Source organism: Schistocerca americana, chromosome 5 (assembly GCF_021461395.2).
Source record: "Schistocerca americana isolate TAMUIC-IGC-003095 chromosome 5, iqSchAmer2.1, whole genome shotgun sequence".
NCBI classification, from domain to species: domain Eukaryota; kingdom Metazoa; phylum Arthropoda; class Insecta; order Orthoptera; family Acrididae; genus Schistocerca; species Schistocerca americana.
The window spans coordinates 317,688,627-317,760,715 of record NC_060123.1 but is presented as its reverse complement, the minus strand read 5'-3'; positions in this window follow the sequence as shown (position 1 = coordinate 317,760,715).

The following is a 72,089-nucleotide window of genomic DNA, read 5'->3' as shown; positions in this document are numbered from 1 at the left end:
GTAAATAGATCTCGCCGCGACGAAAAACGTCTTTGCTTTAATGACTTCCATCCCAACTCGCGTGTCATATCTGCCACACTCTCTCCCCTATTACGTGATAATACAAAACGAGCTGCCCTTTTTTGCACCCTTTCGATGTCCTCCGTCAATCCCACCTGGTGAGGATCCCACACCGCGCAGCAATATTCTAACAGAGGACGAACGAGTGTAGTGTAAGCCGTCTCTTTAGTGTCCTGCCAATGAAACGCAACGTTTGGCTCGCCTTCCCCACAATATTATCTATGTGGTCTTTCCAACTGAATTTTTTCGTAATTTTTACACCCAGTTACTTAGTTGAATTGACAGCCTTGAGAATTGTACTATTTATCGAGTAATCGAATTCCAACGGATTTCTTTTGGAACTCATGTGGATCACCTCACACTTATCGTTATTTAGCGTCAACTGCCACCTGTCACACCATACAGCAATCTTTTCTAAATCGCTTTGCAACTGATACTGGTCTTCGGATGACCTTACTAGACGGTAAATTACAGCATCATCTGCGAACAACCTAAGAGAACTGCTCAGATTGTCACTCAGGTCATTTATGTAGATCAGGAACAGCAGAGGTCCCAGGACGCTTCCCTGGGGAACACCTGATATCACTTCAGTTTTACTCGATGATTTGCCGTCTGTTACTACGAACTGCGACCTTCCTGACAGTAAATCGCGAATCCAGTCGCACAACTGAGACGATGCCCCATAGGCCCGCAGCTTGATTAGAAGTCGCTTGTGAGGAACGGTGTCAAAAGCTTTCCGGAAATCTAGAAATACGGAGTCAACTTGAGATCCCCTGTCGATAGCGGCCATTACTTCGTGCGAATAAAGAGCTAGCTGCGTTGCACAAGAATGATGTTTTCTGAAACCATGCTGATTACGTATCAATAGATCGTTCCCCTCGAGGTGATTCATTATGTTTGAATACAGTATATGGTCCAAAACCCTACTGCAAACCGACGTCAATGATATAGGTCTGTAGTTCGATGGATTACTCCTGCTACCCTTCTTAAACACTGGTGCGACCTGCGCAATTTTCCAGTCTGTAGGTACAGATCTGTCGGTGAGCGAGCGGTTGTATATGACTGCTAAGTAGGGAGCTATTGTATCAGCGTAATCTGAAAGAAACCTAATCGGTATACAATCTGGACCTGAAGACTTGCCCGTACCAAGCGATTTGAGTTGCTTCGCAACCCCTAAGGTATCTACTTCTAACAAATTCATGCTAGCAGCTGTTCGTGTTTCAAATTCTGGAATATTCCATACGTCTTCCCTGGTGAAGGAATTTCGGAAAACTGCGTTCAATAACTCCGCTTTAGCGGCACAATCGTCGGTAACAGTACCATCGGCACTGCGCAGCGAAGGTATTGACTGCGTCTTGCCGCTTGTGTACTTTACATACGACCAGAATTTCTTTGGATTTTCTACCAAATTTCGAGACAATGTTTCGTTGTGGAACCTATTAAAGGCATCTCGCATTGAAGTCCGTGCCAAATTTCGCGCGTCTGTAAATTTTAGCCAATCTTCGGGATTTCGCGTTCTTGTGAACTTCGCATGCTTTATCCGGTGCCTGTGCAACAGCTTTCGGACATGTTTTGTGTACCATGGGGGATCAGTTTCATCTCTTACCAATTTATGAGATATGAATCTCTCAATTGGTGTTGCTACTATATCTTTGAATTTGAGCTACATCTCGTCTACATTTGCATAGTCAGTTCGGAAGGAATGGAGATTCTCTCTTAGGAAAGCTTGTAGTGACACTTTATCCGCTTTTTTAAATAAAATTATTTTGCGTTTGTTTCTGGTGGATTTGGAAGAAACGGTATTGAGCCTAGCTACAACGACCTTGTGATCACTAATCCCTGTATCAGTCATGATGCTCTCTATTAGCTCTGGATTCTTTGTGGCTAAGAGGTCAAGTGTGTTTTCGCAACCATTTACAATTCGCGTGGGTTAGTGGACTAACCGCTCGAAATAATTTTCGGAAAAAGCATTTAGGACAATCTCGGAAGATGTTTTCTGCCTACCACCGGTTTTGAACAAGTATTTTTGCCAACATATCGAGGGAAGGTTGAAGTCCCCACCAACTATAACCGTATGAGTGGGGTATTTATTTGTTACGAGACTCAAATTTTCTCTGAACTGTTCAGCAACTATATCATCAGAGTCTGGGGTCGGTAGAAGGAGCCAATTATTAACTTAGTTCGGCTGTTAAGTATAACCTCCACCCATACCAATTCGCACGGAGTATCTACTTCGACTTCACTACAAGATAAACCACTACTAACAGACACAAACACTCCACCACCAATTCTGCCTAATCTATCTTTCCTGAACACCGTCTGAGACTTCGCAAAAATTTCTGCAGAACTTATTCCAGGCTTTAGCCAGCTTTCTGTACCTATAACGATTTCAGCTTCTGTGCTTCCCATTAGCGCTTGAAGCTCAGGGACTTTCCCAACACAACTACAACAATTTACAACTACAATTCCGACTGTTCCTTGATCCAAGCACGTCCTTTGAGATTGCAGCCCACCCCGTACTTTCCCGAGGCCTTCTAACCTAAAAAACCGCCCAGTCCACGCCACACAGCCTCCGCTACCCGTGTAGCCGCCAGCTGAGTGTAGTGAACTCCTGGCCTATTCAATGGAACCCAAAACCCCACCACCCTATGGCGCAAGTCAAGGAATCTGCAGCCAACACGGTCGCAAAACCGTCTGAGCCTCTGATTCAGACCCTCCACCCGGCTCTGCACCAAAGGTCCGCAGTCGGTTCTGTCAACGATGCTGCAGATGGTGAGCTCTGCCTTCATCTCGTAAGCAAGACCGGCAGCCTTCACCAAATCAGATTAATCTGTCAAAACCAGTAAAGCAAAATAAAAATAACTGATCAACTGACGCCTGAATTTTATTCTAAAATACATACCATACAATAATTTCTAAAAAAACGATAGCTATAAATAAAATTATAAAACGATCAGCATATTTCTAAATTTTCTGTCAGATTTCGATACAGAGTTTCGTTGTGTAAACTCTTAAAAGTATCTCACATCGAATTCCGCACTTAATTTCCAGCTTCAGTAAAACATTACCAGTCTTGAAGATTTTGTGTTCTGCATGTTTTATTACCTATTTTGTGTACCTTGGGGGATCAGTATCATCTTCTATTAATTTATTCGGTATAAATCTCTCAGTTGCCGCAAATACTCGACCGTTGCTGTTCACAATATATATAAATGTTCTAGTAGAAAGCGTCGAATGCTCTTTAAGGCTATTCGCAGATGATGCCGTTGTCACCTTCCCACAAAAATTCTTAAATAAATAATAATATGAGTATGATTCTAATTTAGTGTAACCTCCCCACAAAATTCTTTCTCATTTGACCTCCCACACAAAATTCTTTCTGATTTAATCTAAGCTCAAAATTCATTCACACTTAGCGTAACCTCACAACAGAAAAATTCCTAAACCTCTCAACAGTAAAAATTATAATTATGTCGTTCACATTCAGTGAAACGTCCCAATAAAAACAAATAAACTCAGTAACCTAGTAATAAAACAATGTAACTAACCCCTCAATTAAATTGTCGCTCACTTATGAGTTTTCAATAATTCACTGTGAATTTAACCTAGTAAATTTTGGACGACAGCAGTGCTGCGTCATGGCCCTGAAAGATCATTCTGAATAAAAAAAGGAAAAATTCTTACCTCAATAAAGTCGCCGGATATATCTGCTCTTACAATAAATTTTTCCGGCACAGCTCTGTGCAATGCTGGCCGATATATCTCTCATTTATGAAAGGAAGCAACTGATTTTTCTATTGCAATAATCGGGATGATCATGGATGGGAGAAATTAGTAAATCCTTTAAATTGAAATGAATGGTCGTTAAAAGTTACTTTTTATAAGGAAAATTATTATTACGAGAGTTTTAAAACATTTACATGCGACTTGAGATAACATTACTACATATGCGCGAGGCTGCTTTTTTACCTTATACAATAATACTCAGGCTCCGACATCGCTGCACCGCGACCGGGCCAGCCAACACGATACACCATACCAGACCAGAGCAGACTCCAGACTAGCAACAACATACTGCTACAGCTACACAGTTCCTACTGCAGTCAACACTGCTCTCTGGTCAGAGATTCTCTTATACCTTGCCTATTGCAGGCAGCGCATGAACAATAGATCGAAATTACATCTGCTCGGACATCTTACACCGTTGTTTATACCAAAGTAGCAACGCCAGAAGATAGTAAGAATTTGCAGAGGGATCTGCAGAGAATTGATGAACAGTGCAGACTCTGGCAGTTGGCCCTGAAAGTAAGTAAATGTAACGTATTGCGCATGCATAGGAAAAGAAATCCACTACTGTACAGCTACACTATTGATGACAAACAGCTGGAGACAGCGTCTGCCGTAAAATATCTAGGCGTAACTACCCATAGCGACCGTAAGTGGAATGACCATATAAAACAAATGGTGGGAAAAGCAGACACCAGACTCAGATTCATCGGAAGAATCTTAAGGAAATGTTACTCATCCATGAAAGAAGTGGCTTATAAGGCGCTTGTTCGCCAGATTCTTGAGTATTGTTCATCTATCTGTGATCCATATCAGGTAGGACTGATAGATGAGATAGAAGATCCAACGAAGAGCGGGGCGTTTCATCACGGGATCGTGTAGCTGGCGAGAGAGCGTTACGGAGATGCTAAACAAACTCCACTGGCAGACGTTACAAGAGAGGCATTGTGCATCACAGAGATATTTAGTATTGAAATTTCGGGACAGCACTTTCAGGAGGAGTCGGACAACATATTACTTTCTCCCAACATAATTCTCGCTTATTGACCCAGAGGAGAAAATTCGAGAAATTAGAGCCAATACAGAGGCTTACCGACAAGCATTCTTCCCATGCACTGCTCGCGAGTGGAACTGGGTTGGAGGGATCAGATAGTGGTACCGAAAGTACCCTCGACCACACACCATTTGGTGGCTTGCTGAGTATAATGTAGATGTAGATGAAATACTGTTTCTTTGAATTCAAACCATATCTGATGTACACTTGCTTCATTAACTGGAAAGCAGTGGATACTATTGCTCTGGAAGGAGTCAAGTGAATTTTTATTTGTCTTTTTAACTAGATATATTTTGCATTTGCTTTTGTTGTATTTGGATTTTGCGGTTGTTAGTCTCGCTGCAACGACCTTGCAGACACTAACCCATTTGTCTGTCATGATCTTCTCTATATTCTCGGGATTATTTGCGGCTAAGAGGGCAAGTATATTTTCACAACCGTTGATAATCTGAGTGGTTTCTTGGACTAACTGCTCAAAATAATTTTTGGAGAAAGCACCTAGTACCAGTTTTGACTATGTTTTATACCTACCACAAACTTTGGAAAGGTGATTTTCGCCATTATATTTAGCATAGATTGAAGTCACCATCAACTAAAAACTTTATGAGTGGGGTACCTACTCCAAATGAGCTGTTTAGAAACTTAAAATCTCAGTGGAAAGGTAAGTAAAAGAAACCAATTATTAATTAGGCTGGTTGTCTCTATAATTTCTACACACACTGACTCACAAGGGCTGTCTACTGCAATTTCACCGCAACATAAGCTGTTTCTAACAGCAAGAAACACGCTAACTCCAGCAGTATCTAATCCGTCCTTTCAAAACATCGTTAAGTACGGATGAACTCCTCTCCCGATTTAGCCAGCATTCGGTACCTATAACGATTTGCGCTTGGAAATAACTACATTACGGAACGCATTTGACAGGGAATAATAATCATGTATGCACAATGATTGTCATTTGTTGTTAAATCAAAATTAGGGAACAAATTCAGTTTCTTTATAGGATTGTACCGTGTTCGATACAAGCAGTAAAGGTCCTGAACAATAGAACAGTCAATAGAATCGTTAACTCCTGCATCAATTTTTTATCAAATATTTGTTGCCTATTACTACTTCTGTAGTTTTCCATAGCACTTCGAACGTAGTGTTCATTTGTCCTACGAATCATAGTGAACCGCCTTTTTATTTTTTGCTTTGATATTGACAGGTATTTGGAAAGTCTTAGTTGTGGTCTGTCTGAAGGAACAATCCTAATGGCCACCTCAAAAGATTTATGCAACCAAGGAATTCCTAAAACTGATGGGAGGACGAACATTTGCACGCTATGTTTGTCAAGCACTCAATGTTACCAGTGCGATGCTTTGTTGGATGTACAGCATTTCGTGTATTTTCTTTAAGTACAGAAACTTTAGGTCCTACTAATTCTCACCTAATTATTACACACCATTAATTATCTGTTGATGCTGACCCTTTTCTATTAGTTTTTGCGATAAATAAGCTTAGATTTCTTTTCTGCATAACATGTTTGACAGTATATTAAGAAACTATTTTTTACATGAAATTAAATATACGATTTTTATTTTTTTATGAACGAAACCATGTAACAATGTGTATCATATTTATATCTAACTTTTATGGTAGATTTCGTAAGAATTATGTCGTCTTCATATTTAAAACAAAATATTGGAAGATTGTTCCCTCCACCGATGCTAGCTGGATTGTACAGTTATAACGAAGGCCTTTATTACTCCAATAAATCAAGTATCTTCCATTGATTCTACAAGTAATCTATGCAGAAGCCATAATAAAATTCCGTCTACCAAACCGCATCACTGTCTTGCAGAAAGCTTACTCCCAGTATACTGAAATTATTCGTAAATTTAAAATCTCTCTAAGCATAGAAAATTTTCATGCAACTAATACTGATTCACTGCTGCTTCCATAGGAGCAGAGCCCCAGCCATAACTGTTCTAACAGTACTCTGCGTCCGGAAAAAACAACCAACGCGTATATCGTAATGGTACCATTAACTCAAATTTTTGTGGTCATAGCGTGTAATTATACTAATGGAACATTATAGAAGGTATTGTAATGCACTGTGTAATGTTGATATGTAGATTGAAACCTTTATGCACCAGCACTGAACGCAAATAAATGACTCGTTAAAATCGCAACCACAGAGGAATGCACACGGTGCAAGTACATTTGCTGTAGGAAAATCTACCTATGTTACATCATCAATGAATAATTGCAGAATGCCACAGTAAATAATATTGCAAAGAAATAATTTATATATTTATTGAAATGGCTCTTGTTCATTTTTACGGGAAATGTCGCTACAATTGTTTAACACGTCGACCAAACACCTAGTCATCTCCCTCAGACGATTATGATTACTGTTTCTAAAAGTCTCGTATAATCTGCGGAAACGGAGATTACAGGCTATTTCCATTAGATACTAATACTAGATTTCGGTACTCGTACTTCTAAAGGAACAATGTTTGTTGACATGGAGGTAACAGTTTATTACAATATTCGTGGTATTAATGGCTAATTCCACCAAAAAACTCACTCCCCGCTCCTGTACACCAATGACCGTCCGTCTCATAGACTAAGCAAAGCAAATCACTTTCTATCCACTCTCACCGATGCCTCTGCAATTCGAGATGACCCATCATTTTCGTCACGCCGTATTCCCATTAGTCCAATAACGCACCTTCATCTCCGTTCCACTTCGTCGTCCTAGCTACTAGTATCTAGGCCATCTTCCACAGACAGAATTTAACTCATCACTCACAGCAGAAGACATTAAACAGATCCTAAAAAATGCAACAGAGCTCCCAGTCATGGCTGCATCACTCGCTCCTCTCCCACATTTACTTCCTGAAAATCATTGACGCCTCTGCAGCAAAATTCCTCAGACAGACTGGTATCTTGAGCTTTGCAACACCTTGAAACATTGTTAAAGTATAAGAAGTGGCAGTTTTTTTTACTATATTGACCACAGATAACAATTTTCCTGAGTACATGTATGAAGGAAGCTCTCTGGATTCCAAAGTTTATGCTGTTGTCAAGTTTTCCGTCCGTGGGAGAGAGAGAGAGACCTGGTTGCCGAACATGGTCGGAAGTAGACGTGTGAACTCATGCGGAGGCCTAATTTCGGAATGTTGTTGCTGTAATCTGGAAGATGTTAAAAAGGTAATTTGTCGCTTGCGCTAGCTTTACAGTTATTTAAAGGGCGCATTTAGGAAACATTTTCAGTTTTGATTTGTAAATTTTCGTAACTCGCATTGTTTGACCATTATGGTACTGTTGATCCGTTATCGCACAAATGCATGAACTCAGGAGAAGAACAGATCATTGTTTGCATCTTTTAATTTTTAAATTTTGAATGTAAATTTTGTTTCAAGAATTAGTTTCCATGACTGTTTTTTGTAAACTTACAACTTATTTCCAAACTATATCCGTTTTTTAACAACTATGTCCAATGATATAGGTATGTTTGTTCACATTTTCTAATCTGGGAAACGATTACGATTTTTCTATTTATTCGACGTTAGGTTTCCACATTCCACTTGCTAACCAGTAATTTTAAAAGAAAATTATTTCAGGCTCGCATTGCAGTTCGCTAAATCCAGCTGTTAACTTTAGCTGGAGCGATATCTCGCATAGCACATGGATTGAGAAATTAAATAAGAGGAGGCAACGTGATATATTACAGGTAGGTAGTTGCAAGACAAAGTAATTTGTCCATCTGCGCACAGGTGAGCCAAGGTAACTGTTAGGGCCAGAGTTGAACATTGTTTTGTGCACTTAGGACAGAGTGTTTGTCCATTCAGATTACATTCACATTCTGATGCTGTGTAAGTTTTTTTCGTTAGAGATCAAAATATTGTTATTTTTCCCATATGATAGGCCAGACGCGTTCTGTTCATGAGGGTTGCATACGGATTATGTAATAATGCACGTACGTACTTAAAACATATAAGTTTCATAATGCAATACAAGAAATAGTTACATATTTCCGCATAATGCTACATTACGCATACAGTCAGATTAAAGTCTTAAAGTTCCAATGAGACGCTAAAGTTAAGACTCTCTTATGAAAAGTCGTACAGACAGGAAATTAGAAAGTATAAAAATTACAATAAACATCAGTCTCTTTAGAAAACTTACACTTATAAATCTAAAGAGCTACACCTGAGCAGAGCACGGAAAACTTTCACTAGTCGATCCTTTTCTACTAGATTACAATATCATTGGTAGCTTTGGATTTAGCGGTCAGATGGAAGTTTGACCTGGAACTGCATGTACAATGAAAAACTATTTATGCGCTCTGACATTTTTTGCCTGTATATTTGATGTATTATTAATAGCATATGTGTTTGCATGCTGCTTAGCATTGTAGATACAAAGCATAGTTTTATTCGACAGCATAGTGTAAAAGTTCTACTATTTATTGCCAGTGGGCTGTACACATCAGTTCTTTTGATTTTTTTATTTCTGTTGGGCAATATATTTTGTGGGAAACATGAAATATTCTGAACAGCTACTTTATGTGTGATGAAAAGTACACGGATTTTCTGTTGTTAACTGGGATATGTAATAATATTTATGGAGAGTAACACTGCAATATAGAGACAACAGGATTACTGTGCAATTCTCTAAAGTGGCATATAGGATAGATACCTGCTTGCTAGAAGCTTTTCTGCATTTGATGTGTTATTTTATTTTTTGCTTTTTCAGGGTAAGTCACTGATCTTATTAGTTAATATTTTCATTTCTATTGGTGTTCCTTTATTTTTAGAACAATATTTTGTTCCCACGAATACTATTCTTGATTTGTGACATTGTATAGTTAGATAGTGATTTACAGTGGATGCTTATAGTGAATATTTGTTATTTATTACAGTGAAATGTCTCTCTTTTGATAGTCTTTCATCAGAAAACGTTTGCATTTTTCTTGAAGTGGAATTTTTTGAGATAAAGTTATTACTTTTATTGATTCTCAGATCTGTTATTGAGTTAGTTGCGGCTTCAGTGATTATTTGTGTATACTCATTATTCTTTGACAGTGTAGTGTATTTGTGATTTTCATTCGTTGTTTCTTTACAAACCGTGGCTGCGTATCAAGAACTAATAGATGCGAATCGGTTCTAGAACGCTGGTAGATGTTGCTTCCAATGAGTTATTAGATACAGAGAAGTCTTCTGACACTAGTGATTCAACTGAAGTAGCGCAACAATGATTGAGAGACATGATCAGAGTTGCCACCTCCTGGTACTTCGACATTAACATGAAAATACAGCAGTAGAAGATTCCATATTTGAAAATAATTCTGTAGTACGAGTATGTGATTTGTCACAACTCTACAGTTCATTAGTTTAGAATTCAAGTGTGGTATCCGTTACGTCAGTGCAAACCGACATAGCCTCTCTATCTTTCTAAATTAACGTTGAATTTGGCAGGAAGGGTCCTTCGCAGTTTACAGAGACTAATGTAACCCTTTCCTCTTTAAACAGTAATCCTGTAACTGATAACATGAGTGCTTTACAAATTTTACTGGAGAGATTAAGTGGATTGATAAAAGTCAGGAAGAGAATAATAAAAAAAATTAGAGATGAACTTGTGGTTAACTTTAAACAGTTGTCTGTGAAGGTTAGTAGCACAGTGCGTGAGGGTTTCAAGTCTGTGTTAAATAACATGAATATATGGAAACCACTGAAAGGTCAGTCCGCCCCGATGGCTGAGTGGTCAGCGTGACGGATTGCCGTCCTACGGGCCCGGGTTCGATTCCCGGCTGGATCGAGGATTTTCTCCCCTCAGGGACTGGGTGTTGTGCTGTCTTCATCATCATTTCATCCCCATCCGGCGCGCAGGTCGCCCAATGTGGCGTCGAATGCAATAAGACCTGCACCAAGGCGGCCGGACCTGCTCCAAAAGGGGCCTCCCGGCCAATGACGCCAAACGCTCATTTCCATTTTCCACTGAAATGTCAGAGCTGAAAGAACAGGAGAAATCAACATAAAAGCATATGCAAGAATTAGAAGCATTTAAATTGCAACCCGAAACCGAATTACTAAAAACCAATCAGCATATCAGCACAGTTACAAAAGAAATAGCTGAACTGACTGCAGATCTGGCACAATTGCCTACCAGTTCTGATAAAAATTCCGATGACACTCAGCCATCCCCGTGTACCGATTCTGACGAATTCCAGTCGTTACAATGTTTCAGACAAGGTCAAGCGACTGTTAATTAACAGTATAAGTAAGAGTTTAAAAAATTCATGAACAGATTTCTCATACTGAAAAGTAAATCAATCAGGGATGTAATAATTGTGAGTGTAACAGTGTTCATCTTGGAAATTATGATGAGCAAGTGCACTTGGGGCATGTTGGAGACCGTACTCACTAACATAATATTTTTCAGAGGGAAGATAGTAGGTATACGTCTTGCGGTGCAAGAGAATGTTCATGTACACGTAAGAATGATGGGCTTCATTAAAAACTTTTTCTCATTGTTAGGAAATTAAAAGTTTTTCGAAATTTTGGTAAAGAAATACATCAAAAAGAGTGGTTTCAGCAACTTTAATATTGTCTTCCATCTACATGACCATTTGGTCATAAATTAAAATTAATGTACAGTTATCTCGAGGTGAACCAGCCACAAGAATATGTTCATTAGCACAAGAATGCCAATCTTAGTGGTTGAGGAGCAATTACACAACAGAGTGTTGTTCCAAAGACTCAAACACTTGTAGATTTTGTATGTCATGGACTTGAGCTTTCATCAATTTTTTTCAAAAGTCCCCATAATTTATACGGAAATAACTTTGGGTGCTGATTTCTTGAGTGAGCATGAAGCTCTTTTAAACTTTAACGATGTAGAGACATAACTGGAAGTTAATGGTATGTTAGTGCACTTGAAAATGGAAGACTGTGTAACAAAGAAAGAGGAGAACACGAACTGTTTAACGTTTCTTTCTCCACTCAAATTGTGAACCTCATCTGAATCCTTTGATGGTAACGTTGGTAAATGAAACGCAATTTATTATGAAAGTGAATAATCTATTTAAATACTAGATATGAAACCAGACAACGTAGACAAAGTTGAGGGTTCCTATAAGCAGACAAACAAGACTAATTTGATAGTCTACAATCTAATTTCAAAATTTTCAGAAGTAGACCAGAAGCTAAAAAAATGTTCTGTAGAAATTAAAGTAAAAGAACACAAAAAAAATGTTCGTTCCAGTTTATCCTATTCCTGTCACATTCACGAAAAAGATAAAACAAAGAATTCATTGATAGTAGCTCATGGAATTATTGACCTAGCTGTAAGCTCGTGAATTTCATTTCACTGCGTTTATATTCCTGGAACACAAAGCATCGTTGCTGATGATATGTCACGTGCACCTGTTGGATTAATTAGAGGAAGTGATGAGGACTGTTATGAAAACAATTTTAGTTTGTTGTATATTCAGAATGTAGTATTTGAAAGTTACATTTCCTTACCGCTTAGTGACTTTCCCAAGACATCAAAAATATACCGTATTTGGAAAGAGATAAAGGAAAAGTGGCATGTCATAAGGACTACCTCACTGAGACATTGTTTAGTACGAAACAACTTTCTTTTCAGATTAAAATCGTGTCAGTTCATCTTGGGTTGTGTGCATACCTAATGATTTTGTTAACAGACTTATTTGCTACACACATCTTTGCTATGCGCAATTTGGAAGTGTTTGAAGAAGGCAGTTGTTCTGGAATTGTTGAGTAAAAATACGCACCTGTGGTTCACGAACAGCGTCTTTGACTAGTCGTCAAAACGTACTCGGTTCTGGGTTAGAACCTCGCCACTGCTTAAATTCTGAATAAAAATCGTCAGCAATGGCGACCGAAGACTTCCGGCTTAAGACGCCTCGTTCTGCCAACAGTCTTGTCAAAGAGGGTGGAGGAGCAGACAGAGGTTCAGGGTACTTTCTTGCCCTTAGGGTGGGAAGCTACCCCAAAAAGCCGGGATGATCAGCGAAGATCAACGACGTGAGACTGAGAAGGCAATGGAAACTACTGTATGAAAGACACATAATGTGTATCCACGAGGCATGTGGGTTGTAATTGAAAAGTGTGATAATTATCTCTCCGTTTTCAGAAGATTCCGTACATTCGGATCTCCGAGGGGAGGGGGCGGGGCAGACTGCCAAGGGCAGATAACTATGAGAAAAAGATTGAAAAATCAAGGAATGGTTAACGCTCTACAATTAGGGGCGTGAACATCATAAGTTTGAACGTAGCAGGGAGGTTAGAACATCTGGAAACGGAAATGCAGAGGCTCAATCCAGATACAGTGGGGATCACTGAAGTGAAATGGAAAGAAGATAAGTATTACCGATTAGACGAGTACAGAGTACAGAGTATTAACAACAGCAGCAGAAATAGTTTAACGGGAGCAGGATTCGTTATGAAAGGCAGAGAGTAAATTACCGTAAACAGTTTAGTGACAGGGTTATTCTCATCAGAATCGAAAGCAGACCAACACAGACAATAATAGTTTAGGTTGAAGAATGAAATTTACACTCTGCAGCTGAGTGTGCAATAATATGAAAATTTCTGGGAGATCGAAGTTGTGTGCCGCACCGAGACCTATTCTGGGCAAGTGCTCTACCACTTGAGCTATTCAAGCACGACGCACAACCCCTCCTCACACCATTACTTACGCCAGCTGACAGTTCGGGTATACATATCGATGTAGCCAGCAGAGGATAGAGACACAAAATATATGAGGATACTGAACGGTAATTCAGTATGCAAAGGGAGACTGGAGTGTGGCAACAGGGGAATGAGCAGAACAAAGAGAGGTAAAAGACTAATTGAGTTTTGCAGTAAATATCAGACAGTAATAGCGAATACTTTGTTCGAGATGCACAAGAGTATGAAAAGACCCGGAGATACGGGAAGATTTCAGTTAGATTACTTCATGGTCAGGCAGAGATTCCGAAATCAGGTATTGGATGGTAAGGCTTATCCAGGAGCTGATATGCACTCAGATCACTATTTAGTAATGATGAAGAGTAGGCTTAAGCTTAGGAGACAGCCAGAAAGAGTCATTCCGCAAAGAAATGAGATACGGATGTATTAAGGAATGAAGATACTTGCTTGAAGTTCTCTGAGACTTAGATACCGCGATAATAAATAGCTCAATAGGCATTTCTTTTCCCTACCGCCGGAGGTTCGAGTCCTCCCTCGGGCATGGGTGTGTGTGTTGTTCTTAGTATAAGTTAGTTCAAGTAGTGTGTAAGTCTAGGGACCGATGACCTCAGCCGTTTGGTCCCTTAAGAATCCACACACATTTGAACATTTTTTCATTTCTTTTGAAGAGAGACGGATATCTCTAAAACGGGCAATCACAAAGGTTGGAAAGAGAAACTTAGGTGCATGGAAGGTAACTGCAAAGAAAGCGTCGGTAACAGAAGAAATGCTTCAGTTAATCCACGAAAGAAAGAAGTACATATGTGTTCAGAGAAATTCAGGAATACAGAAATACATGTCACTCAGAATGAAATAAATAGGAAGTACAGAGAAGCTAAGGCGAAATGGCTGTATGAAAAAGTGTCGAAATCGGAAGACAAATGATTGGTGGAAGGACTGACTCAGCATATAGGAAAGTCAAAATAATTTACGTTGAAATTAAAAACAACGGTGGTAACATTAAGAGTTCAACGAGAATTCCACTGTAAAGGCAGAGGAGAGAGCGGATAGGTGGGGAGAGTACATTGTAGGTCTCTATAAGGGGGAAGACTTGTCTGACGACGTGATAGAAGAAGAAACCGTAGTCAACAGGGATGAGTCCGCCCCGGTAGCTGAGTGGTCAGCGTGACAGACTATCAATCTTAAGGGCACGGGTTCGATTCCCGGCTGGGTCGGAAATTTTCTCCGCTCAGGGACTGGGTGTTGTGTTGTCATATTCATCATCATTTCATCCTCATCGACGCGCAGGTCGCCGAAGTGGCGTCAAATCGAAAGACCTGCAACAGGCGAACGGTCTACCCGACGGGAGGCCCTAGCCACACGACATTTCCATTTTCCAACAGGGATGAGGTAGAATTAGAATTTAAAAGTTTTTGACGACTTAGGATGAAGTAAGACAGAAGGGATAGAAAAATTCAATCAGAACTTCTAAAATCATTGGGGGAAGTGGCAACAACACACAAAGCACAATCAGCTTAACAGCTCATGCATCAAAGTTTCTGACAAGAACAATACACAGACGAATGGAAAAGAAAACTGAGGATCAGTTAGATGACTATCAGTTTGGCTTTAGGAAACGTAAAGGCACCAGAGAAGCAATTCTGACGTTACGGTTGATAGTGGAAGCAAGACTAAAGAAAAATCAAGACACGTTTTACGATCTGTCGACGTGGGAAAAGCGTTGGACAGTGTAAAATGGCGCAAGATCTTCGAAAATCAGAGAAATAGGGATAAGCTAAAGGGAAAACTGAGTAATAGACGTTATGTGTAAAAACTAAGAGAGAATAATAAGACTGCAAGACCAAGGAGGAGGTTCCCGGATTAAAAAGGGGTTTAAAACATGAATGTCGTCTTTCGCCGCTACTGTTGAGTATATACATCGAAAAAGCAAGGGCGGAAATGAAAGTTCGAGAGTGAGATTAAAATTCAGGGTGAACGGGTATCAGTCATTACATTCAGTGATACCTTTGCTATACTCACTGAAAATGAAGAAGAATTACAGGATCTGGTAAATGGAATAGACAGCCTAATGAGCGCAGAATATGGCTTGACGGTAAATCAAAGGAAGACGAAAGGAATGAGACGTAGCAGAAATGAAAAAAGCGAGAAACCTAACCTCAGGATTGGCGATCACGGAGTAGACAAAGTTGAGTTATTCTTCTACCTCGGCAGCAAAATAATCCACGATGGACGGAGCAAGGACGACATAAAAATCAGACTAGTTTTCTCAAAAAAGGCGTTCCTGGCCAAGAGAAGGTTAATTGCTTCAACACATAGCCCTTAATTTGAGTAAGAAATTTCTGATATATATTTGGATCACAGGATTGCATGATAGTGAAATATGGACCACGGGAAAACCGGAATTTAAGACAATCGAAGCATTTTAAACGTGGTGCTATAGTAGAATGTTGAATATTAGGCGGATTGATAAGGTTTGGAATGAGGAGGTTCGGCGGGGAAAGGAATACAGGGAAAAGACTGATAACAAGAAGGGGCATGATGATATGACATGTTTTAAGGCATCAAGGAATAGCTTCAATGGCACTAGATGGTAAAAACAGTAGAAGAACACAGAGATTGGAATATATCCAGCAAATAATTGAAGACGTAGGTTGCAATTGCTGCTCTGAGAATGAACGGGAGAGGAGCTCTTAGTGGGTGGCATCCAGTCAGCCAGAAGAAAAATCAAAATATGAGTGTCATTAAGTATGTACTATGAGCTGCAGTAGAGAAAGGGGAGTATATGTTATAACTTGCAAGGTATGATTGTTATTATTTTGTGTGCAAGGATAGTGATAAAAATGAAGAGCACAGAGTAATAACTGATGAAGGTCAGAGAGAGGTAGTTAAAGAAAACACTGTGGTAATCTAGATGAATGTTTATTTCAGATACTGTGAGGGTAATGAACGAAAAATTTGCTCTAGCATGTGCAATGTAGTCAGTGTTAGAATGGAGACACATATTTATACGATTGTGGCTTTGATGACAGCTATTCTTTATCTGTTATTTTGGTTGAAGAATATTTGAAAGACTATTTTAAAAAATTCTGAATGTTTCTTTGCATATTATTTTGGTCAGTATTTAACAATAAGCGCCAAAGAAGGTAAAATCTAGATTGTCATTGAGTTGATGGTCACACTACTCTCATACAGTTAAGTTATGTATGATCTAAAGTTTCTCTTACGCTATTGTAACATGATATTATATTTGAGCATTAAGATAGTACTAATTAGGATTAATAACATGCACATGATTGATGACTGGCTGAGTTTTCTCTGCATATACGTAGTTACCAAAGCCATGGTGATTGCCTGTTCATTTTTCATATCCTTGAGTCTGTATGTGTTGTAGTTTAATACATCTGTGTAGTTAGATGCAATGAATAAGTAGCTACCCTGTATCTAAGCCTCTTTTTCTCTTTTCTTCTTATTAATTGTAACTGCGATCTCAGTATGATACAGATAGCATATCAGGAAGTATCTTGTTATGCTGATGAAATAGTTCACCTCATTCCATACTTATTGTATCATTAGACACAAACCCAAGATGTTACTGAATAATATACTTTCTATCACACATAATTACTTTGTTCATGTTATTGCATACCATCGTTATATAATATGTACAAAACTTGGGATTTCGTGGTATAAAATACTTGAAGTTATTATAAACATATGTTTTGCTTCATGAGGCGTCATACTCTCTGTACATCTAACTATATATATATATATATATATATATATATATATATATATATCCAATTAATGTTTTATTCCGGCTTGAAATACAGATGTATTTAACATAATATCTATGAGTAATTTCTGTTCATTCATTTCTGATGTTTTCTGGACTAGCAATTCCTGTATCTTCTATCACATTTCTGATACGCTCCTGGAACCCGTTCTCTCTCCTGTCATGTACATCCCATACACCTTTAGTATGCCTTCTACCCTACACCCAAGAAGTTATGACAGTTCTTCAGCCTCCATCGCAACCAATCTTCAGGAGCAGGCAATGGTTTCTCATGTTAAACCCTTCCTAAACGTAGGTAGTAATTAAATATACCACGATACACTCGCAGCTCGGCCCTCGTGACTATTTCCTACTCATGTACGATCATCGTATCCAATTGACTAACACACTAAAATATCTCAAAGCAAATTTTTATAGTAAAATGTTACGGGAACACCAAATACTTAACATTCGATACGATGCCTACAATGAACAAAACTTCTTCCACCATTCTCCTCACTTATAAACCCTCGGTATCATCTTTTTAGCCGCAAAAGTCTTAAAGATTATCTTGGATAGAAACTCCAGGACTTTTCGAAGCTTCTACAAAATGTTCGGTTGTGTATACTGCGTGTTAATTTAAAGATTATCGACGAGACAGGATATTTACGCAATGAGCATAAAATGTAGAACTCATCATATCGTTGGTGCATTTCGTCGACTGCAGCAATTTAGTCGGCTGTAGACATCCCACATTCATGTTATTCGGAAATAAGCAGCATGAGACTACAGTACGTGTACAATTAAAGCCCCAGTCTGAGTTTTAGAACTTGGAATCCGAAATTTATGTATTGTTAAGATTGATTTGGGCAACGGCCTTGCCGCAGTGGATACACCGGTTCCTGTCAGATCACCGAAGTTAAGCGCTGTCGGGTGTGGCCGGCACTTGGATGGGTGGCCATCTGAGCCGCCATGCGCTGTTTGCGTTTTTCGTGGTGCACTCAGCCTCGTGATGCCAATTGAGGAGCTACTCGACCGAATAGTAGCAGCTCCGGTCACAGAAAACCATCGTAACGACTGGGAGAGCAGTGTGCTGACCACACTCCCCCTCGTATCCGCATCCTCAGCTGAGAATGACACGGCGGTCGGATTGTCCCTATGGGCCACTTGTGACCTGAAGATGGAGTGCTTTAAGACTGATTTAATGGAACGTCCCGGTTTCTTTCTGTCATATTCTTACCGTTGTGTGCCATACCTTTTTGTGTTTTGAAAAAACCGAGACAGCTGATAGGTTTGAACTCACCATCTCATATAAAATGGGGTAACAGACTATCCAGTCACCCATTGATTCCTTGACTTACTGGTACGCAACTGGCTGGAGTCCTAAAAAAATGAAAATATCCAGAAACATTTATCGTCCCTGTATAAAATATCGTGTATTCCAAAATGAATATCAAGTTTTTAAGACTTTTTAGGAGTTATTACATTCAGCTTATAATTATAAGAATTGCATCAAGTGAAAGAGCAACTGAAATAGTTTTTCTTACAAGTGTTCAACGTGAGCACCATTCGTCACACGACACACATCGAGTAGATATGGGAGCTCTTCCCAGGCCTTGATCAGTGTTCCTGGCGTAATCGCTGCAAAAACTACTTCTATCCTGGTTCTTAAGTCGCTGTATCAGCTGGTAGCGGGGCGCATATACATGACCCTTTATGAACCCCTAAGGGTAAAAATCGCATGGATTCATATGGGGTGAACTTGAAGGACGTGCGTAACGAAGTAACTGATCTGGCGGCCAAACCCCCCAGGATGTGGTATAACGTAGTTCAACCTGTCGCATACTGAGTTAGGCCAGTGAGACGGCGCACCATCTCGCTGCCAAATATAGTTCTGTGGTTTAGCTTCTTCCAGCTGAAGGAAGAAACCATAATTCTAGCACATTAAGGTAAGGAACACCACTTACAGTTGCTTCACCCGAAAAGAAAGGCCCATAAACTTTACGCCGGGATATGTCAACAAAAAAAAAAAAAAAAAAAAAAAAAAAAAAAAAAAAAAAAAAAAGCATTTAATTTAGGAGAGTTTCGTCGCAGCTATACCACGTTGTGGAGATTTTCTGCTCCCACCCCCCCCCCCCTCCCCCAATACGCACATTATGTGCGTTTACATTTCCATTTGGACTAAATGTCGATTCATCACTGAAGACGACACGATACAGAATATCTTCAGAAACATTTCGAGTGCAAAGATTGCTCGTTAACCGTAGTGTGTAGATTTTGGGGTTTGTAATACAGGTATAGCCACAAAACTGTTTTACTCTTTCGTTTAATGTATTATTTGTAATTTGAAATTGAATGTAACAAATACTACAAAGCCTTAAAGCTCCACTATTCATTTTTAAACACATGCTATAATATTTAGTCTTGAACTGACGAAACTGAACAGTTTTCTATATCTTCAATTAAATCTGTGTTAGCGGAATTAAAGCTCATGGAAATGGAATGCATCGTATGTGAGTAAAAGATTCTATTGCCACGTTAGCCCAGTTATTTGTGTAGTTTTCCACTGCACTGCATTACACTTTATGCAGAAAAATTAACAGTCCCACAAAACAAGCTTCGAGTTTTGCCGACACTACTTCGCCAGCGGGCTAATTCATACTCCCACAGACCACGTGGAAATGCCTTTATCTGCTGGCGTTACGTACCCTGAAACCAGCGGGCTAATTCATACTCCCACAGACAACGTGGAAACGCGTTTATCTGCTGGCGTTACGTACCCTGACATTTCCGTATAGCAAATAGCTGAGAGCTCTCTTTCATGCTTCGTTTCATAAATGAAGTACATTTCTGTAACCTGCAAGTTTAAATACGAATAGTCTTATACATGGCTTGTTAGCATCACAAAAACACAATCCTACATTATCTCTGGCTCACATTGCTCCTATCAGTCAATCACAGCCCACGCACCTCACAGTTTTTAACAGTCCTTAAAAATAACTCGTATTAAAAAATAGTTTTAGCTTCGATAAGTGATTCGCAACAAAAATCGTACGCTTGTCCATCTCTGTAAATTAAAAGATGACAACCGTGTCAAGATAGATAAGCATTAACAAAATTATCCGCCTTCCTACGTTTCGGAAGATATCTTTCATTTTCGCGTGTCGTTTGGGTGAAATATTTAGATTATCACGCCGAGTGTATTTCCGAGACATGTGACCACCGTCACTGGTAACGTATCTTGGTAATGTACTCAAGGGAATAACCAAGATACACTATAAGACAAAAAAGACGCACCATGAAGGAGTTATATAAATGGGACATCAGTAGGTAGATGTGATGTACATGTACAGAGAAACAAATGATTAAAATTTGGGAAAATCTGGATGACGTATTCACGAGGAGACGTTTCGCAAATTGAGCAAGTCAGTAACGCCCTGTTCTACTTCTGGCCCTTAAGCAAGCAGTTATTCGGCTTGGCACTGATTGATAGAATTGTTGGGTGCTCTCCTGAGGGATAGCGAGCCAAATTCTGTCCAACTGCCGCATTAGATTGTCAAAATCCCGAGCTGATTGGAGAACACTATCATTATTCTCCAGACGTTCTTAATTGGAGAGAGATGCGTCGACACTGCCGACCAAGGTAGGGTTTAGCAAGTACGAGGACAAGCAGCAGAAATTCTCGCCGTATGCGAGCAGTCGTTATCTTGCTGAAATATAAGCCTAGGATGGCTTGACATGAAGGGCGACAAAACGGGGCGTAGAATATCTTTGACGTATCGCTGTGCCGTGAGGATGGCGTGGATGACAACCAAAGGGGTCCTCGTATGAAATTAAATGTCACCCGAGAACATCGCTCCTGGTTGTCGCGCCACATGGCTGGCGACTATCAGCGTCGTGTCTCACCGCTGTCCAGGGCTTCTCAAGACACGTGTTCGGCACGGAATCTCATTGACTGGAACAGAATTGTCTTTAGTGATGAGCCCCGCTTTGAACTGTGCCTTGACGGCCAGCGAAGACGTGTGTAGCATAGACGCCCGGGACAGCAGGGATCTACCCAACTGTCACCAGCCATACGACCCAACAACCAGAAATGGTCGCTTGGGGTCCCATTCCATTTCATAGCAGGACCTCTTTGTTTGTTATCCGCGGCATCCTTACAACACAGCGGTAGCTCGACTGTTATCCACGTCCCGTTTTGTCGCTCTTCAAGGCCAGTCATCTTGGGTTTATATTTCAGCGAGATAACACCCGTCTGACCACGGCGAAAGTTTCTACTGCTTCTGTTCATGCTTGCCAAACCCTGCCTCGGCCAACAAGGTCGGATCTCTCTCCAGCTGAAAACGTCTGGAGCATTACGGGCAGGGTTCTCCAGCCAGCACCTCAAGATAGAGGATACTTTCAGAAACATGAAGTATGATGAATCAATCGATTCAATTCCAAAGTTTTGCAACATTTGAAACGTCCTCTTCGGAAAATTTTAAATTACTGTGCTGGTAAACTTCTACATTATTTGATACAGAGACAGCTGAGTGAAACTAAACGTACTCAGACCGTTCTCTCTTTACGTGTTCTGGTCATCACTAAAATGACACAATATTTTTAGCGCAACGCAATCTGACTTTCATAATTCCTACAAAAGAAATGGCCCAACTAACGATAACCTATACCTTTCATGAATCACTTACCTCACAAAAATCTTCGTTACTCGAACTACTGCAATACAGCGAGCGCCAATGCTGCCAGCTAAATAAAAGATTCTAACTACTGAAGGCACTAACTACTGATAGGCATAGTTAGCAAATGAAAGATTTTGATGGAGAACAAACAATGTATTTACCGTAGTAATGTTCAAAAGTCATTATATATATATATATATATATATATATATATATATATATATATATATATATATATATATAGTAATTCATGACATCCATCTTTACAAATTTCCTTTTTCTGACGGACACACGTCCAGATCTCGAAACTCTGTCATCTCTCTCCCCACATCCACCACTGCTGGCGGCTCACCGCTACGCGCTGTTCACATCCAACTGCCCAACACTACACAAGCGAATATTCCAACAATGAGTCCAACTAGCCACAGACTGCACACAGCAAAGTCAGTGATTTTCAAACAGAGCGCTACGTGGCGTTACCAACATAAAAACCTAAACAGACTCCTTACCATTCTTTTACTGTTAGACAACATAATGATTTAACACTGCCAAGCCGACTGTATATCCAATCCAGTGGAAATGCTAAGAAGAGTTTTCGTTCTTTAATGTCATACGAAGTAATTGCTATGGCATTTCTTACATTTCTCTTCTCCATTCTTAATGAGTGTAGGGTAAAATTATTTAGATTTTAAAATGCGATTTCCTCCAATGTGATTGGTTTTGCAAACACGTCCAATGTGAATAGATCGAAATTTACCAGCAACTGATGTCCCCAGGAAGTAGTAAACTTTCGACTGTGACTCCTCATCACGATCATCGTACGACGTCGTTGGTGACGAGGCACCTGTCGGCCTCCCGAATAGGCGGAGTTCCCAGACTCCTGCAGCTTAATAAACTGTGTTATGATATCTTTGCTTGTCTAGACATGGAAGCGCCTCTGGACCATGTACTTCATTCAGGTTTTATGTTTAAATTTCATAGCATCATCGCGATTGTGACTGCCTTTTTTCAGTCTTATTGCCGTTATACGCTACATTCACTGATACCAGGTTTCAAATTTTCCATCGCCGGCCTGTCTCCCACCCAGTCTCTTATGAGGAATTCTCAAATGTATTAAATATCTTCTCGAAACAATTGAGGTGCGATCGTGAAATTTGGTACAGACAATAGTCATTATTTGTACCCTTCGGCACAACACATTTTTCCCAATGGTAGATGGAGACCTTGATTGTAAAATCCTTCGTTTTGGCTGTTCGGGTTCGTTAGATCTCGAAACCCACGTCGTCGCCATGCTGGAAATCCATGCTTCACAGAGGTTCGTTCATGCGAGAAAGGAGGAAGACATCATTGAGCGCCGTGTTAGGAGAATAAGGGGGTCATGCACATTTTTAAAACCCAGAGAATCAGCATATATGAGAGTGTCCTGTGCAGAATGACCTGAGGTGCACATATTTTGATCAGACAGATTAAGCATATTATAAGCGAGACAAAACAGTTCAAGTTCCTAGGCGTTCGGATAGATAGTAAGCTGTTGTGGAAAGCCCATGTCCAGGATCTTGTTCAGAAGCTAAATGCTGCTTTATTTACCATTAGAACAGTATCTGAAATAAGTGACACTTCAACACGAAAAGTAGTCTACTTCGCATGTTTTCATACGCTTATGTCGTATGGTATTATTTTTTGGGGTAATTCTTCTGATTCAAAAAGGGTATTTTTGGCTCAAAAACGGGCTGTTCGAGCTATATGTGGTGTAAGTTCGAGAACCTCTTGCCTACCCTTATTCAAAAATCTGGGAATTCTGACATTGCCCTCACAGTATATATTTTCTTTAATGTCGTTTGTTGTTAGCAATATTAGCCTATTCCCAAGAGTTAGCAGCTTTCACTCAGTTAATACTAGGCAGAAATCAAATCTCCATATAGAATGCACTTCCTTGACTCTTGTGCAGAAAGGAGTGCAGTATTCTGCTGCATCCATTTTCAATAAGCTACCACAAGAACTCAAAAATCTTAGCGGTAGCCCAAACTCTTTTAAGTCTAAACTGAAGATTTTCCTCATGGCTCACTCCTTCTATTCTGCCGAGGAGCTCCTGGAAGAGCTAAAAAATTAAGCAAATTCCAGTGTTACATTGTTGATTTTCTTCATTTAAACTTACGACTTGTCATCTGAATATGTTTTTTTTTTTATATTTCATTTTATCTGTTTCTAATATCGTGTTATAATTTCATGTATTGACTCGTTCCATGACCATGGAGATTTCTCCTTAATTTGGTCCCACGGAATAATAAATAAATAAAATAAATACAGTGGCAGCTCCTAAAAGACACTCGTCGTCTCCTTTCCCGCCCACGTTCTTGGTCTTAGTCTTTTTCGACGGTGGTGGAACCACACGTTTCCACGCCATGCTTTGCATCTTCGTCTCGTGATCATAGTGGAACACCTGACGCTCGCCCCTGTATATTAGGCGGCCAGAGAATTCATCTGGATTGGCCTGACACAGCTGCAGCATTTCCGCTACCGACTCGAGTTGATGAGGCTCTTGAATGGGTGTGAGGAGTCTTTGAACCTAAAGACCAGCGACCATCGTCAGCTTCACAATCTCGTTCAAGATGTGGACAATTGACCCACGAACGATTTTCATTTTTTCCACTACCGCTTCGATTATAGCGCGTGTCCGCTTCTCTTCTCCAGAAAAGGTGGTCTTCTACCTTGTTACAAGTTGTTCAGACTGGTTTGACAGCAACGGATGCGGCAGCGCCTCCTAACTGGGGATACTCCGCTTTACCAACATGTTGCGCCATTTTGTTTTGCGTCCTCTAGCGGCGTACTACTTTACAGTGGCCCGCAGATTTCAGCGTGTGTCAGTACTGGACGCACGTAATTGGAAATAAACAACAATTAATAATCAGAATTTATTTTCACTCTGTAGTGGCGTTTGTGCTGATTTGGAACTTCCTGGCAGATCAGAACTCAGTGTCGGACGGGGACACGATACAGGGACCTTTGCCTTTCGCGGGCAAGTGCGCTGCCTACTGAACTACCCGAGTACGACTCTCGAGCCGTCCTCATAGCCTCCTTCGCCAATACCTCATCTCGTACCTCCCAAACGGCACTGAAGTTCTCCTGCATAGCTTGTCAACCATACTTGGAAATAAGGAAATTGCAGAGACGTGGCTTAGCCACAGCCTGAGAGATTGTTTCAAGAATAAGTTTTTACTTTAGTTTAACTTTTTCTTTTCTCCTAGGAGCGCTAGTTTGGATGGTAGGAGATGAGGTACTGGCTGTATTAAAGCTATGAGGGTAGGTCGTGAGTCGTGCTTGGATACCTCAGTTGGCTGAGCAGTTGCCGGCGAGACGCTATGGTCTCGGTTCGAGTCCTGGTCTCACAGACGCTTTTAATATGCTACTAAGTTTCAGAAATTAATCAATATCAGTTTTAGCGATTATAATTTTATGACTACTCCTCGCACTCTCCTCAAAGACTACTTACATCCACCATTTTCATGTGCTAGTTTAACTGCTTTTGATAGAGAAACAATAGTTTAGCAGTTCCTCTTCTCCAACTGTTATTTATCTTACCAATATTTTAAAAATCTGGAATTCTACCACATACTAGCCATTTGTTACCGTCGTTCACACCTATAGGACCACTATCAGATGTATTTTTCTTTTTTCCAAAGTTGCTTGGATTTTTACTCTTCCCAACTACGTAAGCTGCTCCCCTTTTATTATCTCGCAGAATAATATTATGATACTCCTCCAGATGCGCAGACTTTATAGGGAGCAAGACCACAATTTTTAACTGAAAGTAGGATCCTGTTCTTCCAAGTTCAGTAAGGGACAGACGGTTAGGCTACCATTGAAGCCGTCAACAACAGTACACTTCCATCTCATTTGCACAAACATGGATTTCAAAGTCACTGATTTCATTAACCCATTGAGAACCAGTGGTTTCTGCCTGAACCCGCCATTTTTTTTAAAGTACTAGTGCCCATCCATGAAACCACAGATGCTGCTCGAAAATAGGGACATATAGGCATCTAGGGATACGCAGAAATACTTCTACCTTTTACGAATGTAGTCCATTGTAGAATTCATTTAAAGCGTTCAGAGCAGCAGTCAGCGCAGAGGTTGTACTACGTGACTGAAGAAGTTTTTGATACGTAGTGTTTGATAGTTATGATACTCAGATCATTGACAGTGAAAGTACTGTATTGTATTGTATTGTACGTCAACCGGGGGCCTAGAAACGACGAAGAGGTTCCATCCCCGCCGCAGCCACAGTAGTCCACAACCCCACGACGACTACCTCAGTCCACCTCACCCCTCCGCCGCCCCACACCGAACCACTCTTTCAGGGTTATTGTGCGGTTCAGGCCCCGCCGGTGCCCCCCCCCCCCCCCCCCCCCCCCGTGAAAGTCACACACCAGACGAGTGTAACCCCTATGTTTGCGTGGTAGAGTAATGGTGGTGTACGCGTACGTGGAGAACATGTTTGCTCAGCAATCGCCGACGTAGTGTAGCTGAGACGGAATAAGGGGAACCAGCCCGTATTCGCCGAGGCAGATGGAAAACCGCCTAAAATCCATCCAGAGACTAGCCGACTCACCGGACCTCGATACAAGTTCGCTGGGCGGATTCGTGCCGGGGACCAGGCGCTCCTTCCCAATCCGGAAAGCCATGCGTTAGATCGCACGGCTAACCGGGCGGGTAGAGTGAAAGTAAGTATATCGAAAGTTACTGTAAAGTGTACTTTTGATACAAATTTATTAAATTTGTGGCTCATTTTTTAGGACTATAAATTGTTTTAGGAACTATCAGTTCATGGAACTACCGAGATTTGGGATTGTGACCAGTAAAAGCGCGAAATTGTATTCAGATATGTCTCAATAAATTGTGGGTGGTTGCAAACTGTTCGTACAGTAGTTCCCCAGTGGAATCACAACCGTGGAACAAATGAGGTTTCCTTTTTACCAGTTTCTTCTTGTATTCGTGGCTTACTAAGGCCATAACTCACTACTATACTGACTGCGCTACACGTAGTAAAATTTGTATTTGCATTGTCTACACAATAAACATGGCAGAGCAGTGCGATCTGCTAACAAATACGAACAACCTCTCAGCCATGTGTTCCTCTCAAGTGTACTCCAACTCACTACTTGCTGTGCATTGGTGCATACCAATCCAGGACTGTTATTGAGGCCATAAATGCTTAATGTGTTCATGCAGTTGCGTAATGATAGGTAATTCAGAAAACTCAGTGAAGTTATACAATATGTCAAAATTATACGATAAATGAGACATGATACACTATGTCATCAAAAGTATCCGGACACCCCCAAAAACATACGTTTTTCATATTAGGTGCGTTGTGCTACCTCCTACTGCTAGGTACTCCATACCAGCGACCTCAGTAGCTGTTACACATCGTGAGAGAGCAAAATGGGGCGCTCCGCGGAACTGACAGACTTCGAACGTGGTGATTGGGTGTCACTTGTGTCATACGTCTGTACATGAGATTTCCACATTCCTAAACATCCCTAGGTCCACTGTTTCTGATGTGATAGTGAAGTTGAAACGTGAAGGAACACTTACATCACAAAAGCGTATAGGCCGATGTCGTCTATTGACTGTCGGAGACCGCTAACAGTTGAAGAGGGTCGTAATGTGTAATAGGCAGACATATATCGAGACCATCACGTAGGAACTCCAAACTGTATCAGGATCCACTGCAAGTACTATGACAGTTAGACGGAAAGTGAGAAAACTTGGATTTCATGGTCGAGCGGCTGCTGATAAGCCACACATTAGGCGCCGGTAAATGCCAAACGACGCCTCGCTTTGTTTAAGGAGCGTAAACATTGGACGAGTGAACAGTGGAAAACGTTGAGTGAAGTGACGAATCACGGTACACAATGTGACAATCCGACGGCAGGGTATGGGTATGGCGAATACCCGGTGAACGTCATCTGCCAGCGTGTTTAGTGCCAACAGTAAAATTTGAAGGCGGTGGTGTTACGGTGTGGTCGTGTTTTTCATGGAGGGGACTTGTACACATTGTTGTTTTGCGTGACACCATCACAGAACAGGCCTACATTGATGTTTTAAGCACCTTCTTGCTTCCCACTGCTGAAGAGCGATTCGGGGATGGCGATTGCATCTTTCAACACGATCGAGCACGGCCTGTGGTGGAGTCGTTACTCGACAGTAAAATCCCTGTAATGGACTGGCCTGCACAGAGTCCTGACCTGAATCCTATGGAATACATTGGGATGTTTTGGAACGCCGACTTCGTGCCAGTCCTCACCGAACGACATCGATACCGCTCCTCAGTGCTGTACTCCGTGAAGAATGGGCTGCCATTTACCAAGAAACCTTCCAGCACCTGATTGAACGTATGCCTGAAAGAGTGGAAGCTGTCATCGAGGTTGATGGTGGGCCAACACCATATTGAATTTCAGCATTACCGATGGAGGGCGCCACGAACTTTTTTAGCGAGGTGTCCAGATATTTTTGATCACATAGTGCAGATAGGTAGATATACAGGGTTGTCAGAAAGAATCTGAATGTGTTGTAGGGATGGTGCTTTGTAGCTTGTTCTGAGAAATAATTTTTAAGAAAAAAATTCTTGCATTGCGCCGTTTCGAGTTAATTAGCATTGAAGTTAGCCACTCAGGCCACTGAGCGCGCAAATTCAAGCGGCCCCCAGAGACGGTGTTACCAAAAATTTTCCCCGCCTGGTTCCTCAAAACCAAACAAGAGAGGGACACAAAAGTCAGAACAACTGACACCATTTGTATCTGGCAGGCTACTTGAATATCCGCGCACAATGGAGTGATTGTCTATTTTCAGTTACAATTAACTCGGAAAGGTCGCAATGTATGATTTCTTTGCTTAACAGTTGTTTCCTACCACAGCCTGCCCTGTAACACCCTTATAAACTTTTCGGACTGTTTCTAACCACCCCGCATGTCTCACAAAGACTTGAGCAACATGCTTTCGGCCTCTTATATATATATCCAAAATTCAGCAGCAAAACATCTTTCCTCCGCTCCCTAATGAATATGGGCCACCGGTACATCTATATTAGCACATCCTTAATTGTTAGAGATGTTAAGGGGAACCGCAATAGAAACTGTCAAGCGGGTTAATCTGTTACAATTTCGGCAATGCAATGGACTGTTGTTCCAATGGATATCTATCCGGGTGTACAATAATTCACAGAGTTTCAGTCGTAAACGCAACGCTCTGGTAATGTGGCTGACATTGCTCTTGATAAGAAAATTAAATTCCTCAAGTAATTTATTCTGCTGCTGCTTCACACTGAAATTCCTTTGATGATATCTACAATTTTCTGTCTTAACGCCGTTATACGTAAACATTCCAGAACCCCCGCTTACCCCTCTGCACCCATCATCGCCGAACTGCGGTACCTTTCAGTCGTGAATCCGCTATTGTCTTTCGTAGTGACTCGTACATTGTTCCTTAGTGTTTTGGTAAAATGCGCTCTAACGAGACTTTTGGTGTACAGTCCATTCTGCGCATAACAGCAATTATTTGCCTGCAATGAATCTTCTCGATTGCCCGTCATGTGTCTACCAGGTCACGGTAATCGGCAGCGAACTTCTATGACAACGCAGCGAGCACTCGAATAATACAGTGGAGTGATACATTGCTAGTCTTTCATAGTTGTTAATCTACAAGGTTTGCTTGTCAAAGGTGACTAAGTGGCAATTTCAACCAAGAAAGGTGACAGAGTCGTTAACAACACGGACTTGCATTCGACACAAATGGAAATAAATGGAAAAGAAGCGAATGCTGGAAGGGTTCCTTTAACAAGGCTACAACCTCTCCTTTGTGCCAGCCGAGCTGTGCTGTATTTCTAATAACGTCATAGAAACGCATTCAATCTTCCTTTAAATTTCTTCTGAAGTTCATAAAACGGTCACACGAAAACTGTGCGAATCGTTTAAGTTTATTTATTGAGAACGAGATTGCCGAATTATAGTTTTCATCACTCAGCGATGTCCACCTTGTTGGTGAGTAGGGTCTTATTATTGCCCTTGACGAACTTTTGATAGCTCTAGTATCCCTGCTTAAAGAAGGTTATCTTGCATTTCGAACCTCTTGTCGAAAAGGTGCAACGAGGCAGAGACAGCGAATATACATGTCTCGAACCGATCGTACTACACTCTCAGCAGCTTTATAAAACTCTCAACTTCCAGCTATACAACCCATAGGGCTGTAACGTTGGTAGCCGGCCGGAGTGGGCAAGCCGTTCTAGGCGCTACAGTCTGGAACCGCGCGACCGCTACGGTCGCAGGATCGAATCCTGCCTCGGGCATGGATGTGTGTGATGTCCTTAGGTTAGTTAGTTTAATGAAATTTCATTAAAAAGAAAAAGAAAATAATCATAATCAACAGTTACCTTTTCTTTAAATATTTGTTTTTTAGTTAATTTACCTTTCTTTCCTTCTGTACGTACGAACTTTGTTGTAGGACCTCTTATTTACGTGTGGTAATAAAAATTCATTTACACAGAATTAAGTACATTTAAAATTACGTGAATTCATATTAACTGATTAAGAATATTTAGATGAGAATTACATCCTTTATATAATTCGGCCTTGGCACACATTTTCTAAATGCAGTGTTTTTTTTTTTCAATATTTACTGAGTTCTTTCCCGGCGTTAGCTATGGAACACAAGACTGTCTCTATTAGCAGAAAATGGTTAAATATTGCCAAGCCGACGTTTAATTATCACTGATAAAACACACTTCACTATACATTTAAATTATTTGAAAGAACCAAAATTGTTAAATTTCAACGTTAACTATCCGCCTATGAATGCACAAATGTGAAACTAATAATAAATTCCGTCAGTCTCAGGATCGCTGTAAAAGAAAAACATTTTCTTAAATGCAGTGCTAATTTTTATCTGCTCCCGATTTACGGGTTTGGTTAATTTTTCCTAGCGGAACAATTTTTTTAAATGTGCCGCCGCTGCAAATCGTTCGGTCGCGGCACAGCCCAGCAACACCGCTAAAAATGCTGAAAATTCTTTAAAGAAATATTATAGATGACATGGGCAAGCTAATTTACATTAATAATACACACTTTTGATAAATTATAATGTATTTAGACCACAACAATAATTCAACTTACATTAGTTTGTAATTTCTCCTCTAATGGCGGCTAAATCTAGATACAGACAAAAGAAGTCTACCCACTCATAAAATGCTACGTCACAGCTTGCTCTCACCTTCAGCTCTACAGGGAGACGACAAAGAATACACACTACGTGGTGGTTTTTATGCTACTGCTGACCATTAACATCTCTTTGTAATCTTACAACATTATTTTCCTCTGTGGCTGAATTTTACATTTTTGTTATCGCAGATATTGACACATTTCGCATTTACATTATGAGTATAGAAATATTACCATCCTAAATACATGGAGAATATTACTACAGAAAATATTACAATAATAACGAATGTCCTTTACACAAAATTAACTAATATTTTTTGTTAAATAATTACAGTATATACAAATTGCTTCATAGCGGCGTGTATAGTACAATTAAATTTTAGTTTATTAATAGTGTGAGTTTGCCAGGGAACGTTACATTAGGTTTAAGTAGTTCTAAGTTCTAGGGGACTGATGACATCAGCAGTTACCCATAGTGTTCAGAGCCACTTTTTGTAATGTTGTTGTACTTGGAGTGCACCGAAAAAAAGAGTGGAAAATCTTAAGGAAGACCGATGATTTGGTACAAGATGAGATCACTGCGATTCGAGAAGTCGGTATTCGTGGGGGCTGTATGAGGTCTACAAAATTCCAAATATTAGAAGCTTGATGGGAACCAAACGACGTGTGGCCAGGGCATGTCCCTCGGATCGACAACATCGATGGCCTTTAAAATCGATGGATTTATTCCCTGCGGAAGAAGACTGCTAGCTGGGCCAAAGAAAAGATGGATAGATAATATCTATGGAGACTGGTGATAGAAAGCAGAATACAGAAGCTAGTGGAAGAGGAGCATTTTATCTGTGAATGGTCCTCTAGGCCTGATCTCTTACAGTATTGTTGTAAGGAAGGAAGGAAGCAAGCAAGATAGTAAGAGAGAACAAGAAATACCAACGAAAGAAGCTTTAAGGTAGCTACCATTCGTCACACGAAGGTTTGGCCATAGTAACTTGTGATTATAGTTGCACATAATATTATTCCATATATTCAGGTCGTCAAAATAACATACAATTTTGAAATTCGGAGAGACACACATTGTTTTAAGCATAGTTCATCTCGCGCACCATAATGCAACACAACATAGTGGCATGCCGTCATGCTTGATAATACACTCCCGGAGAAAAATGTAACATCGCTAGGAAGTCTGTTCATTGGCAACTTGGTATAGCATGTGCATACTCAAGGCTGTAATTTTAGTGATTCATTTGTCACAGTCATCGGTGATGAGATGGCGCTCAGTAGTCCTGCCTGTGCACCCAATTTTTGCTCTGCAGAAAGTAACTGCGCTGAGTTTAGAGCTGAACAGTGCTTGCAACATACTTCCAGGATACAACCATGCCCCTGTGATGAGTACACACTCTTGCTGAACAATTTCCATCACCTGAACGGGGTCGCATTGCGAGCCTGAGGGAAGCTGGCCAGACGTATCGGAGTGATTGCTGCACATGTTGACTAAAGTGTGTCGGTGGTGTGTCGCTGTTTTCATTTGTGGCACATTCCCTCACGTGTAGACCATGATCTGGACGTCACGCATTCTGCGAGTGACGGTGGTCGACCGAATATCACCCATGGATGAAATCCGGGCACGTGTTGCGCCTGCCGTGTCATCAGAGAATATTGAGAGCCATCTGCTTACAGGAGGATTAATATCGCATGTCCTGGCCAGGCTACCACTCACACCACGACACTGCCAGTCATGGCATGAAAGTGTTGACAAGGGAGTGAAATGGCATTATGTTGTAAGAGTAGGTTCTGCCTGCATACGAGTGATGGAACTGCACGTGTATGGCGTAGACCTGGTGAGCTGCCTGTTCCTCCATCTATTCGTCCACGAAACACAGGTCCATCCCAGGCTCCATGGTATATATATGTGTGTGTGTGTGGGGGGGGGGGGGGGGGTTAGGGGGGCACGTCCGTTTCAATTCGCGGTCACATTTGCCATCTACTCTACGAATTCAGTTATTCTAGTGACACTACCTCTGCTTCGACAGGAAGGTGATGTGCTTATTCAGTAGGACAGTGCACGTCCACATACGGCTGCCACGACACAAAGTGTTCCCCGTGGTGTACAGCAACTGCCCTGGCGAGTAGGGTCTCTCTCTCGACAACTGAACACGTACGAGACGTGATGAAGTGGGATCTTCCTCGTTCTCTAGGGCCTGTAAGAATCAGTGCCAAATTGTAATAAAAAACGCAAGATTCTTGGGACAGTCTATTGCAAGATGTCGTTCGGCTCCTTTATAATCGTTTGCAAGCGAAAATATACTGTATATTGAAGCGATTGTTTACTTCGACACTCGTGTTTCATTTGGCCTGAACTTGTTATCATATACTTCTACAATAATGAACTATCTGTCACTTCACTTGTCAATCAACTAACCTTGTACTCGGGAGTGTTGCATTGTTCTCCGATAGTAATTCACAGAGATCCCGTCGTAAGCGAAACACTCTGATAGTAGGGTTGACATTCCTCTTATCAGAAAATTAACCGTCAAGAAATTTATTCTGCTGCTACTTCACACCGAAATTCCTTTACAGGTTTCGACAATTTTCTGTGTCATCGCTCCTGTTCCGAAACATTCCAGAATCGCCACTTACCTTTCCTCACCCATCGCCGTACTACTGCAGTTCCTTCTAATCCCGGATCCACTATTTTCTGTCGGAGAGACTCGTACGTTGCTCCTTGGCGTCTGGTAAAATACGGTCTAACGAGGTTTTTGGCGTACATTCAGGTCTGTGTAGTACTGAAACTATTGTGTAAAATAATACTAGCACACTCTATGTAGACAAATAAATGCCCATTGCCTGGGCCTTGCTTTGAAAGTACCACAGCCTCATTGTGCGAACGTCAATGAATAAATCTGCTTACCACACTTTATATAGACGAAGAAATTCCCATTGGTGGTCAGTTGCTTTTAAAGTAATACAGCCGCATTGTGTGAATGTCAATGAATAAATCTGCATAATTTCAGCGAAATTAGGGAGAATATTTTTAAGTGATGTCACGTGACGATTTCACACCGAATTAAATGTAATGTGCTGCAGTTTGTTGGCTATTATTTTAAGTGGAAAATATTAGTCAAAAATCCATAAATACGAGATACTTACTGCTAAATGTTATTTAAAAAGTGAACCTAAATTTTGATACAAGCTGATTATAATGAAGTTAACTGCTCAGTAAGTTTATACTTGAGAAATTGTCCTTAAAAACAATGCAAATTTGACACGTTCCTGAAAATAAATTGGGGTTTCTGCTGAAGAATTGGTAGATAAAATTCGTGGTAAAAGGTCATCGGCCTGTGATGCAAACATGTACCAAGTATCCAGAACGGCGTTTTTAGTGTGAAGCCATGCAGTCACAGCATTTAAAAATCCATTATGGCGGTGGGAGGAAAAAATTTTACAGCCAGTGACAGCGCAGAATTTGTTGCATTCTGTTCAGTTATACTGTAGCATTTCCACAGTAAAAATTAATATAAGCATCTCCACCTGACTTGGAGCTATGTTACAAATAAACAAGTATTGTCAGCCTGCAGTTTGCTAATATATATATATATATATATATATATATATATATATATATATATATATATATATATATATATATGTGTACTTACTTATGTTAATTAGTACTGATGGGCGCACACACACACATACACATACACACGATTGTGTCAAATACTGTAACCTCATGAGTTAATCTCATTATTTTTACACTACACTCATTTTCATACTTAATGTCAAATACTACACTGCCTTGGCGGTAAATTTCATATCTCTCTCTCTCTCTCTCTCTCTTTCTGTTTTCGTGCTCCAGTAATGGTTACCTCAAATTACTATACTACTTCATCACTAGTATTTTTTTTTTTGCCTCTGTTTCTGTCAAATACTGTGCTGCGTAATCATCAGTCAATCTCATCTCCGTCTTTACAATATATTACAAAGGGCACGAGGAGGGAAAAAGAAAAATTGAAAAAAAGTTCTCTAGATATAAAAATTTTTATAAAAAAAGATTACATTTTAAAGAAAATTAGATGCTCATTTGGTTGACTGTGCACATTGCTATACACTCTAGTTACGAAAAGGGATATTACGAATTACACTGCACATTTTTACGGTATTTCATAAGGGTAATTTTTTTACTTTTTCTCATTATAAAAAACTCTCGTATTCATACTGTAACAATCAACTTTTTATTGTACACCAAAGGTGTGCTATAATGTAATCTGGAAACATACGACTTTCATATACATTCTACTTCATCTTCAACACTTTTTAGAATAATATCTATCCTTAACGGTAGATTGTTGCATTTTGAGTAAATATTTGACGTATCTCCACACGCTAACCAAGTTTCGACAGCTGTCTCTATCTTACAACAACCGACGTGATACTGAACTGCATTTTGTGGACAAAATTTATGCAGTATGAATAAAATAAACCTAACGTAACAATCAACGAGTCTGTAGCACTGAAAACGGAATCAATTCCCTGTCATAAACACATTCACAATTATAATATACTTCAAAAGATATAAGCTGTTCAAAATCTGTAATGCACTCCTTCTCTAGCAACTGTGTTATAATGACATTCACTTCTGAAAATGCCTTTAGACTCGGGCCAAATCCAGTGACGTTGTAACTGACAACGAAGTACCCTAGTGACTTAAACACAGAGCCACAACAGTTTTAGTTTAGAAAGCAGACATTAATATTCCTTACAGTTAGTTCCCCTGTGTCACACGTTATGAATACACACATTATATACACAGTTTTCAACACAAGGCACATATGAAAAAAACACTGTTCTCGAAATCAACTCTGTCCACGTTGTTCCCTCTTCCATGATATGCATACAGCGCCACTGTTGAGGAAGTTAAATTTGCTGAATAGCAGAGAATCTTGATGGTGGATACATTTTGCATCCTTTAAGATAAGCCAGCACTGCCGCTCCAGATTTGGTGGTGACACGTCTTTCTCTCGAGACTGGGTGCAACTCCCCCCTTCTCCAAAACCGAAAGTCATTTCTTGCATACCCAAGTTCTGCAGTATGGAGATAGAAAAATTCCTGCTGTCTTGAATAATGACAAGTAACTGATAATCAAAATACGAATTTTATTAGTAGCAGTTATGTATATTAGACTAACATTTTTTCTAACTCGATAATGTACACACAGAAGACAATAGCCGCAGGAGAATCAGTCGCAGCTGCACCAGCGACATACGTCAACTACTAGTTGTCTCTAATCTACACATAATTTCCTGCTGAGGCAGTAATTGTCTATTTGCTCCGGCAAGTTCCAATAAGCAAAGTGCATGGTCAACAAGTCAATACGTTTTTTAGTCGCCAAGTATATCACATTTCAACAACACGACAAGCCATGACAAGTTGAGGTTTGGAAAATGTGCAGACAGTGAGTTCAGACTTTCTAATGCCTGTCTGCCTACCCATAGGAATGAGAATGCATGTCATACTCCATTGAGCCGACAGTAAAATGTTTTTGTCTCCATCACCTGAGTCAGACCACTTTAATATTTTATGACACAGTTTTGACGACGACATTGACTATATTTTCGACTGATATCGTAAACTTCAAGAAATAATCAATCCTTCTCAAAGTTTCTCTCCGGTAGATATTATTTTATTATCATGTGAATTCTCGTCTGCCCTTTTGAAAGCTATCAAGAAAACTAATCGCTCCATCAACTCATTAGGGCTCTTCCAGAGAACTAAATCAACATGGGCTGGTCATTGATTGGAGACTGTCTTCCAGTCGCAAACGTCAAGAGCAATATTGTTCTCTCACATACTAATCTCTACGTCATCTTCTCTTACTAATGATCTACCAATTTTATCGTTGGTAGCCCTGAGAATTATACCATACTTTTGAAGCTCTAGTTTTTTATAACTCCTTTCAGAAGGAGTTGTAAACAATAGGTCATACAATTCTCTTGTTCCTTGGTACCCAAGTTATGAGTTATTACATCGTATCCTTTGACAGTTGTGTATGAAATACCAATCATCCACACTCCTGCTGTTGATTCAAATCTGATGTGGTATACAGTATAATGCATTTTGTTTGTTGGTTTAGTACGAATAATGCTGGTATTTTCCCCCATATCTCTGATAAAATTTTCTTTCACGACTATACTTCAAGGTCATCACCATATCCCACCTCCTTTTCATCACCACTTTTTTCCTCTTCTGCTTCTTCATCTTCTTCTTCCCTGCCTTATTCTTCTATAAGTACTCGTACATCGTTTTCTTTGGTTTCATCTTCTTCTTTATGAATAGCTATCGCAAACTGTGTAGTGGTTGAGAAATAGGTTTGAACACATTTTTCAGTGCAGCATCGGTTTCAGCGTCCATTTTTTGCAACAATGTCAGTTTAACGTAGATATTTCGTCAAGACTCCCAACACTTTTAAGACTACAAAAAAAAAGGTTCAAATGACTCTGAGCACTATGGGACTTAACATTGGAGGTCATCAGTACCCTAGAACTTAGAACTACTTAAACCTAACCAACCGAATGACATCACATACATCCATGCCCAAGGCAGGATTCAAACTTGAGACTGTAGCGGTCGCTCGGTTCCAGACTGAAGCGCCTAGAACCGCTCTGCCACACCGGCCGGCTCTTAAGACTACACGTTCGTCCAGTGGAACTGAGATACATGTTGACAACCCCAATGCTCAGTTAGCATCTGAAGAAGAAGAAGAAGAAGAAGAAGAACACAGAGAATGAAATCAACAGAATAATTAAATACTTCAAAGTATGAAGTTAGTCAGTAATCTCAGAGCAGGTGAGAAAATCGCTATTAAAATTGCTTCATAACATGCTCCAAAACAAAAGTCGCCTGACTGGCGAATCTCAGTCCTATATTTGCTGCATCATATCCTCTTGAAGGATTAAGAACAGGTGTAGTGGAGGCTGTTAAGGTTGTTAATGACGCAAAAATCTTCTCGTAGACAGCTAGCTTAGATACAAAGACATTATCATACAATGGAAGCAGTAGCACTTCCTCGATGGAGAGGGGAGCTAAATTTAGGACCATATAGCAAAAACGGATTTGGTCTGTATTTAGTGGGACAAAATACTCATCAGGCAGACTACCAAAAAGAGCACTTACTAAATTGACTTAGAAAGCTGTGTAAAAAAATCTAGAACCACCATCTTTTTCGAATTGCTTTTATGAGAGATGCCAATCAGAAAAGCCTTGATACTAGAGTGCGACTGTTAATCTACAGACGGAAAGTGAAAATGGTTCATATTGGGCAACTTATAAGTAAGGATTTAGTGTTGCGGTTACTGCAATAGTTTCAGCATCGTACTACCTCCTCAAGATATGGCCCGGTACTTCAAAACCTGCACAACAAAGTACAGCTACAACACACTTTATCACATAAAAGTCAGTGGTATGGTTATGTCTGTTTAAAGTTTCTGAAATCTAGATTAACTAGCAAGTTCCTAGCACATTCTAACAGTATCACAGGTGATATCATCTAGCAAGGTGTAGCATTTAGGCTGTCAGGTAAAAACTGCCGTCTTTAACATCATGCTAAATTTGTCTTGGCATTCGTACGAAACTGCCTTACTCAACTTACAAATCCATACCAAATATTGCGTTGAGGATCACTAACTTCTACATTTATTGACAGATTGTCGACGTGAGAATTCTGGACAAGGTTACTTTAAAAAATAGAAGTTACAAACTCCATTACAACGTTTCCAGCCTATTGAGGGAGATAGCGGCATACAATATTAAGATTGATCCAGATGATGCACAGAAAAGGGAAAAATCAGTGTGAAGCGGAAGATGAATTAAATCTCAAAGACTGCTAGATGAAAAGTAATGTATATTTGATTTCAAAGTGAAATAGTAATTAGTGTCAGTTTTATGTTTTGAGAGAAATGTAATCGTAAAGGGAAGCTTAAAGACAGCAGGACATCCAGTATATATTTAGAACGTTAACTTCCTTAGCATTGACTATAACATTTCTGGAATTTCGTTCCATAAAGCTGCTCCTGCCCACTCGTTACACTTATCAATTCTGGCCTACAGATCCACCTAGACGTAAGTCTCTGGTATTACCAAATCTGCCCCTTCACATTCCAGGCATAGTAAGATACGTTTCAGAATTAACTATATCAAGTACAGATCGAGAGATAGTCTTCTGGATTTAGATAATGAAGAAAGAACTGTTCGATTACTTTTAAGGAAGAGTAATGGGTATTATATTCAGGCAGCGTGTCTTGTGTGAAGAGAAAAAACGAATACAAAAAGATGATGAAGAAGAAGATGATTATGATGATGACGATGATGAAGAATAAGAAAGCGAAAACTGTCTTCACCCTCACAAACGACAAATACTTTCCACTGGTGTAAATAGTGCTATAAATCCTAAAATTTGCTGCAAATTCTCATTTGTCATTGTGGTGAGTGAAGAAGAGTTAGAAGAAGAAGAAAGAGAAAATGGTGATAAGTCACAAACTGAATGCGAGAAAAAAATTCTCGTTGACGATTTTTATGTGAAAATTCTTAAAGATTACTAAATAAAACAAAAGTTATTAACATTCTACATATATTATCCATGTCCACATATTTATTTCTCACCATAACCACCCTGGAGGCGAACACATTTCTCCCAACGAGAGACCAGTTTGTTGATACCGTGACGGTAGAATGTTTGACTTCGTTGACGGAGCCGCAACCTCACCTCTGCTTGAACCACTTCATCACTACAAAGTGAAATCCTCGAAGGTTTTCTCTAAGTATCGCAAACAAATGAAAATTAGATGGGGCCACGTCGGGACTGTATGGAAGGTGGTCGATGACAATAAACCCAAATGTCGTATTGTTGCAGATGTAGTAGCGCTCGTGTGTGGACTGGCATTGTCATGGTGAAGGAGAGGATGCTCCACGTGTGGACGAACCTTTCGAATTCGAAACTCGATTGCAAAACGTTGTTTCTCACTTACCGACATATTTACGTGGCACACCGCAGTGTCACACGCCACAATTCGGAACCCTCCAGCGGCGCAAGACTGTAATTACGCAGACATGAAAACTAAAGATGTGGAATTTTAATAACGTTTTATTTAAGAAGCTATAAGAGTTTTCACATTAAAAATTTGGAGGTTTTTTTTTTCATAACATCGTCTATTATTCGCTTCGAATATCGTAAGTATAAACCATTTAGACAACCAGGTTTCACTCACAACTTTTCCATAGCCTCTATGATACAAAGTGAAAATACTTATCTACTGTCTCTTGAGACTCATCTGTCTGTTGAAAAAAGACTTATGGATAAAAATTCCCTCAGAGAACTGCTAACATTGTCTTAAATAAAAGCTGGAGACTTCACTTACTGTTGGAAATTCAGTATCATTTCAATACCCAAAGTGCTGATCTACGTGATGCAGGAATTGCAACGCGAGTGAACGGATTTGTATCCTTTACACCAAATGACACAACCCACTGCAGAGTGCTGGTTAGGTAACGAGAAATGAACTAAAAGAATTGTTGGTGAAGATGGATGTTTCAGTTTCTGTATCTCCTCCAGTAGCGTGCTTGTGTTCGCAGTGGATTACAGGAAGGTTATTTTTAAACGCTCGCCATGAGCTTCTACTTATTCACTTTGACAAGACACTTACTATATTATATCAGATAGTGCAGAGGTTAAGCCGAAAATTGTTCTCGAATAATCTCTTTGGAAGTACGGGTGCCTCAGAAAGAGCAAATACTATGCAACATCTTAAAAATCATCTAAATATGACTCTAACATTCTGTCGTTTGGATTTAATTTAAAGTGTTGCACAGGAATTAGTACAAGGGCGTGGCAGGTTAAATTAAATACAGCACTCTAAATAGCATTACATATTTATTTTTAGCTCTACAGTCAAACAAGAACTCGATTCCAGATGACTGCAGCATATTCAGTGCAACAGACGAAACTGAAGGTATGCCTGCATTCGTCTTAATATTCTGAAGAAAACTATTCAGTTGATATTAGCACAAAGAATGTTTCACAAGCATATAAAATGGCCTTCTACTTTCAGCTACTGTATTATGGACAGAGATAATATGTTAACTGAAATGCGAACAAAAACATCATACCCGAAAAGCGCCATAGAATACTAATTAGTTGTTTACATTTCTGTTGTACAAATGACACTTACAACCAATTGGGTAACAAGGCGTATCCGTACATCAGTGATTTAATGCGGTACATGTGATAGGATTGTCGTAATCAACCAAAAGTGACTTGATGATCATGTAATCAAAAGTGAGGTCACATTGGATCTTTAGAGCACAAAACAATAATGACAGTCACAACTGATCAGTACTCTTCCGGGCGTCTTACTGAAGATAAGGGGCAAAAAAGTCTGTCATTCATAGGAAAAGGTTCTTTTGGACAGTGTGAGATTGCTCTTTGCATTAGTTTCTTTTTTTTCTGAAGCATATATGACGCCCACGCCCCGACTCGTCGGTGCTTGGAATGTCAGAAGTTTGAACGTAGTTGGGAAACTAGAAAATCTGAAAAGGGAAATGCAAAGGCTGAAGTTAGATATAGTGGGAGTCAGTAAAGTGAAATGAAAGAAGACATTTCTCGTCAGTTGACTATAGGGTAGTATCAACAGCATCAGAAAATGGTATAGCGGGAGTAGGATTCGTTATGAATAGGAAGATAGGTCAGAGAGTCAGTTACTGTGAACAGTTCAGTGACAGGGTTTTTCTCATCAGGATCGACATCAAATTAACACAAACAATGATAGTTCATATATATATATATATTCCGACGCCACTCGTTGACGGTGAAGTGATAGTGGAAAAAAAAGGAGGATATTGAACCGGCAATTCAGAACATAACGGGAGATGATAGTCCAATAGTCATTGGGACTCGAATGCGGTTGTGAGAGGAGTAGAAGAAAGGGGTACGGAAGATAATGGGCTTGCAACTGGAAATGACAGAGGAATAAGACTAATTGTGTTCTACAATAAATTCCAGCTAGTGACAGTGAATACTCTGTTCAGGAATCACCAGAGGAGGAAGTATACATGGAAAAAGCCGGGAGATAGGGTAAGATCTCAGTTAAATTACGTCATGGTCGGACAAAGATTCCGAAATCAAATACTTAATTGTAAAGCAAACAAGGAGCAAATATAGATTCAGATCACAGCTACTAGTGATGAATGGTAAACTGAAGTTTAAGGGATTAGTCAGGAAGAATCAGTTCGGAAAGACGTGGGATACGGAAGTGTTCAGGAATGAAGAGATGCACTTGAAATTCTCTAAGGCTGTAGATACTGTGATAAGGATTGTTGAACAATACATAAATGTAATGGTTTTAAGTAAAATTTATACATTGATGCTAGTGAGCAAAATGTCTTTATTATTGCTGAACAAAGAAATGTAATGATTTTATAATAAAATTTATACGTCTAGAACATTTTTGGTTTGTTTATGTTTTACCTCTTTCAGATGTTATATGAAGAAATATTTTCTTTTAATCAGTTTTGATTCCAAAAGGAACCGTTGAGATAGTAGACTATTGTATGGAGGGATAGAAACACAGCACTCAATCGTAGTCCCGCTGGTTTTTTATTATTCTTGCTTATGCAGATTTAGCTACAAATAGCCATCTTCATTGCTAAAAGACAGGGAAGACAAAAGACTTGAGATCAGCTTGCTGAGAATGTAGCTTTGGATAGGCGGGATATAGCTGGGAGATCAAACTTGGCTGCCCACCTGGTTGAGAGTGGACACACCCTACCCTTTCTGAAGTCAAGTTGTTGCCCAAAGCAGAAAAGGGTAGGTCTATGGGTCTCCTGGAGGAGGCAGTATATTCACTGCCATCTGAGGTTATCTGGTGTTCAGCTGCTCCATGAGAAGGTATTGGTAAAGAGCAGCCGGTTTTCGGAGCTCTTCGACGGTCTCCTGCTTGGGGGCAGGAGATTTCACGATCCGGAAGGGAATTGGTATCAAATTTGTTCTACCTTATATATGTCAACACTAGGCTTGGTAATGTATGAAAATATAACGTATTATTATCAGTGGGTCGTTTTGCCTTCCTCTTGGCTCGTGCTGTCCAATGCTTTATCCTTTTTATAAAATAAGTCAAACACTATTCAGATATTAACCTCAGAGGCTAGGTATAAGGCAATTTGTTACATGTTCTTTGGAAGCAGCGCACCGCAGTTGCAGCTACGCCATACGTTACGTATGAAATTTACGTCAGTAGACGATGTTTGTGTATTTATACCTGGTTGAATTAGTTTTGTTATGTTGATATTCAGTATTTTTTCTGTTATGTTAACAGATCCTCATAAAAACAATTTGTATAAACTTACATATTACTTTTATCTTAATGGTTTAGCTTTTGACAATTTTAAATTGCTATGAAACTGCATTTTATCAAGACGATCTTCAAAATTTTTTTTTTTTAATTTTTATTTCTAATGTGATGTCAGAATTCTGTATAAGACAGTTTTATGTACTAATGATCTTTTGCATAAGATGTGATGGATGGCTTGACCACTAATACATGAACAGACACAGACTAAGTCGGCGTTTCATGGCGTATTTAAAAGTAATATGCAAATATCTTTTCTAAGTTTCGTTATTAAAAAAACTGTTTTTACTATTATATTCGAATGAAACTGAGTTAGTTATTTTTGTATTGTATACTGGGCTACTCACACTACGTGACTCAAACTGAGGCTGCTTTACTTCTCGTAAACAACCACCTCAGTTTCCTTCCGCCCATAGACCAGTAAAATCATATGGTGGCGTGTGTTGCTGCCAGTTTGTTGGGTTATAACTCACTCGAGTAGGATGTAGACTAGAATTGATCATTGTCATTGGATAACATGATGTTTTACTTAGTGTTCTATGTAAATCAATTCTGGTTCTGTATTTTCATAGTATTTTAGCACTGAAGATGGCTATTCATAGCTGAAATCTTTATATGCAAAAATAATAATAAAGAACCAATTGGGTTTAGACTGCTTATATTTCACTGTTAATGGATTATTCCAGCGAAATCTTCCTACTTTTACTGACTTCACTGCAACCAACAGGAAAAATTTATTTATTTAATCATATGATGATTTTATACAATATACAGTTGATATAAGGCAAATGATTTTATACAATATACATATCATATTAGACAAGGTTAAACCTTTAAGTCCGTGTTTTTGAACCAGTTAATTAAGCTGAGTGTGAGAGTGAACAAGTCATCGGGAATTCCAGGGTATGAATGAAGTGGACAGCATTGGACTAAATGTTCTATTGTCTGCTATTCTTGATCACATTCACACATTGGTGAACTGATCCAGCCTCATTTGTACCTGAAGTACCTACAACAACCATGTCCAGTCCTTAACCTGTTGAGGCGGCACCAAAGGTTCCTCGGTAGGCCAAAACCTTTAAGGTGATGGGCTCTTGTTCCCAAGATATACAATTGTGATATACAATATGCCCGGAAACATAAAAGATGAAGTAGCTGAAGAACCAGCAAGCAAAGTGATAATCATGTAATCATGAAAGGAAATAATGTCCTTCACCAAGCTGGTTTGGTTGACGTGACAGCACATTTCAAATACAATTCAGGTTATGAATATTTAATAACAGCAGCTGATGTGTACTCCTAATATGCATGGGTCGCTGCTCTGAAGGCTAACACTGATACTGAAGTTGCAGAGGAATTTGGATAAATACAAGGGCAGTCAACTCAGAACGAAAGAGACGAGATAAAAACTAACTAAACTGTTTATTATTTCAAAAGTAATCGCCACAACTGCGTTGCCAACCTGATTGTGAGACAAGATGGTCATTGTCTTCATGGGTAAATTTTTGTAGTCGTCTACGGGAACACGATTGTACCCAGGCGTGCGGTCTTCGACCGAAGCAAATTGATGGACATGAATGTCTTTCTTAGGGGCTCTAAAAATACGGAAATCGCATGGGGAGAGATTGAGACCGTATGGAGGATATGTAAGGGCTTTCCAACCAAACTTCTGCAGCGTGGTCGAAACAACGAGCAGGTCAGCTGCAGGCAAGTCATGATGACGTGTTTCTTGGTCTGCAAGAGCCCGCTGCACACTGAAGGGCACCGTCAAGTCCAGACGTCCAGAAGCGTTGTGAGACGCCATCATTCCGTTGCACATGTTGACAAGGTTTTCTCGACTATGCTGCAGAGGATTCGTTGGGAAGTATTTACATATCCTCCTCTCTTCCTGAAATTTCCAAGTTCTTGGAGCTCTGAAGGAAGACGTTGAGGCACTGATCATCTTGTCTAACAGTGGGATAAGTATATTAACAGTTATGGCAATTAATTTTTAAATGATAAACACTTAACTTAGTTTTTTGTCTATCTGTCTCGTTTTTATTTGACTGCTACTTCTACACAGGAAAAGTAATAGGAATTGAAACATTTACAAACAAGGATTTTTATAACACTTTTTTCAAGAAGCTAGTGGAAAAACACAAGCTTAATCACTATCCATCGCCACCGAGCTTGAAAGCTTCAGTTACGGGACGATTCGGAAGAACTCGTAAAGGGAAGATGTTTAAATGTTTCTTTCTTCAGGTTTGTTTCAAATGGATTGATATAGTGCAAGAGCCATTCAGTGTTATGACAGAAAACATAGAACAATTAATATGAAACCTGAAGATGCGAAAGATAACAGCCTTTTGCCTATTGTATATTTAGTAACATCAAGATGATAGTTGCACGAAAGCTTAATTCAGAGTCGGAAATTGTGTCAGAACTAGTAAACATAAGATGATTTTCGAGGAAGGCTTCACCCCGAACTGGTCCTGTGACAACATTTACAACTCGAGCAGTTCAGGAGACCAAACAAAGTACGTTTTCACAAATTGTCACTATCTGCAGGAGTAGGTTTTTACAGGGCAGCACTTAAAAAAAAGGCAAGGGGAAGACGGATAGACAGGTGAAAAAACCATGCAAAGAAAAGGAAACGAAGTTTTAGTAAAGTGGATGCGTTTTGATAAAATACACAGCTCCTGGGTTACTTTCTAAGAGAGAATATGTGCAAGGAGTGCGACAAAAAGGTGCAGACATTATGCAATGTGTGTCTGATTTCTCCAGAGTGGTCCTCAGTGGCCGATCACGGGGTTTCCATTTTTCTTTTTCCAGAAAAATCCAGACTTGACAAAGCTACTGACTCGGCATCACACAGCTTTCCTTGCCTCCATCTATTGCAGTTAGCTTTAGTTAATCATGTACGGTTTGTGTGTGTGTGTGTGTGTGTGTGTGTGTGTGTGTGTGTGCGCGTCTGTGTGTGTGGTGTGTGTACTGAATAGTATCAATTCACACTGCTCAGCTGAAGAAGCTTAAACATATTTTTGGAAATACTGTAACAATGGCAATACTTTTGATTGGGACGTAAAGCCAAGTCAGGTGGAGAAACTTTGGATTTTTTTAATGTGGAAATTCTGTAGCATAACTGGATACAACACAAACGGTACTGTGCTGTCATTGGCTGTAAATACCTTCTCTACCACTGACATCTCGGATTTTTAAGCACTATGATATTTCCCTGCCAGCTCCACCTCGCAATTTTTAAATTTTCTGCCATCCACTAATTTTGCTCTATCTACCATCTTCAATTTTTAAGTTTTCCAACCACTTACACGTATAATTCTTAAATTTCCCACGATCTCCATCTTTATACGTTCAATGTACCGCCACCTGTCATGTTTAGTTTTGTAAATTTCCTGCCATCCACCACCATCAATTTTTAAATTTTCCACTACTTCCCAGCCTTAATTTTTAAATTTCCCAATATCTGCCATCTTCATGATGGCATGAATTCGAGGTAAGTGATGCTGTTAATTGAGCATATGTCAAGGTCATTGATGATATCATGTGTGCATGTCACGGACTCGTGACGACTTTCATGATCACGTAACGAAGGCCAAATAAGGGTCAATGTGGCCCAAAGAGTGGCAGAGTACTATTCTTGTGTAGTCTCTCATGAGTTGCACGTATGTCTCTCAGTTTATTTTGTGCTACTTAGTTATGTTCTTGTTAGTATTAACCTTTAAAGACTCCCAAAACACCGTGTTGCGAATTCTATGTGTCATAGTATTTTCTAAATCAGTCCTTATAAATCTCATTTAATATGCTTGTATTTAAGACATGTTTCTTTTCCTTAACGTCAAAACTTTACTTATTTAGATCAGGTTGGCAACGCTATGTTTGTCTAGAGTTTTATCTGTGCATGCTTCCTTGCTTTATTCTTCAGTGAATTTCGGATGGTACTACACACACATTGGAGTCTTTGTGTATTATTAATTACATTGTGAGTTTTGTCGTAATCTATGTCGCAGCTCATGTGATTAGATTTGCTAGTAACCGTTAATTTAGACAATGTTTCGCTTGTACTGACATTCTGACAAAAATACGATTGACAACCATATTCTGAATAAATTTCCCGAATTGTATTTTTCGCTGATCCGCAAAAGTTCGTAGCAAGCCCCTTGTCGGCCATCTTTGTTATCCTGCAATACATGCAGATAGTCGGTAATTAATAAAAAGTAAAGAAATGACCCATATACATCGAAAATGACACCAATATACTGCACTGTCATTGTACGTAAGTTGCGGGAACAGTGCAACCATGCTATTTTTCCTATCCCTCAATGTTAATGGGCTCCATTGGTGCTACCTTTAAACCGTAATACTTGATTCTGTATTCAAACAGTTCAGGAATTCCAGTACACAGTCGTGTAAGGCGCCCCATTACACTAACGTATCACACATTTCCGTTCTGTTCAACGCCAACATAACACCATATATCACAATTAGAAGCGAAAAGATCTCGGCTGAAAATACATCTTTATAATCGTAAAAGCGATCCAGTAAACATATGTGTGTAGGTGTGATTACGAGCCGCAATTTACATCAGTATCAAATATTTTAGTAGTTTGTCTTTTAAATGAAAACTTTCAGATTAAGTCCCCATCTAAATGGGCTCAGATTTCACACAAGGACTATCTAAAAACGAAATGCAGTGCTAATTCGGCACGTTACACGTTATTGTTAAACGGAGTGTTCCACATCCCCTCACGTTTGTATGCAATACTGAACTCGTCTCTGCAGTGAATAACGAATTCTTTCAGACATCCTCGGATTATCTCATTATATTATCAAGACTGTGACTCACTTCTCCCTTTCTTTAACCGCAGGAAGGTGAGTGTTCTACATTCCAGTTTTCAGATAATTCGAGAGAGAAAAATCTCTGATCTAGGAAGGTAAGAAACAGTTTCTGGTCGACCTATCCATGACGAATTATTCTGAAGCGTTAGATGTCATCACGCATCACAAGCAAAACGTGCCAGTGCTCCATCAGCGTATATCGCATTCCAGAACCCGGTTGAATGAGGACTAAGGTTTATATTACACATACAGCTATACAAACCAAAATCACGTTCCGTACTGAATTCAGTGGCGGCTAGTAACTACACATTAATACTTAACAGCTTGTTTACAGACTCATTACTAATTATGATACAAGCAATATAAAGCGATAAAGAGTTCTAATGCTCCACAATATGTGTGAGCAAGGGTCATTGTAAGTGTAGACAGTATACACTACCATCATAGACGCATTCTCTGTCATAATGACTGTACGGAGAAAACAGAGAACGAAACCTTCGTATGTTTCAATACAATTAACCCAACGATTCATTACTGAATCCTATAATAAAACGCAGTGGGATTGTAACGAAACTTTTAGTATCATATACAAAGTGAACGTTAATTATAATTTTGTCTTTTATTTCTGTATATTTCGTTTACAGTCATTCTCAGATGTAAATTCGAATAATGGTGCATGTAATTGTGCAAATCCATATCTTGACGTGTTTACGGAATAATTTTAACTTGAAACATGATCAGTCAGGGAACTGGACTGTGATGAGAGCCATCATCAAGGCTGTGTGGAGACAAGAGGGGAACCATCGCTGGTACTGAACTTCACTTCGTTGTGCTTCGAAGATATATTACTACGCCTGAAAACTCAGTCAACTCATATACGAGGTTAGGTCATAATGAAAAGAGAAATGCAACATTATTTATTGCATATGCGAATGATTACGAATGGGGAGCAACTATGGAAGTAATACACTATATAAATTATATTGTGCTGCCTAGGGAAAGTATAACTAGCGACCTCCCCGTCTTCAACACTGACACTGATCAATGTCTCCTTATAAATATGCAGCGCACAGACAACTTGAACCTTTTCTGTGACTTGCAGATTTTAATCAACAAACTTAGTTCATTAATCACGCAGAATGAGCTGCGAGACAGCTTTTATCTTCGTGGCGTAAGTTCCAGTCGCCATAAATGAGGAAACTTTGAAAATCTACCGGAGTTGTAAATTCTGTTGTAAGGTAGGATTGCCAGACGTCCCGGTTTTGTTGTGACAGTCCCGGATTTCACTTAAATCTCCTGGTGTCCCGAGAACATCATTCGGGACACATAACTGTCCTGTTTTTTAATCGATAAAAAAATGTGTGTAATAATAGAACTGAAATATTTAAATATTTGTGAAAAATCAATTTCCTTGATGCCGCACGTTATAGAAATATATTTTCGCAATATATATCGCATTTGGTTTACCTCGTTTTATGCTTAAAGAAAGACAGACATATTCTGAAAAGAAAGCAGATATTACTACCCTAAACCTCCATCATGCTGACCATCCATTTTGTGGCTCTCGAGACAAGTAAAAATAAAATCAAAGGATGTATGAGGGAACATCACTTAGACCATTTCTCCTAACGGGACTGTAGCTATGTGAAAGTTGATTTTGTGAATAATGTGAATGATGCAGCTTGTGTTAGCAGTTCTAATTGATTATTGTTTGGCATGCACGAATGCTTGCCCTGGTATTCAGGAATCAAACAGAAAGGGGCGCATTGCTGGTAGATTTCACTTACTCAGCGACAAAGCTCCAAATTTATCAGTTTTTGAAAGAATTGACAACAATTATGACTTAGAAGTGAAAGTAGGCGATTGATCAACTGTGTGGACAAAGATACTATCTACTATTGTTAAAAGTCAGTGAATGTGTACATTGAAATCAGGAAGTGTGGTGTCTGGTGAAAATTCCCAAGAGGAAGTGTTCCTTTAATGAAACGTTAAAGACAAAATTCCCATTTTTTAAATAAAGTTACTTAAATGATAAAGTTGAGTGTACGGTGTAATGAGACGTGTTTTCAATAGGCCACGATGGGAGAAGCGACATTGATTCACAAATTCAGTTTATTGAGCAAATTTGCACAAAATATGGTTTAATGGACAAAATTATTGCATTTTCTGCAGAGAATACAAATACCAACTTTTGGAGAGCCAACCATAATGTAATACAGAGTTTTATGAAAAGTTCAAAGAAAAATAAATCTAGTTTTGCTCAGTACCGTTCAATCGGCAGTAGATGGTCTGCTAATTGATGCTGAGGCGATTCTGTTCAAAATCAAAAATATTTTGAAACGTATACTGTTAGAACCCATACCTTAAAAGAATCCTGTGAGTTTACTGGCGTTGAATACAAGTCTCTGTTAAGTAACAATAAAACACGTTTAATATCTCTTCATTCTGCCTTGCAGATGGTCCTCGATAATTTGAAGGACTTAAGTCACACATTTTGTCCCTTGACAACTGCCCCCAAATTTTGCTAATTTCTTCTCGAACAGTTCTTCGCCATTACGGTTCAGATTTTCAGTAAATCAGTTAGATTTTTGTTGCCACCATTAAACAAATTCAGAGTCAAAATATATTTGACTGACAATTTTACACAAAAGTTAATTTCTAGATAGCTCAACAGATTCATAAAACTCCAGTTATAGAAATGCTGAAAGATCTTGTGGAAGGATTTATTAGTAAAACAGGTTCTTCAGATCATTCAGAACGTTTCTTACGACCGTGCGACTTATATAAAGAAGTGGACCTGGTGTCAGTACCTAAGATCTATCATGGATTCGTTGCAACAGTTTACATCACTGGACTCATGTTCAGGATTCTCTTACTTTTTGTCTCAGTATGGTATTCCTCAGTCTGCTTTCAATGAGAATTCATTATTCTAAGAGTTTGAACAGGTTAAGAACATAATGGAACAGCATATCAAAGATTTGGTAACGAAGGAAGTGCCTCTTGAAAAAACATGCATTGCTGTATTTAAAAAATGTGATATTTCTTTTATTTCCGTGGAAAAATTAGAAGAAATCCTTAACTGTGGGTTGTGTGTGCCAGGTACAAATGCAACAATAGAAAGGGTTTGGTTTCATTAATGTGCACTGTCTTGATGGAAAAGGTTGATACAGTGATAGTTATTCTTATTGTGAAAACTCGTTTCAATCTATCTTGCATAGAATTTTTTCTTTATTTTCTTTCTAACAAAGAACTGTTAGAATCAATTCATTATTCTGATAAATACAGCAAAGACATATCTTAAGGGTGAAATGTATAAATTGTATCAGATTACTGATTAGTACACACTGCTTAGCTTTTAACACTAATAAAATGTATGTATTTAAAATAGTGACTAAACATCGTAGAAAACGTGTCGAGGCTATTACAATAAAAAAGTATATATCAGTCTTTATTATTTCCGGAAAAAGTACTTTATTTACGCGTATTGTACGTACATTTTCCTTTCCAGTTCACAAAATGAAGATAAATTCTTGCTATGGGTTTTTCAGCTGCTGGGTCACAGTAGGCCTATTATCGAGTTCAGAGTATCACGATAAGTGACAAGAAAAATAAGTGTAAGTGAAATAATGAAGTTAAGTACGAAGCATAAACACAGGTGTACCGGTTTTCTCTCTTTTAAATCTTGCCAGCCTATTCAACCTGGGAGGTAAACGACACTGTACTAAACATATTTCCAACAACATTCATACACATGGTAAAATACAACACACACACCGTACAGAACAAAAGGAATAACAGCAGTCATCACTTAGAAAATAATCCTTTAATGTTAGTCATTCTTTTGAAAACATATCGTTGAATGAAACATGCATTCATCCATTTGTAACTCACTAGAAATATTCTGTTCATGAAGTATAGAATACACAAAAGACAAAATCACGAATGTTTGTTCGTGGAATGAAACATTCATTCATTAGTAAGTGTCGGGAAACTTTCTGTTCATTAAGCATAGAACACATTCAAAATAAAATCACTGATAATTGTTCTGAATAGTTGTTGAAGAATTATTTTTTTAACAGAACCATTTTACCTCTGTTACAAGTAATGCATCATTTATAGAAAGCTTTTTATTTTGGCAGCTTTTGATGTGATTTCCATAGCAGCTTCAATTTTCTTCCGGAAATTAAAAATCTTCAAATCACACGACTACCTGTTTTTAAGAAAAATTAGGTTAATTTAGCAATTGTATCGTAATCAGTTTCTAACGAAAGTGTAGCAGATAAAATAAAACTCATAAACACGGAATGAAGTCTGAAACATTGCACGTTTAATGCAAGATGTTAATGGTATGGAAAGAGAGTTCGTATACGATCTATCTGGTGCGTACTTAACGTTATCTGCAAGTATGTCCGTAAGCTTGAATCTTTGTCCACTGCTGAATAGGTTGCTGAAATAATTATTCTCTTTGTCGTCCAGAAGTGATTTATTGACGCTTTTCGGACTTCGCCCATCATCAAAAAATACCAAAAATAAGAGCAAGATCTTCATACAGCGTATACAGTCAGGGGTATCACACGTCAGTATCGGAACTTAAGTTCAAGCGAAGTTCCCATACTGATGTGTGACGCACATTACTCGATACTCTTTATGAAAATCTTGTTCTTAGCTTTGATGTGCAAAGGCCGAACGCATCAACAAATCAATTATCATCACCAAGAAGAAGGTGATCATCGAAGTAATGTGGCGCTTTGTGAACATACACACAGAGACAGATATTTGTTCGTTTTCAGACAGTCGTACTGTCTCTTCAGATTGTATTTCTTCAACCACACTTCCACCAAAAACTAAACAAAGTAGTTCACACTTACTTTACACAAAAAGTGTGTCTCTGCCCGGTGCTCATTAAAAACATAACACATATTTGCTATTTTTCTCTTGTTGGAAGTCTTTGGCCGAAACATTGTTATTTTGCTCAACTCGAAACGAATAGGTCCAACTCAAGTATCTTGAACCGATGTAGTCACTGGTCAGTTCCAAATATAAAATAATAGTGAAGAGTAAACAGAGTGAAAAGCAACAAAATCCACATACTGGTGAATATTACGAAGGACAGATGATTCGTAGAACAAGTTTTGAATCTGTACCAGGTAACCGGATATCCAAAGCAGAAAGCTAGAATTCAGTGTTCACGTTCGTGGACTTCAAGGTAGTTTCTGATTCGCCTGATTCATTGACACACTTGTAAATTTAGGAGGAGAAAGTCAATTTAGCAAAACAAGTGAACTGATTAAGTTGACCTTACGTAACACGACAGACAAGATTAAGTTCAGCGAAACGCTTTCAGCATCCTTCAAAAGCAAAATCGGAGTCAAGCAGGGAGACAGACTTGATCTTTAACTGTGTCCTTGATAAGGTAATCAGATGAGGGTGACGAGAAATGAACAAACTGGAATACGAATGGAACGCAAGAAAAAGTGAATAGAGAGTCTGTCTGGTATTAGCAGAAGATATTGTGATATTGTAGGAATCAGGAGAGGTGACTAAACATACCATCCACTTGTACAGTCAAGCAGCTAAAGTAGGTTTACGTATGTCTGGCAAAAAAAACACTGTACATGACGCACATCAAGACGGCTTGTAAAATCTCGTACGCTTTCCGATTTTTATCGTTGGTAGCCGCGAGGCTAAGCCGCGTGTTCTAGGGCGTCTTGTCACGGTCCGCGCGGCTCCCCCCGTCGGAGGTTCGAGTCCTCCCTCGGGCATGGGTGTGTGTGTTGTCCATAGCGTAAGTTAGTTTAAGTTAGATTAAATAGCTTAGGGACCGATGACCTCAGCATTTTGGTCCCATAAGACCTTACCACAAGTCGTAGGCAGGAATTGTATTCGTAATTTATTTTCGATCTAAGATAATGTTAAGTTATAACTAGGACGTAATGTGCGTCTGGATGTCTTTTTTTATATTTTACATTCAGTAATGGAAGATTATGAGTATTAAATTGCGCTCTGTAGAGAGATCCTCTGGTGAGAACTCTCTTCCACAAGTAGAGCAAATGGTCGATAGTCACCATTATAGTTCTATACTGAATTAAGCGGATCTAACAGATATAGCTTAAGAACGATTACGATTAATGACATAAAAGATTAAACGTCACGTATTTAAAATGGTTCAAATGGCTCTGAGCACTATGGGACTAAACAACTGAGAACATCAGTCCCCTAGAACTTAGAACTACTTAAACCTAACTAACCTAAGGACACCACAAACATCCACGCCCGAGGCAGGATTCGAACCTGCGACCGTAGCAATCGCGCGGTTCCGGACTGAAGCGCCTAGAACCGCTCGGCCACGCCACGTATTTAAATATATGTAATTTTTATTTTCTGAACCATACTAATCCCATATAAAATTATGTTTCCAGATTATGCGTCAACACCGTAATCCAAATTATTTTTTTATAAGTTCTTCTGCATATTCGGACACACGGTTTGAAATTTAGAAATGATAGGATGGATCTCACAAGATCCTAGATCAGTGGTTCCCATCCAACCTTTCTGGGACCATAACCCCCGTGTGCTACCTAGTAGTCCGGCCCTCCCCCATCCCATTCCTCCCACCATTATCAACATTATTGCCTAACTTAACCTGAGAATGGAAAAGAATTAATGATTCAGTGAGCCAATTGTTGCTGTTTATTTCTAAAAACACTTTTTGAAGAGTGATGAAGCAGTTTTCAGAGCATCACGAGTGTTACGTTTAAGTCCTTCTCAGAAAAGAGAGCTAACTATCACCGTTGAGGACTGACACTTGTTACGAAACATGCTTCCCCTGCACCAGTCCTCTTCCTATATGTGACCTATACGTCTCTATTTTACTGTCATAGATGCAAAGCACAGAGTATGTATGTAGTGAGTGGCCTGTGTGAGGAAGATGTTCACACTTTCATTAGTGTTTATGCAATTATTGGATACTTACGTAATCAGTATTACAATCTAACGAAATAGTGATAACATTGATTTTAAAAATGATTTACTGTCATGACCGAAACACAATTCAACCCTATTGTTTTTACTCCTCAGTAAATTACATTTTACCCTCAGGGGGTAATTACCCCCGGTTGTGAACCACTGTCCTACATGAATAGACTTATAGTGGGAGAAAATTCAGAACAGAGAGAGAGTTAAATACCCAAGAGAATGAGTTAAATTGGTCTGACAAAAAACGAAACTGTGGTAGCACGAATAAACAATATGAATTTAGCATGCAAACATCTAGAATAAGCAGAATATTTCGTTCAACACAAAAGTAAGACGTTATGAGAGAGTGATAATCCGTGTAGTGTTTTACGCCGCAGAAAGCCGTACCGTGTAAGAAAGGGATTACTTAGGAGGCTAGAACTTGCGGGACGAAGGACTAATTGCTATATACTGGGCCTCAAACAACAGGAGATGTTTAATATAAAACACGTGCGAACGAGGATATCCAGGTGTAAAGGATCTCCGACAGCATGAAGTAAAAGATTATTTTCTTTGGACACATTCTTGTAAGAGACCATGTGGGCAGGACACGACAGATATTGATGTTTCTTGTGGAAAGAGATGTAAAGAATCTAAAAAAAACAGGAAAATAAAAATAATAAGGAATGACATTCAGCAAGATAATATTCTAATCAAAAATTAACACTACCATAGATTTTCAAGACAGAATTAGACGCAGGGAAAAATTTCACGGACAGAAGACTGAAGAATGTAACAGAGTATGAGAAAGAAAGAAGACTGTACAAGGCCCAAAACCAGGTCAAAAGAAACTGATCAGGTCGAACGTGGTCCCTAATGGCCAAAACTAAAAGAATGAGAAATGAAAAGCAGCGCCTTCGACGACTTCAGAGCCGTGGAAACAGGACACTACGCGAAACATGAATGTTTCCATAGGTTTAACGCCTCGAGCCCCTTGTACTGCACAACAAACGCCAAACAGAATCAGTCGCGTGCAGCCCAGTGGTGGGGCAACCGACTGGTTTTAACAACCGATTGGCCACGCAATTGTTTTTTCATTCATTTTTTTTTTTTTCAGTCGAATGAAACGACCGAATGAAACGAATCTTTCCGGCTGTGTCACATAAATGAATGCTCTTACTCATTCTGTGGATCTGAGTGAAAAATAACTTTATCATGGAACTCTATCATTTGGTCCGTGTCTGCCTAGAAAAACAACAAAATCAGAAATTGAGTCCGCCTTCATGCAATATACTTTGTCACTTGTTTACTTATTTATTTTCCCAAACTAGTTTCGGCGACAAATATCACCATCATCAGTGTCTTTTTTTTTATCTAAAGCATGCAGAAAATAGCATAGTTATGCAAACACAGTAACACATTATTAAATTGTTACTGCTGGTTTTTTGAAATATGGTTTTCTACGGATACTTTCATACTACGCACTAGAATGTAGTATGAAAGCATAGTTTGTATAACTATGCTATTTCTGCATGTTTTAGATTTAAAAAAAGACACTGATGGTGATATTTGTCGCCAAGACTAGTTTCGGAAAATCAATAAGTAAACAAATAACAAGGCGTCTTGCATCAAGGCGGGCTCAGTTTCTGATGTTGTTTTTCTATGCAAACACGGACCAAATGGAAGAGTTATGTTGCATGTGTCTTGACCAAAACATAGGATAGCTTAGGATAACAAAAAAAGGCCACTTTCTTCTCGATTCGGAAACATTACATCATATGGCGCGTTCACAGTAATGAAAGGCGTCGACAGCCAGAATTGATGACCTATAGGACGAATGGGTCGGCCTGGAAATATCTTTTTGATATTTTCTAAACCTTGCCGCAACTCTCAGTCCACTACATTTTGAACTGCACCCTTTTCTATTGTTAGTGATTAGAAGTGTGAAAAACGGTCGTTGCGTGAGAAATAAATCTCGCCTGGCAGTTTATCTTTTACAGGGACCATTCCCTCACTTTCTTAGGAACTGTGTGATGGTCAACCACTACTAAGCGCTGTTCAATGGTATGAAGGCGTGTTTGTCGAGGACACGGCCAAATACTTTACTTCCGCTTAGAAGGATTTACTTTTTTGGAGGTTACAACGCGTTCTTCCTGCTTGCTGGTCTTGCTGTTCCAAGGGACAACCGTTTGTAGCATCAGGACAAAATGCGGTATTTGCCACAGCAACATCCTTTGATTGGAGATGCACCTGGAATAACTACCAAAAACTCGTCGCCTGAAAGCTCCTCGTGGTGCGGAACACGGTAAGCATAAACGGCCTTATTACTATTCAACGGTGCCTTCTTCATTTACATCTGCTCTGCTACCCTGTTAGTCACACTTATGTCTACGTGTTCAATTCGCAGTTCGCACTTCAGTGCTTGGCAGAGGTGTCATAAAGCCACTTTCAAAAAATGGTTCAAACGGCTCTGAGCACTATGGGACTTAACATCTGAGGTCATTATTCCCCTAGAATTTAGAACTACTTAAACCTAACTAATCTAAGGAATCACACACATCCATGCCCGAGGCAGGATTGGAACCTGCGACCGTTGCGAAGTCACTTTCAGAACAGCACGAAAAATGAAGACGTAAGTCTGTCCGTGCGAGCCGTTATTTCTCTTATTTAATTTGCTGGTCATCCTCTCCTCCGACAGTGATTGAAATTTCATAAAAATGTGTACCCACAAAGAAAAACACCTATTGTTTTAATGATCACCACTCCAAATCATATACGTGACACGCTCTCGGCATAATACAGAACGAGGTGCCGTTGTCAGAATTGTATCGATGTTCTTCGTTAGTCCTATCTGGTAATGATCCTATACCACCCAATAACTCTCGAGAACAGAATGAACAAGCGTAGAGTACACAGCGTCTTCTAAGTATTCTGTTATCAAAACTCCCCGTATCATTTTCCATGTGATGGTTCAAATTTAAGTTATTCGTAATTCTAATCCCTACGTATTTAGTTCAATTTGTGTAATTTGCAGTGACCCAAAATTTAACTGTTTTTTAGCACTCACGTGGAGGCTCTCACACTTTTTGTTGCTTAGGGTCGCTGTCACTTTTCGCAGCACACAGATATGACTAAACAATTACGCAAGTCGTTTTTATCTTCTGATGAATTGACAAGACGGCAAACGACAGCATCATCTGCAAACTATGTAGGGGGGGGGGGGTCAAATTGTTCCCTAAATGGTTTATATAGATTAGAAATGGCGGAAGGCCTATAACACTTTCTCTGGGAGCCCCAAATTGCACTTCTATTTCACTCGATGACTTACCTTCATCTGGTACGATATGTAACAGTCTGACAGTCTGACAGGAAGTCACAATCCATCCGCACGACTGAGACGATAATCCACAGACACGGAATTAGATTATAATTTGCATGTGGGGAACGGCATCCAATGCCTTCTGTGGCAGTAGAAATATGCAATCAACTTGAGATTGCCTCTCGTGCAGGTGCCTGGAGAGAAGTTTAGGGGCACGTTCGTACCCGCGTGCAAGTCGGGTCCAGAGGTGCCACGCGCAAGCATCTGCGTCTGGACGGTGAAACCCGTGCGGTGAGGGCCGATAGTGTATTGCGAGCACGTACTGAGGTCTCATTAACACAGTTGTGCCTCTTCATTTAGAGTATCCCATGTCTGAAGCATTTTTGTCTATCACTGAAAGTGACCTGTCCTCGGTTATCAATCATGCGTCTCTTTCCATGCAAATTCACTATAGACTGACTTAGAGTCTGTTAAGTTACATAAATGTATACTTTTCCCAAACCAAACGAACCTAATGATGGCCAAGTATGCCGATAGTCAGTTAGTGATAAATAAATATTAACTGAAAAAATACGTTTACTTACTTTTCTACTTGAAAAGGGGAAACATTGTTTTTATAGTAATGTATCATCCCCTAGTAAAAAGACAGCATCCGATTGTGTCTTTAAGTTTTGAAACTGTACATTATGTAAGTGAAATGATCTTAAGAACACATCTTTTATTGTATTAGGACATCACCTGCAATACAAGCAGCTATTGATATTCTCGTAAATATGAATTAGACGTAATTTTTGGTAATTGCCTGTGCAGAAATCGACAAATTCATACGACAGCTTTGTCGCACAAAAATAAGGATATTGCGCACCCTTAGCAGTCGATACCTCAAAAGGCTCTATCTGACAACCATTATGAAAGTAAAGAGTAATTGTGGGAAAAATATTCCTTCGGTATAACATTGCCTTTAACGTCACATTGTACATATACAGGGTGGTCTGAAAGGCTAGCGAGGGTGTTGCAGGGTAGGTTATGTTGATAAATAAGTGTTAAGAAAAAAATTCGATACGTTGCACCGTTTCCGAGTAATGTTTTATCTTATTGTGGGGTGTGTAAAGAGTTATTTATAAGTGACAGCGTATGCAGACAACGTAGTGTTTTTCCATGTTGGTTTTACAGGTGCCTGACAATGACAAGTAGTTGAATTTAGCTAATTTCAGAGTAAATAAAAATCGCATTACACCCTACTAGCCGCCCGGGGTGACCGAGCGGTTCTAGGCGCTACAGTCTGGTACCGCGTGACCGCTACGGTCGCAGGTTCGAATCCTGCCTCGGGCATGGATGTGTGTGATGTCCTTAGGTTAGTTAGGTTTAAGTAGTTCTAAGTTCTAGGGGACTGATGACCTCAGAAGTTAAGTCCCATAGTGCTCAGAGCCACACCCTACTACGTACCATGTTTTCATTTATTAAACATCTGGAGGCTGTGGACCCAACAAATATAAAATTTCAGGTGGTTGACAATGACAAGTAGTCGAAATCAGCTAATCGCATTACAGCCTACTACAGACCACGTTTACATTTATTAGCAAAAAATGGTTCAAATGGCTCTGAGGACTATGCGACTTAACTTCTGAGGTCATCAGTCGCCTAGGACTTAGAACTACTTAAACCTGACTAACCTAAGGACATCACACGCATGCATGCCCAAGGCAGGATTCGAACCTGCGACCGTCGCGGTCCCTCGGCTCCAGACTGTAGCGCATTTATTAGCAATGAAGTTACACAATCACTCCGTTGCGCGCACATATTCAAGCGCCCCGCCATATACAAGTACTGTCTGTTGTTCTCATACATTAGACGATAGCACGATTGCCCATACGATAATCTAGTCTTTGTTTCGAGTTCGATCGTTACGACCGTCCCATGTCCAATTTTTGCACCGCCCGCTTGTCTGGTTTTAGAGAACCAAACGAAGAAAACGTTTGGCAACGAAGTCTCGGATGGGCCGCTTGGCCTTGCGCTCACAATGGCCTGATTGACTAACGTCTGTGCTAATTAAATTGGAAACGGCAGAACGTATCGAATTTGTTTATTAACAATTATTTCTCAATGCACCCTACTCTGTAACACCTCTACAAGCTTTTCAGACTGTTTCTGATCACCCTGTATATACTTTTGGCATAAGAGATTTGTAACACTCCCTGGCGAATAATTTTTGAGATGACAGACCACTGCTTTAACTCTGGGTGTTCTGATTTGCTGCACGTCAGTGTCACATCTGTGCACTTTAAATGTTCCAGGTGCGTGCCACCGTTTTGATACAAGATATGAGCATACGTTGTCTGATTTACGTTTCATTGTAAAAGTGTTTTTGATACATACATTCTGCGTTCTTATGTTTTCTTTCCCTACCGTATATAAAATGAATATATGCCATTCTGATGTAAGTTTCTCTCTCCAAGTTGCGAACGAAGAGTGCAGTGTCATACACGATAGTGGTACTAGCATACAAAAAGTCGTGCAGATTTCTCCTCATGTAGTCTTCCTAGAAAAAAATGGTTCAAATGGCTCTGAGCACTATAGGACTTAACATCTGAGGTCATCAGTCCCCTAGAACTTAGAATTACTTAAATCTAACTAATCTGAGGGCATCACACACATCCATGCCCGAGGCAGGATTCGTACCTGCGACCGTAACAGTCGCGCGGTTCCGGACTGAAGCGCTTAGAACCTCTCGGCCACAGCGGCCGGCAGTCTTCCTCGATGCAAGGGATTTAATATCTAGGCGTAATGTTCCAAAACTATATGAAATCATTTTATTAGGAGAATTTTAGGAAAGTCTAGCTCATTCATAATGGAGACGGCGTATAGAACGCTAATGCGACCCATTCTTCAGTACTGTTCGAGTGTTTGAGACCCGCACGAGATTGGATTAAAGGAAGGCATCGAAGAAGTTCAGAGGCCGGGCTGGTAGATTTGTTACCGATAGGTTCGACCAGCGCGCAAGTATTACGGAAAAGCTTCGTGAACTCTAATGGGGAGCTCTGGAGGGTAGGCGATCCTCTTTCCTTAAGGCGCTATTGCGCATATTTAGAGAATCGGCATTTGAGACCAGCTACAGAGCGATTCTACTGCCGCCAACGTGCATTTAGCGTAAGGACTACGAAGATAAGACGCAAGAAATTACGGCTCGCACGGAGTCTTTTAGACAATCGTTTTTCCCTCGCTCTATTTACTAGATGAATAGAAGAGGACATCACTAGTAGCTGTACAAGGTAACGTCCACCATGCACCGTTCGGTGGTTTGCGGCGTATGCATGCAGGTAAAGATGTACATAGCATTCTACAACTGGTCACGGGTTTCACACCTTGGTTGAAAACGGAAAGTACTCACAAATTAACTCTTTTATCTCATTCAGATTGTCAGTTAAGTTGAGGTGTCTGTTATCAAAGATAGTTGCTAAACTTACGACTTACTGAAATACACAGAACGTGGAAAATTGTAGTAAATATATAGTCTGTTACATAACAAATTCCGAAATACAACAAAAAGTAATAGTAACTAAAGTCCCTAAAGTGTTAACACACTGTTAGCGCCCTTCTTCACTGTGACACAGATTTTAAGATGAGACTGGATGGACTGAGACACGCCGGCCGATGTAGCCAAGCGGTTTTGGCGCTTTAGTCCGGAACCGCGCGACCCCTACGGTCGCAGGTTTGAATCCTGCCTCGAGCATGGATGTGTGTGATGTCCTTTGGTTAGTTAGTTGTAAGTAGTTCTAAGTTCTAGAGGTCTGATGACCTCAGATGTTAAGTCCCATAGTGCTCAGAGCCATAAGAACAATTTTTGGACTAAGACATCCAACATGCTTGATACTGCTGACAGCGGAAAATTAAAGGAAACCGAGATGTACGGGATCAATAACTTTATTTAATTGTTCGATACGAGCAGTGCATGTTGGTTTTCGAGCAACAAGCGTTTCTCATAATACTGACCGAACTCTACAAATACTCCTTGAGTGTGTCCTGCCACACTTGCTGTGGACAGTAAGGCATCTCGATGTCAAGTTTGCTCAACGAATGTTAGATCATGGTTCTGCTCCACAGCTAACGTGGCTGCAGACTTCTCCTCGAGTTGTGTGTACGGCTTATTTACCGAGATACCTATGCAAGTGGTTGCAAGTAGAAACTTGCTAGCTACGTCATAGCCACTGAAATCTCTGTGACTACAACAGTGTGTGTGTGGAGGTTTATTGTGAATCGGTTCTCTGTTGTCATTATGGCAGCCAAAACATTCGAGCGGCTTCTTTATAGTAATATAGCAGTGCAACAAAGGAACAGGTCCTGAATGGCACGATAACAAATGTGCTCGTGTTTTTCAAGAGGACTTTTCCATTACTCTCGTGTTTTGTTTTGTACCATTTGACGGAATTTAGCTACACATCTGGTATTAGAGTACGCAGAACGTAAAATAACAGTTGACAGAATTATTTGTCAATATCGTAATCTCTCTGCATCCATCCGGCAGATATTACATATCTAACACATCAACATCAGACAGTTCTGCAATCGGCCATTGTCGGCCGTGGGTTCGTTATAACAAACCGCTCAAAGCTTTTCTACCGAAAACAAACGTGCTTGGTACACATTCCCCAAAAAAGCAGACGGTATTTCAAAGAACGCTATGCATACAACTATAACAACGAAAAGGGGCAAGTGGTACGGTCTGTGACGCAGTTTGAGGGGACTTTTAGAGCACTAACAGGGGAACCTCCCCATCGCAATCCCCTCAGGTTTAATGGTAAGAGGGCCCATTGGACAGGCCGTCAAAAACTGAACGCAGATCAAGCGTGAAAACAGGAAGGTGTACTGAGCTGTGAAAAAAAGCAAAATAGAAACAGTGAAAAGGACAAGAAGTGCAATACAGAGCAATCAGAAATAGCAATCGCGTCGTGGTTAAGTAGTTAGGGTGTTGGTGTGCCAAGCGGGTGAGCCGAGTTCAAATTTCCATCGAGCTAATTTTTACCCCCTTCGCTGTTCACTGTATTCAAAGTTTTGTCTGTGTCGTCGTGTAAGTTGTAAGGTAAGGATCTATAATGACAGTCGATCCTGCACAACTGCACTGTTAGAAGCCGAAAGTAAGTGGCTTTCGAACGGGAACGGCAAACGTTTGATGACCAAGCGCCGAGCGGGATTAGCCGAACCCCTCAGGCGCTACAATCATGGACTGTGCGGCTGGTCCCGGCGGAAGTTCGAGTCCTCCTTCGGCTATGGGTGTGTGTGTTTGTCCTTAGGATAATTTAGGTTAAGTAGTGTGTAAGCTTAGGGACTGATTACCTTAGCAGTTAAGTCCCATAAGATTTCACACACATCTGAACATTTGGATGACCAGGCTACAGGTCAGCCGTAACCTCGTACGTGTGCCATATGATAGGAATCTCTTGTCGACGAACCTAATTTGTATGCCTGTTAAGTGAGTGAGATATGCCTCCTTGACCAATTTAGGGAATCGTGTAAATATGATCATTTCCAAGGAATGATGGACGCTATTAGTTTGTCACGTAAGATGCAAACAATGAACGCAACAGTTTCACAAGCACACAGTTTCTCCGTGCTCTGTCGAAACACATGTTTTTAACGTTTCTGAAGTTGCGTTCCGTTTTGGAAGTTTTGACTCTTGAATTTCTTTCCTGTAACATAGTTCACACCTGTTTATTTGTTGATTTCATTTCTGTGAGACGTCTACGTGGTATGTATGGTATGACAACTGCCAAGAATACAGAAAGAGAATAAACGTTTCAATGGCCGGATAGAAAGTTCATAACACTGCGAAAAAATAAAATAAAAGTAGATGGGACAATGGAAATTTTAACTCGGCTTGCATGCTTGGTAATTCAACACCCCAACCACTTACCACGGATATATGAAGATGGTATCATATGTCCGAAAGAACAGATACCATGGGTGAACGTGCAGCTCTCTAGAATGAATTACTAATTAAATTAAGTCCCTAAGCTGCCGATAGGCGTTGATATACATCAACGGGGACAGTTGAAAATGTATGCCCCTACCGGAACTCGAACCCTGGATCTCCTGCTTACATGGCAGACGCTGTACCGATTTTTTTAAATCTCATTTTGTTCGATATTGTTTGTTGGATTTATTTGGTGCGGACGTCCCACTACACCCGTTCAAGTTCTCCGATGATCCATGCAATCCGTCTTTATTTTGCAGAGGGCAGCTATCCATCTGACCGAACATGCTGACTCATTACTCGATGCAGACAATCTTAACGAGTCCTGGAAGAGTTCAGGCAATGCGTGTGCATCTGCACAGAAGAAGGTCAATGGCCGGTTAGCCTTAACTATATGTTCGAAAGAACACATACCATCTTCATATAGTTAAGGCTACCCGGCCATTGACCTTCTTCTGTACAGATGGTCACGCATTGCCCGAACTCTTCCGGGACTCGTTAAGATTGTCAGCCGCGAGTAATGAGTGTAATGGGCAGGGGCACTACGAATTTAGTGTGTGGACATCAAGTTGGGAATGTGGGTCTCACGGGGAGCGTGCAAGGGATAAATCCCTGCAGTTGCACTATTCTCTGTGCCCTCGGTGGCTCAGATGGATAGAGCGTCTGCCATGTAACTAACGGTCGTGGCACACATTTTCAGCTGTCCCCGTTGATGTATATCTACGCCTGTCGGCAGCTTAGGGTATTGATTTAATTATCATTTCACTTACCAAGGATGCTGCTGTTATTTAACTTTCTCTGTATTGCACAAGTTAAGTTTCAACCGTTCATTGTATTTATTTTGGTTTTTTTCGCCGTTCAGCACACCTTCCTCCTGATTTCGTGCTTGACCTGTGTTCAATTTTTGACGGGCTATCCACTATCCAATGGAACTGAGGGAGTACGGCCGGCCGGAGTGGCCGAGCGGTTCTAGGCGCTACAGTCTGGAACCGAGCGACTGCTACGGTCGCAGGTTCGAATCCTGCCTCGGGCATGGATGTGTGATGTCCTTAGGTTAGTTAGGTTTAAGTAGTTCTAAGTTCTAGGGGACTGATGACCTCAGCAGTTAAGTCCCATAGTGCTCAGAGCCTTCTTTTTTTTTTTTTTTTTTTTTTTTTTTTTTTTTTTTTTTTTTTTTGAGGGAGTGCGATGGAGAGTTTCCCTTGTAAGCAACCCAATCAAGGCCAGCGCACCAATTATCTTCCACAACGAAAGTTTTCGTTGCAGAGAACTAATTTAGTAAATTTCTGCATAGACATAATACTTTTCTCGTACAATCTAAATCATGACACTCAGTCATTTCATGCTTTAAGCGATTAGGAACTAATCTTTTTATTTTAATGGATTCCGTAACGTTCCGATTACACGCCTTCTAATTGTTCAGAAACGTAGAATATCACGAGTAACAAATCATTATTGATAATATGTGGAGAAAAATTGTGATTAATTACTTTCATCATTCAAAAAACTTTGTCTGTGCGCATTTCTGTGGAAATCGGATAGCAAAATCTTATTCGGTCATTGATTTTTCAAATTTTCTTTTTTCCTCTTGGATCACTGAGAGCTTCTTTTGTCGTCATTAGCGACCAGTATCATTCACATCGGCAAGCGTATTCACGATGCCATGTATTTCTCCGATGTATGCGCACGTAAATCCGTGAGGTTTGTTCGAAATGTAGTCCGGTTCATCAGTCCTCTTTAGAACAGCTATATCCACAGTGAGTGGTATTTCTGACCCACCCGGATAGTCTATCACATTAGCTCGCCGCTTTCGGGATTAGGGAGGCGTGCCTGCTCCTGTCCGAACCTGATTTGTTGATACACCTTGAAGTGGAAACATCCTGTACTTATTCCACTGAATTACCATCATCTCCTTCGACTTATAACACATTGATACCGTCAGCACCTCATAGGACAGCCAAAGTTCACACAGTATATTTGCATATAGTCTTCCACACTGAGGTGACAGACGTCATGGTATACATCTTAAAATTCTGTTGGACCTACTTTTGCCTAGCGTAGTGCAGCAACTCGACGTGGCATGAACTCAACAAGTCGTTGGAAATCCCCTGCGGAAATATTGAGTTATGCTGTCTCTGCAGGCGCCCATAATTGTGAAACATATTGTGAACAAACTAACTGCCTAATAACTGTTCGATGGGATTCACGTCGGGCGATCTGCGTGGACAAATCATTCGTTCGAATTGTCCAAAATGTTCTTCAAACCAATCGCGAACAATTGTGGCCCAGTGACATACACTCCTGGAAATGGAAAAAAGAACACATTGACACCGGTGTGTCAGACCAACCATACTTGCTCCGGACACTGCGAGAGGGCTGTACAAGCAATGATCACACGCACGGCACAGCGGACACACCAGGAACCGCGGTGTTGGCCGTCGAATGGCGCTAGCTGCCCAGCATTTGTGCACCGCCGCCGTCAGTGTCAGCCAGTTTGCCATGGCATACGGAGCTCAAAATGGCTCTGAGCACTATGGGACTCAACTGCTGTGGTCATAAGTCCCCTAGAACTTAGAACTACTTAAACCTAACTAACCTAAGGACAGCACACAACACCCAGCCATCACGAGGCAGAGAAAATCCCTGACCCCGCCGGGAATCGAACCCGGGAACCCGGGCGTGGGAAGCGAGAACGCTACCGCACGACCACGAGATGCGGGCATACGGAGCTCCATCGCAGTCTTTAACACTGGTAGCATGCCGCGACAGCGTGGACGTGAACCGTATGTGCAGTTGACGGACTTTGACCGAGGGCGTATAGTGGGCATGCGGGAGGCCGGGTGGACGTACCGCCGAATTGCTCAACACGTGGGGCGTGAGGTCTCCACAGTACATCGATGTTGTCGCCAGTGGTCGGCGGAAGGTGGACGTGCCCGTCGACCTGGGACCGGACCGCAGCGACGCACGGATGCACGCCAAGACCGTAGGATCCCACGCAGTGCCGTTGGTGACCGCACCGCCACTTCCCAGCAAATTAGGGACACTGTTGCTCCTGGGGTATCGGCGAGGACCATTCGCAACCGTCTCCATGAAGCTGGGCTACGGTCCCGCACACCGTTAGGCCGTCTTCCGCTCACGCCCCAACATCGTGCAGCCCGCCTCCAGTGGTGTCGCGACAGGCGTGAATGGAGGGACGAATGGAGACGTGTCGTCTTCAGCGATGTGAGTCGCTTCTGCCTTGGTGCCAATGATGGTCGTATGCGTGTTTGGTGCCGTGCAGGTGAGCGCCACAGTCAGGACTGCATACGACCGAGGCACACAGGGCCAACACCCGGCATCATGGTGTGGGGAGCGATCTCCTACACTGGCCGTACACCACTGGTGATCGTCGAGGGGACACTGAATAGTGCACGGTACATCCAAACCGTCATCGAACCCATCGTTCTACCATTCCTAGACCGGCAAGGGAACTTGCTGTTCCAACAGGACAATGCACGTCCGCATGTATCCCGTGCCACCCAACGTGCTCTAGAAGGTGTAAGTCAACTACCCTGGCCAGCAAGATCTCCGGATCTGTCCCCCATTGAGCATGTTTGGGACTGGATGAAGCGTCGTCTCACGCGGTCTGCACGTCCAGCACGAACGCTGGTCCAACTGAGGCGCCAGGTGGAAATGGCATGGCAAGCCGTTCCACAGGACTACATCCAGCATCTCTACGATCGTCTCCATGGGAGAATAGCAGCCTGCATTGCTGCGAAAGGTGGATATACACTGTACTAGTGCCGACATTGTGCATGCTCTGTTGCCTGTGTCTATGTGCCTGTGTTTCTGTCAGTGTGATCATGTGATGTATCTGACCCCAGGAATGTGTCAATAAAGTTTCCCCTTCCTGGGACAATGAATTCACGGTGTTCTTATTTCAATTTCCAGGAGTGTATTTGGAAACGTAAAGTCCATGAATGGCTGCAAATGGTCCCCAAGTGGCCGAACGTAACTATTGTTCAGTCAGATCAAAGGACCCAGTGCATCCCGTCTAAACACAGTCCACACCACTACGGAGCCACCACCAGCTAGTACAGTGTCTTGTTGACAACTTGAGTCCATGGCTTCGTGGGGTCTGCGCCCAATTCGAACTCTACCATCATCTCTTCCCAATAGAAAGTAGGGGTCATCTGACCACGCCACGGTTTTCCAATCGTCTAGGATCCGCCCGATAAGACCACCAGCCCTGGCATGTCCTGCTGTTAGCAAAGGCACTCACGTCGGTCACCTGCTGTCATATCCCATTAACGACAGATTTCGCGGCACTGTCCTAACGGGTACGTTCGTCGTACGTCCCATATTGATTTCTGCAGTTATTTCACGCAGTGTTGCTCGTGTGTTATCACTGACAGCTCTACGCTAACGTCACTGCTCTCAGTCGCTAAATGAAGGTCATCGGCCACTGCGTTGTCTGTGGTGAGAGATAATGGCTGAAATTTGATATTCTCGGCACACTCTTCACACTGTGGATTTCGGAATATTGAATTTCCTAAAGATTTGCGAAATGGGATGTCCTATAGTCTAGTTCCAACTACCATTCCGCGGTCAAAATCTGTTACTTCGGGTCGTGTGGCCATAAACACGTCGGAAACCTTTCCACATGAATCATCGAAGTACAAATGACAGATCCGTCAACGTACTGCCCTTTTATACATTGTGTACGCGATACTACCGCCACCTGTATATGTGTTGTTCAGGAAGTATGTCCTCGAGATTACTTAAATGTTGTGCCAATACATAGCGAAAAGTTCCTTATAGAAATTATGAAAAGGGAAGCTCAGCTAGCAAAGTACGGCCTCAGACAGCGGCAGTGAAACTATGCTATCGCTGTAACTGCCACTTACGCCAAGGTATCATGGGTTTTCCTTCGTTAGTAGGCTTAGGAGACGCCTCTGTGAACGCGCGCCTAATCTCTCTTCCACTCTCAATTAGGATGAGCACCTCCTCGCCCGCTGCTATTTCTCTAATTAGCAGTTGGATTTGCCCTTGTGTTTACCTGGAAGGGGGCGCTTCATGACAAGCGTATCTTATTCCCTTATAATTGATAGATTATCAGACGCCAATTCTAAGGGCGGGTAAATTCTAGGAATGTGCTACATTTACGGTTCTGATCGGTAAGCAATTAATTGTCAGCTTCCCAATAGAGAATGTATTCTTCTGTAATTAAGCTTTCTTCCTGTTCCTTTCACTAATTTACCGTCCACAAGGCGACAGTGGTACGCTTCCGTATGTAAGACCAAGTAACTTCGACATATGAGCAACAGCTCAGTTTGTTATTGCTGTTGTAATCTTCACTCTGAGACTAGTTTGCTGTAGCTGTCCATGCTACTTTGTCCTACGCAAGCTTCTTCACTGCGAATCACCATCAACAATTCGTTATTTTCTCAATCAGTGAAACATTGGTAGGTCCATAAAATGGAGACAAGATTGTATCTGGTATTTCGAAATAATATACCACAAATTATTCTAAAGGTCACTTAGCTTCTGGTGATGAAAGTTGTTCCTCATCAGAATTTGAATTAGGGTCATTTTAAATCTTTCATGGAAGAAATATCAGGAATCAGTGGGAACAACTGTGTTAAAAATGACTTCTATTTTTATTACGCTTTGTAATCTGTAGGAAAAAGAGGTAGGTCGTTCGCGAAGTAACGAAACCAAAGGAGCAGTTCGCTGAACTGAGCGGAAAGACCGAGGAACAGCTTCTAAGGAACAGCCGTTCAACGTTGCCTTCAGGTCGGTCTCGTTACAGCCTTGGCCTCTTCCGAGTAGGCAATCGTTCCTTCTTCTAGTTCCACCCTTCTTCTTTCAGTATTGGCTTGTAGTTACTTACGTCCATTGCATTCGTCCGTTCTTATTCAGTTTAAAACCGAACTTGAAACCTCGACTTCCACTTCTTTGCGTGCTCAGTCAGAGTCCACTATTATTACTTAATTTCATGTGTGTCAGCCATCAGCACAGCTCTCATTTCTGATCAACTGTACGGTGTTTGTACAGGAAATGTGCTATAATAGCTCATACAGACATGTGGGTCGTTTTGGCTCAGTTGGTATAGTACCATACCAGCATTTGTAGTAGTACATTCAATAGATTCAAAAAGTAGACCCCTTGCCAAATTCAGATTGAGGTAGGTTTCCAGTTAACTATAGGATTCTCATCCAGCGTTATCATAGCCACCCACAAACTATTTTGACGGGTGTCATTACAAGTTTTTTTAACTAACAGCAATTCTTGCTGTAGACACCCCTTGGTGTGATAGAAATTTGGTATCTATGCAGACGGAATGCTTAACTCCAACCATCCCTCTTATAAACAGAATGTGATGTAATTTCTGGGCTGTGACTGCATTTTAAGTGATTCCACACGTAAACTGTAACTTACGAGTTATAATACATCGCTTCTGTAGTGTTGGCAGAAGAGCCAACACCGTGTTACTAGTGGAGGCCGAAATGCACGCAGGCTGGCGTGAGGAGGGAAGAACTATACTGACGTGAGGTCTGGAACATGACAAGGAATTAGAATTCAGAAAGCGGACGTAATTAGTTTGATACTTAACTTTAATCCATTAATGATGAAGGCTATGCTAAACTGTCGTCTCTGCAAATGAGATCGTATGTAGACAGTGAACCATCGCTAGCACAGTGGGCTGTCCATCTGGGGCGAATGCTAGGGAGTCTCTCTAGACTAGACCTGCCGTGTGGCGGCGCTCGGTCTGCAATCACTGATAGTGGCGACACGCGGGTCCGACATATACTAACGGACCGCGGCCGATTTAAAGGCTACCACCTAGCAAGTGTGGTGTCTGGCGGTGACACCACATTCCTCCCCCGTAAATCGGCGGACGGTTGTGATATAAGGCCTCCGGCCGCCTTGGGGTGGACCCCATGTTGACGTATGCGACAAGGTGGGGAGCCTAACAACAGGCGAGGCTGTGCCACCCGCACCCTGCCATTCAGACAGCGGGGAGCTAGGGAACGCCTGAAAACCTACTCCAGGGTGCACGCCAACATGCGGTGTATGCACCCGTAGAGAGACAGGAGGGACCGAAGGGTCGATCTCCATCGAGCCGGAGCACCCGACGGGCGAAGACGACATATGGTCCGGAGCGGGCGAGAGTTCCATGTCGGAGGACAACTGGTCACGGGAAGCGATCGGCGGCGCGTGACCCAGGGGGGCGCCCGGCGGCTGCAGCGACGCATCCACTGCGGCCGTCGCCGGCGGCAGAACAGGCGGCGGCGGCGGCGCGTCGCCATGGGGCAAAATGGAAGGCAGCGTCGGTAACACCTGGGGCTGAGGCGAGCCAGTAGATG